The sequence below is a fragment of the Portunus trituberculatus genome, chromosome 37, assembly GCF_017591435.1.
Source record: "Portunus trituberculatus isolate SZX2019 chromosome 37, ASM1759143v1, whole genome shotgun sequence".
Lineage (NCBI taxonomy): Eukaryota > Metazoa > Arthropoda > Malacostraca > Decapoda > Portunidae > Portunus > Portunus trituberculatus.
Window position 1 is genome coordinate 7,372,668 of NC_059291.1, and position 61,480 is coordinate 7,434,147.

The following is a 61,480-nucleotide window of genomic DNA, read 5'->3' on the forward strand; positions in this document are numbered from 1 at the left end:
CTTTAATTAATTTATGGATGCTTCAGTAATAATTACCTAATAAGTCACATATTGCCGAAAAGAAATTCCACAAAAGAGTAAATAATGCAATCAGACATTATTCAAGTTGATTAGGTAAAAACAAATAACTTTTCAAATTTGACAGCCTTAAAACTTTAGAATAAACTCTCATTAACTACCAAGTGATGCATGTGTCCAAAGAACATTCTACATCATATAAGCACCACAATTAAAGACAAAATGGTATAGATGCAAGAACCAAAGGAAGAGGTAAAGACACAAACATAGTATGACTGCACTGACATGCAAGTCTTAAAAATAAACAGTGTAGCTACATAAGTAAATTACATACATCTTAAATTTAAATATGAAGTCCTTAAGAATACAAATTAGGCTTGAAACATTGTCCTTCTACCTATAAAAAAGAGAAGCATATCACAACAGAGACAGTCTCTGTGGAAACACTGTACAGTCAGCGGCTCACCTTCTCTGTGCTTGTATCGCTCATCTTCCTCATCTGACCAAGAACTCTGCTGGTGTTCAGCAGCAGAGGAGTCATGGTAGTGTCGGCCACACATGTAGTTCAGAACCAAAGCCTGGACAGCCAGACTGCCAGGCTTCTCAAGCATTACCTTTCATGGAAGAAATGTTTAATGCTGTTAATGCACACACAGCTTCCTACTTGATGAACCAGCCTTTCTACCCTTACATGAACCAAACATAAGGAAATACTCAACTTACTGAAGGGCAAAGGAGCACTAACCTGAAGCAGTCTTAGTGCCTGTATCTGGAGGTGATGTGGAGGCTGCCGGCACTGCTGCAACAAAAGGTTCCTTATACTTCCCTCAGTCCCCTCCAGATCATCTTCTGTCAGCCACCCAATGATTGCTGGAAGTTTGAAAAGAATCAAGGTAAACAACCAACCACTTAGGTATATAATCAGACTTTCTAAAAAATATTCAACATATCATACATTGAGCAAATGACCATGAACTAGACAGTGTGAAAGGATGTATGCCACAACCCACCATTAACCAGCATTGGTGCTGACACAGATATAACAATCTTGGCAGCGAGGGCCAGGTGCAGAGAGCGAGCATCTTCATCCGGGCTGGAAAGACCACTCCTCAATGGTCCATCCAGGAAGGCCTCCCTCACAGTAATGCAGATGCTGGACCCAAGAGATCCATCACTCACACTCATCATCTGCGGGAAGTTTTTTTTCTTTTCCCCACATATAATTTTATCTTTCCTGCACATGCATAATGATGGGAAAATACATTACTTTCCTTATCATTAATATACTTTATTCCATGGCTAAAACTCACTGATGTGGACTTCAGAATTCAGATGTAGACATTACTCCATGCCTTATCTTCAAATATTTATATAATGCATTAGAAAATATTCTCTCCAGCAGACATGGTGGAATGTGTTGGAGTACATGGGAACAGCCTGGTGTGTAGAGGAATGGAAGAACCTTACCTTGTCACAGAAGGTAAGCCAGTGCAGGAATGTGACTATTTCTTTCTTTCCTGGGAACTCACCAACTTCTTCCTCTTCTTCATTGTCACTGTTTTCTTGATGTTCACTCCTGTAATGTAATCAACATTGCATTTAATCCACTGCAAGTGGTTCAGTTCAAGAGGGTAAAATATAGATAGCAGCATGAAGTTAGTACACAAGTCACCTGGAAAAAAAAAAAGCACCCATAGACTCACAAAGTTACCACTCATCCAAAGTTTTCATGATATAGGAAGCAAACTCTCTGTGGTATGTCTGATTTATTATGAATGGGGTGTATTGTATTTGATTGCATGCATTGTATAATTCAGTTATAAAATCAGAGCTGAAAAATAAAATACCTGAACAATAAAATAAGACATCCTACCTGGTGGAGTTAGACAAAGACACATCTTCTATGAGAGCAGGTTCTGTAATTGCAGGGATGGCATCAGATGAAGTAACCAGCCTGGTAGCAAGGTAATGGGGGAGGAGTGTGTGCCGTGCAATGGTAGTGCTGCTCCAAGCTTCTCGAACACTGGCTAGGCTCACTAGACATTCATGAGCTGTCCCTGAAATTTTGCTGTCCTATAGACAGCATTCACCCTCTGTTATTGCAGTTCACCTCACTTGGTCTTGTATAACCCAATGACTCCATTATTAGCTTAAACATACATCTACACCTATTGTCTTTCTCTGATGTCTATTCCTAAGGAGTCATGATAGGATTCCACAGGACAGCAGCTGACAACCTGACAATAGGATAGCTGTACAGCAGGTTGATGTCTCAAAAAGATGGATTAGCCAAGATCAAGCTTCTAGATAAACACACAATCATAACAAGAAATTTCTTGATGTATCAATTCATTTGTAGAACATTGGTATGGGGTTGCCATAGGTCAGAGGGCTTTCGAAGTACCTATTTAATGAAATAATAAGAACAAGGCATGCATGTTTCCTGCTGGTGTATGAGGGAAACAGCAGACTTCCCATTCTCTGATTAGCTGAGAGGGTAAAGTGTGACACCAGACCTCCAAGCAATATTTACTGCCAACTGTGAACATTAGCTATGCCCTCATTGAAGAGCAATGTCTCAGTGACATGTGCAACACCACAGAACACTGTCATGCACCTGTTTCAAAAGAGTTTTGGACAATACTACAAAGGCTAAATGACTTGAAAGTACCAAAACTTCCAAAGGAAGATCAGGTCATATCAATACAAGCAATAACAAATCTTGACATTTAAAAATATATAACATAAAGATAACTAAAAGGACAGCTTTTATATGCATCCTGTAAGTCAATACCCAAATCATAAAGGAGAAGAAAATCATTTTAATTACGTTTTGATTCATACACTGGATTTCCCAATAGATCATGTTATCACATCTAAGTCTGATTCTTAGAACAAACACTTAAACCTTCTACAACTCATTTACTTTTAAGGGAAGGAAACAAAATTCATACTAATGAGTGCATGATCCTCCTCCTCAGCTGTCCTCTGTAAATAATTTGTGTGACTTACTGCACTGTGGCACAGGTTGAGAAGAGCATCAATGAGTGGAAATTTAGGTTGTGGTTTCTGTTCTCCTGCCTCTGAAGAGGAGACACTGATGTCATTGGTGGTAGTGGTAGTGGTAGTGGTAGCGGTGGTGGTGGTGGTGGGGGTAGAGGTTGATGTGGTTGTGATTGCTTCGTGGGTTGGGGTTGGAGGAAGACTGTCTTCTGAGGGGAAGCTGCCCATCTGTCCACCAGTCATGGCACATGGCTTTACCAAAATGAAATGGTATATTTGTTAACTATTTTCAACAATTAAAACAACAGCATGAATAATAATGGAAAAACATGGATAAAAAATATATAATAATATAACTACATTTTCTCATCAACCTTTGACTGAAGGTTTCCATAAATTTTAATTCAGACAAGGGAAGTACACAGATGGAAGATAACTGTTCTTTAATCTACCTGTATGTAAAGCAAGATAATGCTGCTGTCTTGGCGAATCTTTTCACATAATGTAGACAAAAATTCCATCTCTTCTGCTTCATATGGTGAGGCTCTCATCTCGCAACTGGCCTGAACCATTGCCTGCAAACATTCATGAAAAACTGTTAAACCTCCACAACAAGAAAATACAAGTGTATGATTAATTTGTTACCATCGTAGCATACCACACAACACCACACCAGACCACCACTGCCACTGCCATACCACACCACCACTACCATCACACACCACACCATCACCACCACTGCTATACTGCACCACCATCACCACCACCACCACCACCATTACACCATCATCACTACCACTACACTACACCACCACCACCATCTCCACACCACACCACCACTATCATTACATACCATACCACACTACAGCATACTACATCACCACTACCATCACACACTTCAGAAGACCCCCATACCCGGTATCCTGGGCACCCAGACCCTTCCTGTCACATTCATGCACTCCATGCCCACACCCACACCCGCATCCTCTCCAACAATCACTGCCCTCCTCCCACTCTGTCCTGCAACCTCTCCACTAATCACTACCCCACTCCTGGCACGCTCCCACTTCATCCTGCACCTGTCCCTTCAATGTAGGGACACATTTTTACCTTGAGATTTGTGTATGATTAGACCATTATATTTACATTAAGAATGGTCAATGCAGTCAATACAGGTCAGAAGATTAGTGGCCACAGTCTTCACTATTCTTATCACCCCACATGAGTTTATGAAGTTGTATAAAATCACCTAATAGTAAGTAGAATGAATATGGAAATGCATCATGATACTGAAGGGGGTTAATGAGACAATGAACTTCCTGATCATTACCATCCCTGTGTCTGTATCTGCATGCAATATGACAAAGAACATAGACCTTTCTATGGGCACAATTTACAACTCACCTGGAGAGGTTTGTGTATGGGAGCATGGTGGAGATGAGAATGATGGAGGTGGTTAAGCACTCCCACCAGAAAGACATAGGCATGCTGTCGTATTCCCAGCGGACAGTCAGCCTTGGCATGGAGAGCTAGCATTGCCAACACCTTCTCTTGAACCAAATACTCCATGCAGGGGCTTAGAGGACCCACCACACCCTGCTCCCGCTCCTCTGCCACCAGTGCCTATGTGGAAAGTCTATGTGTAATGATCATAAACCCTACATAGTGGTCTCTTAATACTTACAGGCTTAACTTTCAATAATTCAATCATTTCTCAAAATAACATGAATTTGAACTAGTCAATTACAATTCTCCAAACACGTCTTTATTTTCACTGCTGTCACAATACACATACAAACCATGAGTTTCCCTAGTCATGTATTCCTTGAGATTAATTTCAAATAAATCAGATTCCTGGAACACAAACCTCAGTATGTATAGTAGAATCAACTCTGACAGCAAAAGAAAACTTATATATATATCAGGGCACTGCTACTCAGAAGGTAACCTATAGTCAAATAAACAGAATAGCTTTGTTTCAACCAGCATACCACAATGGAATGAAAAAGAGTGTTGATGTCAATGAAAGTGTAGTACTCATAATATCCTACAATAAACCCAGAGACCATATCATAGCTTGCCATTACGTACACACGAATAACAAACACTGCCTTTCAAAATTACAATATAGTTGTTGCATCAGTCTCAAACATTACAAGAAGACCACTTTATCTGGATGCCATTCCCATGTATACCTCTGTAAATAATAAGTCATGACAGAAAATACAACCACTCAAACATGACTAAAAGTGAAGATAGGCGGGTTAACAGTACCTTGAGCATCTGGAGTAGATGTCGAGGGATATGAGTTTCCTCAACAGCTGGTTTTTGGCCTTCTGCATGCTGGCACCGCTGGCACACAATGGAGAGCTGTGTCCAGTGGTAACGAAGATCCTCCACTCGGGGACAAGGTGGCGCCACCTACCAAAGAAAACCAAATACAATTGATTGTTTATCTACAACTAATTCATAATTCACCATTAAATGTCACATATTGTACAAGACTAGTTTGCTGTAGTGTTGTCCATGGTGCTACTCAAAGTGTCAGAGGCTACTGGGGAAACAACAAAGTAGCACGCTGCTGTATACCATAACAATATTAAGGTGTACAGAGTGTCACAACTAAACAAATCTGGCCCCCAGGCTGGGCCAAACTCAGCTCTCACTGAGGAAAATTCAGGAAGATATACATGGGGTGGCAGAAACAGTGTGGGACAGTATCCAAACCAGGACACTTGCTTAACATATAGCATCAAATTTTTGTGGAACTTCAGTATTTCAACATAAAAGGAACACACACACACACACACGAAGGATTACATCAACACACCATATCAGCAGCTGCCTGCAGAGCATCTGAGAGATGGGAGAACATGGCAGGATTGTGTTTGGTAGGGCGGCGGCTGACGTGACACAGTGCCTCATTCAGCACAAAGCCAAAGATCTCTGTGCAGGACATGGAGTGGGGGGCACCACTTCACTCCTCTCCTAGTCGCCCACCAGTGCCATGTTCTGTCAGTGGCATAAAACAAGACATTTTCAGCACACATCCTGGCAACAAATAGATCTTATATCAATAATTACACAAAAAATTTGACCTAAAGCTGGAAAAACAGAGGCCATGACCTCTAATAATTAAAACTGCAACTTGTGGTGCTTTCCTTAGGCTTCACATATTTCACAAGTGCCATGCAAAGTCACCTAGCCACCTCCAGGGATGGCTGGCTCCAGTGAGATATTGGACTTGTAGCTGGAAGGACATGAGGTCAACTCCCATTCACAACTGCTTTGGCTAGTCAAACAGCATCTTCTTACCCATAGCCGACCATTGTTACCATGCAACATGCTCTACCATAACGCTATACTCTGGTGTAGTGCGTACTTGGCTTACGACAAGGATACATTCTAAAAATGAAGTTGGAAACAAAAAAATGATGATAGCAAGACTTTATTTAAAAAAAAACTAAATCATTATTAAAAATAGTAAATGCAGTAAAATGTGTATTAATAAAGTCTTTTATTCTATAATGAATACAAAAGTGTTCAGCATTAGCAGATGCATCAGTAAAGTTCCAAATATATAAGTTATAGATTTTTTTACTCACCCAAGTGATGAGATGGTTGTGTGACAAGTTAGCCATCGAGAGCAACATAAAAAGTACAATGAACATTTTTTGGTAAGACAGTGCATTGGTCGGAAGTCAAACATATATGAAAAGTACCTCATTGTACAACCTTTGCTATCCAGCACAGGATACTCTGCCTTGTTAAGAAAAGTCTCCAAACAAGTACAACATTATCACAGTTTGCCGAGGGTTAGGCACCACACCACCACAACCTTAGTATTACCCTTAAGACAACCCAAATCCAGTAAAGCTAAGTTAGCACCACACTCACATATTTAACCCATGAGTCTACAGAAAAAAAAAAACAGCAAATGGAGTAACAAGACATTAACACACCTTATTTGCATCACTGGCTCTGCATGATACAAGTACATAACTCACCACATCACACTACCATTAACATTACTCCCACTGGCCTGCCATACAGTGGCCCGTATTCAGAAACACTTTGCTCTCTCACGACAACTGTTTTCCAAGACCGCAGAAATTATCAGCAAGGTTTTGAAGAGTGTTTCTCCAGTTAATAATACAGAAATCTTGTCACTCTGCCACCAGAACCATAGACACACCTTTAGTAAATTTGTGTAAATTGAAATAAACCCTTTTGAAATAGTGGAGGTGAAGCACAGAAGTGTTTAAGAATACAAGCAAATGTGTGACGACTTAAGAGTTACCCCAATACTATTTCACTGACAACTCCCTCACCACGTTAAACTGGCCAGGTTAAGAGTAGCCAACCAGGTGAGTAACCATCAATAGTACCTTTACTATAACAGCCCAATAAAACTTAACATCGTCGCAGTACCACAGGTGTCAGCATCATTAGCATTCCAAAGAGTTAAGCAGCACAGTGTCACAACAAACACGCGCACCCTTCACTACTTCCCTCCCCTGCACCATACACCCCGACACACACCCTACCAGTGCCACCCGCCCTGCCCATTCCTCCAGCCACCCTGCCACTCACCCCGGGCACGCAGGCAATGTTAGAAAGTCCCGTAACGAACAGGTAATTCCAGACACCTTGACAGCCAGCAGCGACACACAGACAGACAGACATACAGCCTTCTTTCGTCTGCTACGTGGACGCCGCTCGACTACCAGACTCACGTGGCCGCTTGCACTTTGACAACACACGGCTCAACTACCTCGTCCTTAAACACTTCACTATTTTTTTTTTTTTTTTTTGTCATTAAGAGGGGATGGCTGGCCAAGGGCAACTAAAAATTTTAAAAAGACCTACTTAGTTGCCAGTCTCCCTTGCAGGTCCATGAGAGTTAGCCACAAGAAAGGGATAAATGTCTTGCAACCTCCCTCAACTTCCTTATTCTACCTACGGTAGCTAAGGAAACATAAGAGTCCGCTGCATAGTGTCCTTGATTTTATTCAAAGAAGCTTATGACTGTATCTAACTTTCTAGTTCTAGCTAAGGAAGCATGCGAGCGTAATTATAATGTATTTAGTTACAGTTTCTTATTATTCTAGCCAATTAAACATATTATTAGTTTTTAGTGTCTTTAATTCTATTCAGTCAACCTCAATATGACTCCATCTAACTTTCTGGTTTTAGTTTAGGAAGTATGTGTGGCTCTTCCTTGATTTTGCTGTAACCAAGAATATGCGAAGACTTTCGATCTAGCTACATAGTTTTCGCGATTCTAACACTGAGGACAAGAAACTGCCTGTTGCTCGAGGAGAGAAGATCCAAGGGGCAGTGAGAGGCAGAAATTGTAAGTGAAGCTACAGAGGCGTGACATAGAAAAAGACGGAAGGGAAAGAAAGTCAGAAAAGAATGTCGACTCACCAGACGCAGATAACAAAATACAATTTTTCCGTGACATATCCTGATCTCTCTCTCTCTCTCTCTCTCTCTCTCTCTCTCTCTCTCTCTCTCTCATGCCATGCAAAGTTGAGGATGCGAGTATGGAATCAACACAATCAACAAGTGAAAATACATAGACATTTTAGTGCAAATAATATACAGCTCATACACAGGAAAGTGCTTACGAAGATTTATGACAAGAAAGGGGACTCTCTGACAGCTGAGGTCCTCTTGTGTTGTTGCATTGCGTTGCGTTGTGTTGTGTTGCAGGGAATGTCATCATTACTATTTCATTCACTCGAGTGTAAATTGCAGCATCATTCCATGTCTTCGCTCTTCTGAAGCCATTTCTACCCATCAATCTTCCTCTTCCAGCTCTCGAGGCCCTGTACGTCACTCGTGCTGTAACTTACCCGTAGGAGGGCTTCGGGCACACGGTGTGGTACTGCTTCTTCACCTCCGTCTCGGTCTCTGTCACGGAAACCTCCTCCGTCTTGGTCTCAACCACAGTGGAAAAGACGGTCTCAGTGTCTGTGAGGGTGGTGGGGACGATCTCTGTCTCGATCTCAGTGACTTGAATGGTCTCTGTCACCGGCACGACCTCAGTCTCCACCACAGTTTCAGTTGCGATCTCGGTCTCTGTCTCAGTGTTGGTTTCAGTGACCACGACTTCTTCCGTGAGTGTCTCCTGTGGACGCCAAGGAAATGTTAGAGGCAGGCAAGTGATAGTAGTAGTAGTAGTAGTAGTAGTAGTAGTAGTAGTAGTGGTGGTGATAACAATAGCAACAGTAATCACTCACCGTCACTTTTTGAGTTTCAGTGTTGGTGACGATGACAGTGGATGGGTGACACACAGGGGCGCCGTAGACAGGTTTGGGTTTGTACTGAGGGCCGGCATGCACCGCAACGCTGGCCACGGCCACCACCACCACCATTGAGCTCACCAGACTCTGCATTCTGGCTAAGGGAATAAAGAAGCCAATAACCCCACAATAGTTTCTCTGCGTTACAGGAGTTGTGTTTTGTAGTCATCTAGCTTCTACTGAAATGTTTGCTTTTTTTTTTTCTTTACGTGTTTATTCTGAATTGGTAATTGTTTTCAAATTTGTAATATTCACTTCATTGATAAACAGTAAGGCAAAACACTTAATTGATAAGATATTTTTAGCCTTCGTTTTTTTTTTTTTTTTTCAAAACTACCAAATTTTACCCACTTTTGGACAATAACTACATCTAGTGTAAAAAAAAGAATACATGATTTTACTATATCATATTCCTGTATTAGATAACGAGGACTCAACATCTGCCGTATAGTGTACTGAGGAGAAAAGGGGACATGCAGACACCAGCCGAGGACAGACGAGCTCTCACTCACATGTTTAGGAAAGGCTGCGCGTGTTCACGTGTCGCTCAACTCAAAGATGCACCGCTGTAGTGTAATGCCATCACAGTACGTCACTTGTTTTTATAGTGAAGGGTGATGGGGTGGGCGGGACAGGGACTCACCTACACCGCCCCGCCTCTTCCACTGCCTCCGCCCCCCACACCGCCACACACACGCCCCTCCACCACCACGGCGACTTTCCCGTGATGTCAACATGTACGGGTCGCCGCAGCAGTGTTAGTGAAACCTCTATTAATTATTACCGTCTTCAGCAGCCAGGGACACAGAAATGTTAACTCTTCTTTTTTTATCTATGTTTCTTTTTTATTCAAGTATTATAAGATGCACACTCATACAGCCATGGAAATTTGCAGCAGTAGTAGTAGTAGTAGTAGTAGTAGTCGTAGTAGTAGTAGTGATAATAGTAGTAGTAGTAGTAGTAGTAGTAGTAGTAGTAGTAGTAGTAGTAGTAGTAGTAGTAGTAGTAATAGTAATAGTAGTAGCAGTAGTAGTAGTAGTGGTAGTAGTAGTGATAGTAGCAGTAGTAGTAGTAGCAGAAGTAGTAGCAGTAAAAGTAGTAGTAATGGTAGCAATAATAGTAGCAGCAGTAGTATAACACCAGCAGTAGCAGCAGTAATAATAGTAACAGCAACAATACCAGTAGGAGTAATAGTAGTAGTAATAGAAATGATGGTAGTAATAATAGTAGCAGCAGTAGCAGTAACAGCAGCAGTAATAGCAGTAACCAGCAGTACCAGTAGCAGTGATAGTAGTTACAGCAGCAGCAACAGCAACAGCAGTAATAGTAGCAACAGCAGCATCACCAGTAGCAGTAATAGTAGTGACAGCAGCAGCAGCAGCAGTAGTAGTAACAGCAGCAGTACCAGTAGCAGTAACAGTATTAACTACAGCAGCAGCAGTACTAGCAGCAACAGTAGACGAAGTATATAATGGTGGTTGCAATATCTAACTATCGCATCCCCAACGAACACCTTCAGATCTCTACGCCACAGTTCTACTATGATACGTGTCGGAATTTGATGTCACGTGACGCCAGATGGGTGCTGATGTGTGGCACTGGGGTGGATGAGGTGGACGATGGTGCTGGAGATTGATGGAGGGTGATGGACAGTGATGGATGATCGGTGCTGACTGGCGCGGTACGTGGGATGCGGTGATAGTGATGGCGTCGTGACGAAGGTTTTAATCCGTTCAGTACAATGAAGTGTTTTCATATTCATTCTGCTTGCTATCTGAAGATTTTATACAACTTCAGAAACTTGTGTGGGTAGTAAAATAGAAAAGACTCTGGCCACTAATCCTCTGACATCCACAGACCCTTCCTAGAATCCTAATGTATACATAATCGTATAATCGTACCCAAACCTCGTGGTAAAAAAGCATCCCACTACTGGTGTTAAAAAGCTCATTGCAATCAGTGAGTGTTGTGTGTTAATGTAAATGTAAAATGTATCACTCTGTCAAGATGTCTTTCATTCATGATATACGAGACGCTACCCTGCATTACTCTCTCGTGCACTCTACTAACCTCTTTCAGATTTCCTTATTATTATCGTATATTCTTATGTTCTTATGTTCTTAATTAAGTGTGTCATAGAGTGATGCAAAGGTATTCGCATAGAAGAGAATTAAAAGTGATGAACTGTGCCAACTTACCAAACATGACGATGGTGTTGGTGGTGATCGATACGGCGATGGTGATGAATGAAAATGATGGTGTTATATAATAAAAAAAAGATCGAATAAGTTGAGCAATATACTTCCCCTCTTACATAAGCCTTTATTTTCTTTTTTTCTTCTTGTTTTTCATCTTCTTAATAGTGGAGGTAGTGGGAGGGAGGGGAGGCTGATTAACGATGTGCTTGCGGTGGCGAGAATGAGTAAGCAAGGCTGTCACACTAGTACCTTTTCAATTTGTCATCACGACCTTGCCTGACTTGACCACACCAGCGTCTCTAAGGCTCCTCTTAACGCACCGTGATGTTCCTTTACTGCTCGCTCCGTCAATCCAGTGAACACCTACTTTTGTTTAACTGCCTGTCTTCTCGTAAAACTTTTGTACTTAATGAGGAAAAAACTGGGTTGGTGTGTGTGGCATACTCTCTCTCTCTCTCTCTCTCTCTCTCTCTCTCTCTCTCTCTCTCTCTCTCTCTCTCTGTACTTGTCTATTCAACACTTCCATTAATTTCCTGTAAAAGAATTTATACATCATACCTGAACCAATATCAACGTCAGAGAATCATTATAATTTCAAGGTTTAACTAAAATGGCACGATTATTTAGCACATTTTGTATACTATTTGTTGTGTAGTCTCGTTCGCGTCAATGCTCACCATAGCTACACCAATAAGATCCTCAACAACGACAACAAACTTCTATGAAAATAAAGATCTTTGCGTGTGAAAGTGCTCTATGTTTTTATATGAGTCTTTGTTTACTCACGAGTGTTCCTGTTCCTCTTAACCCGCTCAGTACTGGGACACTTTTTATTTGAAGATTTAGGTACGATTAGACCATCTTATTGACATTAGGAAGAGTCTATGGAGGTCAGAAGATTAACAAACACAGTCTTCACTATTCTAATCCCCACATGAGTTTTTGAAGCTGTAGAAAATCACCAAATTGTAAGCAGAATAAATATGGAAACGCGTCATGGTACAGAAGGGTGTTAATCATACGATGTGTCAAATTAATATCATATGTGTCTAGAAGCAAGGATGAGTGTTTCAAGGCATGAGCTTCTTTAAACAATACTATAATAGGTTAGGGTTGGTTGGGTTAGGAATAAAAGCTACCATTCATCATAAAGGAATGGAATTATTGTTGCTGTTATCATTATACAGTTGGCAACAGGCAACAGAACAGGTCAGACTAGAATGGAAATGAGAGAGAGAGAGAGAGAGAGAGAGAGAGAGAGAGAGAGAGAGAGAGAGAGAGAGAGAGAGAGAGAGAGAGAGAGAGAGAGAGAGAGAGAGAGAGAGAGAGAGAGAGAGAGAGAGAGAGACGCGTTCTATATAATCATCTACATTGCAAAGAACCCATGAAACACCTCCACGCACATACGGACAGTGACGGTGGACGGTGAGGCAACAAAGTGAACATTAAAGTCAATTTATCTCCTCCACCTTCTGTCTATGGCGCCGCACCTTCCTGTTCCGAACGGCCACTCTTGCGTCATTATAATGTTGCCGCGTGGTAACTGCCATCCCAAGTAATTGTCACCGTTACTCAACACTCCCTGCCAGTGACGGACATTCACGAACAGGCTGACACAAGGAATAACAAACAGCACTGGATCGTACACTGGAACACTTCTGCATGCGCCGCACCTGCACTACATTAAAAAAAAGGCTCTACTTCAAGTTATTCAGGTTTTTGAAAGTGTTTTTTTCTTTATGGTTCTGGTGATATATTAAAATATTTCTTCATTATTTACAGGAGAAATACTCTTCAGAACGCGACTAACCATATATGTGGCCTTTGAAAGTAGTCGTGGTGAGAGAGCAAAGTGTTTCAGAATACATATCTAAGTAGGATGATGGGAATACCAAGAGCTCCTTACCATCCTGCTATATCCTGTCTGTCCTGTGCTGATTAGTAAAGCCTGGCACGCCCTGCAAGGTTTCTCAGCATGTGAAGTTCATGAAACGTGGTCACTAAGGGGAATGCGCAATACTAAATTAGAGTTGCCGTGTGGATGAATGTTGTCAGCGCCTCAGCTCATTAGAAATACCCGGCGGGCTTCGTTAGTAATTGCCACAGTGCGATGGCTTTCGTTTCCCATTGCAGTGATGAAATTTAAAACATATTTGAAACACTAGTTGATGTAAGTACCCTAAACCATACAGTCTTGAGTTCTGACCTCCATGCAACCTCCACTCCTCACTCAGGTTCCTTTGGTGCAGACTGAGAAGCTCCTTGAGACATTAGGTTAGGTTAGGTTAGGTTAGGTAATGTGAGTACTAACCACCACAGACACAACATACAGTCTTGAGTCCTGTCCTCCATGGAAGCACCACTCCTCACTCAGGTTCCTTTGGTGCAGACTGAGAAGCGCCTTGAAACACTAATGCGTGTACTAACCACCATGAAACCACAGACACAACATATATAGTGTTGAATCCTGACCTCCCTGCAAGCATTACTCCTCTCTCAGGGTCCTTTGGGTCTATTGGCATCACTCACTTCCCTCATGTTGTTTCTATCTTCAGAGAAAGAAGATAGAAACAACATCAGAGAAGAGGCGATACAAAGGCAAAGCTTCTCGAACTACACCTGACTTGACCTGAGACAGAAAAGCGCCTTGAAACACTAATGCGATTAGTAACCATTACCGTGAAGCCACAGACACACCATACAGTCTTGAGTTCTGACTTCTATGCACGCGCCGGATCCCATTTACGTTCCCTCAGTGCAGACTCAACGTCCTCATCTGGTGTGCCTTTCTCTGTCCTCACGCCCCGTACTTGGCGGCTTTTTACAGCGAACCCGACGCGTTTTAATGACACTTTCCATTCCAGCGAAGAGTCGTCAAAGAATATGCGAGGTTTGACAGAACGACCTTGCCAGATGTGCTTCACGGTGGTGCATCTGTGTGTGTGTGTGTGTGTGTGTGTGTGTGTGTGTGTGTGTGTGTGTGTGCAGTGACGGGAGCATGGGATGAAAGTTCAACCACCATCACCACCTTCACCATCATCACCATCATACTGTGACTTTCTTACGACCTTCCAAGACTGAAGCACCATATGGTTATTAACTCGAACACGTCCACTTACCCAATCTCCTTTCCATTTCCTTCTCAATAGCTCTCTTTCCCCTCTAATTTGACATTCCAGGGGCTTCAACACCCTCCACACACACACACACACACACACACACACACCACTTAAAAGCATCTCTCTCTCCCTCTCTCTCTCTCTCTCTCTCTCTCTCTCTCTCTCTCTCTCTCTCTCTCACTTTTTATTATAGGTACCACATCACATGCTTTTAATTCACTACAGCATAGCCAGCACTACTCCACACGTCATCTGCAGCTCTATACTCTCTCTCCTTCCCCTTCCCAAACACACACACGCACACACAGCTTAAAGTTTAGGTACATATCTATAGGCACGACTTTCTTTACTCTCCCCCCGTCTTTCCCTCTCTATTTGGCATCTCTCATTAGCAGCGTTGCGGGAGAAGAAAGGGACAAAGTGTGGATTCATGCAAATGAGAAGTGTGTAAGACTGGGAGATGGAAGGTGGTGGTTGTGGTGTTGGTGGTGTTACGGTAGGGAAGCCGTAACCACCATCACCACTACCATTATTACAACACTAACAACAGTAACACCACTCCCTCTCTCCCTTCCCCCTCCCCATCCCTAAAGTAACAATGGACGTCACATTACAGGCTTTGCTTATCAACCCTTCCTCGTTAGCAACTTGTTACTGAAATGACAACAACTGTGTGTGTGTGTGTGTGTGTGTGTGTGTGTGTGTGTGTGTGTGTGTGTGTGTGTGTGTGTGTGTGTGTGTGTGTGTGTGTGTGTGTGTGTGTGTGTGTGTGTGTGTGTGTGTGTGTGTGTGTGTGTGTGTGTGTGTGTGTGTGTGTGTGTGTGTGTGTGTGTGTGTGTGTGTGTGTGTGTGTGTGTGTGTGTGTGTGTGTGTATGTGTCGAGCTTTACTCATATATTTCCTGTAAGAATTAGCAATGAAAACATAAAAAAGTGGTTTAGTTTAGTTGGCTGTTTTTGTGAACGTTCAGAGAGAGAGAGAGAGAGAGAGAGAGAGAGAGAATCTTGTGTCATCCCTGTACCGTACAAGTGAAAGTATACAAATTACAAAATCATTTAAAATACGTCACGCGAGTCTTAAAACCGTCCCATCCAATAGGCACGGCTCCTCCAAGACAGACAGGCAGACATACAGACAGACAGAGACAGGGACAAGACCAAAAGAAGCACGAGACTTTATCCTTGAATAAGAGCAGTATATATCTCGATTCTACCAGTTTGAAAAGCGAGTGGAATCGAGAAATAGGGGAAAGGAGGGTAGGAGGAAAGGAGAGAGGGAGGGAAGAATGAAGGGAGGAAGAGATGAAGAGCGTGGGGGGATGAAAGAAGGAAGAAGGGTAGGAAAAAAGGAAGGAAGAGAGGTAGAAAGAAAGGATAGAAGAGAGGTAGAAAGAAAGAAAGGAAGAGAGGAAGGAAGGGAGATTTAAATAGAGATAAATAAATCGGTAAGGAATAAAAGGAAAAGAAAAGAAAGGAAGGCAGAGAGGAAAGAAAGAAGATATAGATAAATAGAAAGCTGAGAATAAATAATGAAAAATAGATAGAAAGAAAGGATAAAAAGAAAAAACTAATCAAACCACCACCACCATCACCACCACCACCAATCCAATCCAATCCGAACTAGACCAAACTCTCGCAGGACACCTCATTCGAACATCGAGTGGCGCGACACGTTCACATTTGCATAAGAATGGTAAGCCTCACTTGGAGCACGCTGTGGGGCTAACCTGTGTGTGTACCTCCGTGACACGTGATGACTTACTGTTACCTTCACTTCTCCGTTGCTTCTTAATTGATTAGAGTGCAGGTTGGATGAATGTGCCGTGACGTGATGTACGGCAGTGATTCTGAAGGCTGGAGGGTGTATGGGTAGGTAAGTGTGTGGTTTGTTAATCGTTTTTTTTATGTATGAGGGAAATGCTGGCCAAGAGTAAAAAAAATCCTGAAAAAAGAAAAGGCCCACTTAGTTGCCAGTCTCCTAGCAGGTCCAAGAGAGTTAGCCAAAAGGAAGGGATGAATGTCTTGACACCTCCCTCTTAAATGAAGTCTAGTTATAGGATGTTGGAAATACAGAAGCAGGTAGGGAGTTCCAGAGTTTACTAGTTTATCTTTTGTTAGTGTATTTGATTGTTTACATATGAGGGAAGTTATTTGTTTATGTCTAGGAGTACAGTGCATAGGAATTAATTAAAGGTCTGAGACACATTAAGTAAATCCAGATGAAGCAATAATCGTTAGTCTTTACTTGAGAACATCAATATTTGTAAGATATGAAGGTTCTTAACTTCGTCTTTCTCGCCACTCTTAATATTTCTCATAACGAACGAAACTATAAGAGACAGAAGGCTTACTGCTGTATAATAATGGTTCATCTAATTACAAAGTTCACTAGACGTAAGATCTCTGTTTTAAGCACATTACCATGAGAGACAGAAGGTATAATGATGAACATTAATGGTTCATCTAATTACTATAAACTTCACCATACGTACACACGAGATCTGCTGTACTTTAAGCACATTACATATTCCTAACCATCATCAACTTGTCAGTATTCAATATGCGAGCCAACCGTAAGATGCAGGAGGAGGAGGAGGAGGAGGAGGAGGAGGAAGAAGAGGCAGTACACATAATAAGGCACTGTCAGTGGTTATTTATGAGCCTCGAGGTACAGGTAATAAATCGACCCAACTACATAATTCTTCTCTCTTACGAAGCTTACGTCTTGCTCTCCCTCCTCGGCTGGCGGGGCGGAACACCAGATGACTGAGACGAACAGATTGACATGATGCAATACTTGACTCCACCCCTCCACTACTCTACCTCTGCCTACCACCTCGCCTCACCATCCCTTCCCTTCCCTTCCCTTCCCTTCCCTCCTGTCTTGTTTCGCGTCTCCCTTCCGCCCTGTATAGTGCCTCGAGCTGCCTGTGATCACGGAGCGTTAAGGGAACGAGTTAAGACTATGCTATCAACACCTAACACCATACGGTTATAAAGACAAGTTAACTCTCTCTATCTACATTCCCCCCCTCTCTCTCTCTCTCTCTCTCTCTCTCTCTCTCTATCTCTTGGAAAAAAAAAGGCATACAAAATGAAGTAAAATCAAAGAGGAGCTATAAAGAGAAAATTCCAAGCCAAATAAGATGCAGGATTAAGTTTAATAGAAAAAAAAATGTCCAGGAGAGAGAAAAAATGGGAGTTTCCAATGTTAAACGAGTCTCCAAGGCAGGCAGGAATACATATAAGGCTCTGTAGTGTGTATACCAACATTACCTGCGTAGCCCTGCCGGGGAGGAGCCGCGCTGGGGAACTATTGAGATGAGAAGCAAGAGAGAGAGATCAGATGCAAAAACAAGGATGGACGTCGAAATTTCCAGAGAGAGAGAGAGAGAGAGAGAGAGAGAGAGAGAGAGAGAGAGACCTTGCTGTACTCTCTCTCTCTCTCTCTCTCTGGCCACGTACTCAGTTCATGGAATTTGCCTACAGTTTCTCAGTAACCGTCAATAAGTTATTTCCCTTTTTTTAAGCTTTTCTTCGTCTTTAAGAGTAGCAGGAGTACCTTAGTAGTAGTAGTAGTAGTAGTAGTAGTAGTAGTAGTAGTAGTAGTAGTAGTAGTAGTAGTAGTAGTAGTAGTAGTAGTAGTAGTAGTAGTAGTAGTAGTAATTGTGATGGTAGTAGTATGAGAAGGAAGGAGAGACGTAGTAGTAGTTGTTGTGATGTTAAAAATAACTTGTGCGCATAATTGTATGATAAGAGAGAGAGAGAGAGAGAGAGAGAGAGAGAGAGAGAGAGAGAGAGAATTATATAACCTCTAGATAAGAAAAAAATTAATATTAGCTCAAAATACGTATCAAATCAGAGAAAGAGAGAGACTAGCAGTAGGCCTCGCAAGGGATAGAGAGCAAGCGGTTGTGACTGAGGGAGTATTAGCATGACCTTGTCTCTTGCTTCCTCCCATGTACCCTTCGTCCTTCAGCCTTCCTCCACGCCTCCTTTCCTCATGCTGGGACTTGGAGACGCTTGCTGCCTTGGAAAAATGAGTGATAGGTATGGGTGTGAATAGTAAAGGTTCTCTCTCTCTCTCTCTCTCTCTCTCTGGTACTGCCCTCTGCCAGATTGCCTCCCTCACGTCTCCAGCAGTTGTATTCCGTTTTCTATTCACGAGTGTTGTAATGGGACACTCCGCGAGATTCTGCATGTTGATATGAAATGAATTAATGAGTGTACACTTCTGTTGTCTCTTGGATTGCTTATGTGTTTAGCCTCCGAAGTGTTGTAAGATTTCGTTCCCTATGTGTGTCGTGTGTCCATGTGTTGTGTTCTGTTTGCCATTTAACCACTTAATACCAGGACGCGTTTTCATATTCATTCTGCTTACTGTTTGGTGATTTTATACAGCTTCAGAAACTTACGTAGGGGATTAGAATAGTGAAGACTCAGGACGGTAACCATCTGATCTCCAGAAACCCTTCCTAATGTAAATAAAATCGTTTAATCATACCCAAAACCAAGGTAAAATATGCGTCTCAGTAGTGAAGGGGTTAAATCTATTTTTACTATGTGTCTATCTGTATGTTTATTTCTTACCTATATATTATTATGTTATCCTGCTTATCTGTCTGTCTCTCTGTCTCTCTGTCTCTCTAATTACCTATTCTGTTTGCCGTTCAAATCTATTCTTATCTGTGTTTACCTGTCAGTTTATTTCTTACCTATATGTTATCCTGCTTCTCTCTCTCTCTCTCTCTCTCTCTCTCTCTCTCTCTCTCTCTCTCTCTCTCTCTCTCTCTCTCTCTCTCTCTCTCTCTCTCTCTCTAATTGCCTATTCATGCCTCTGTTCTCTCGTCTGCCTTCCTCCCCCGCTCTGCCTTGCCCTGGTTTGGTCCGCGCCGTCGAGCCCTCAGCAGCACCTAGGTCGGCCTGGCGTAACGCTGCCGCCACGCCCCCGATTGCTAAATGAAAGGGAAAAAAGGGTAAAGTGTATGAGGGGAAAAAAATGTTTATATCCATCAGAGCCTTTCACCAACGTGGCATTATGGTATCGTGTGTGTGTGTGTGTGTGTGTGTGTGTGTGTGTGTGTGTGTGTGTGTGTGTGTGTGTGTGTGTGTCTCTCTCTCTCTCTCTCTCTCTCTCTCTCTCTCTCTCTCTCTCTCTCTCTCTCTCTCTCTCTCTCTCTGCTCCACATAGTGTTCCACATAGCCACCCGCACGCGGAGGCTCACAAATGCCACACAGGTCAAGATCGAAGAAAGTCTCGCTACACGGGTGACCGCTGGAGCAATGAAGTGAATAGACCTTCGATGGCTGCCTCTGATTCACGGGCGCCCAGGCAAACATTAAAGCCCGTATCCAGAAACGCTTTGGTCTCTCACCACGACTATTTTCCAAGGCCACAGAGATGATTAGAGGGGCTTTCAAGAGTGTTTCTACATTTGATAGTGTAGAAATTTTGTCACTCTTCCTCTAGAACCGTAAAAACAACATGCATGCGTCTCTCCCTTATTCATAAATGACTTGCTCTCTCACCACGACTGTCTTCCAAGGCTACAGAGCTGATTAGCGGGTTTTTTCAAGAGTGTTTGTGCAGTTGTTAGTGTAGAAATCTTGTCACTGCCTTTAGAACCGTAAAAACACCTTAAAAAAAAAGACTTGTAAATTTAAATAAAGTCTTTTGAAATAGTGGAGGTGAAGTGAAGTGTTTGAGAATACAAGCCTAACTCTTATTACAACTCTCTCTCTCTCTCTCTCTCTCTCTCTCTCTCTCTCTCTCTCTCTCTCTCTCTCTCTAGCCTATGCATGCCTCTGTTCTCTCGTCTGCCTTCCTCCCCCGCTCTGCCTTGCCCTGGTTTGGTCCGCGCCGTCAAGCCCTCAGCAGCACCTAGGCCGGCCTTTTTGCCATTTAGAGTACGGTTATTTTTCATCTCAATTCACTCTGGGATACCTATATTCTTGTTCTGCAGTTATCTTTAAACACTGTGTAGGTTAGAAATTGGTAAATATGTTCTTTTATCCATTTTAATTGCTTTTAACAGGCATGTGGTTTTCTAATTACCATCTTGAGGTACTTTTTTTCCCCCCTTACAGCCATCTGTAAATGTTATCCTGACTAGAAAGTGGATATCAATACTTCTAGTCAATATGTTTGCACCCTTTAATGTTGTCTATCACATTGCTTTAAGTCACAACACCCTTCCAGCTCTCCCTTCCCCTGTTCACTGTCGATACTCACTCAATAACTTCGTCGCCTCTGTGTTTTCATGTCTGCGTACAATAAACCCTACTCTCTCTCTCTCTCTCTCTCTCTCTCTCTCTCTCTCTCTCTCTCTCTCTCTCTCTCTCTCTCTCTCAACCTACACTCCTGCTAATCCTTTCCGTCAATACCATATCTTAATTGCCTCATCTCCTCTCTTCTCGCTGTTTTCAAGCCGATATCCACATCATTTTGTTTCCTTCCCAGTAGTATGAATTCATATACACCATAAACAATATCCCTAATAGTTTTTTTTTTTTTCAAATCAATAATACATCTAATTTTTCTTTTCGTTGTTTTGAAGTCGACACCCACACTCTGACCTCCCTTCCCTGTGTTTCTACCTAAGCAACATCCTTCCTAGTGTTTTGAGTCAGTAATACGTCTTAACTCCCCCGATTTCATTATTTCCAGGTCGATATCTGCTCCATAACTTCCCTTCCCAGTGTCCTTTACTCCTTCAGTACCATACCGCGTTTCCATATTCATTCTGCTTACTATTTGGTGATTTTGTACAGCTTCAGAAATTCATGTGGGGGATTAAAATAGTAAAGACTGTTGCCATTAATCTTCTGACCTCCAAAGACCCTTCCTAATGTCAATAAAATGGTCTAATCGTACATAAATCTCAAGATGAAAGTGTGTCCCAGTACTGAAGGGGTTAATTTGATATGCACCACTCAATAACACAACACCCCCTATTTGTGTTTTCAGTTCATAGCGTACTTTAATTTCATCTCATCAGTGTCTTTTAATCAAGTCAACATCTACTCCTAAACTTTCCTTGTAGATACGTATCGGATTATGTTATGTTCAGAAATGCTTTGTTCTCTCACCACGACTATTTTCCAAGGCCACAGAGATGAGTGACGTTTTCTAGAGTGTTTATCCAGTTTATACTATAGAAATCTTGTCACTCTGCCTTTAGAACCGTAAAAACATCTTTAAAAAAAAAAAATCGTGTAAATATTTAAATAAATCCTCATAAACTAGTGGAGGTGAAGCATAGAACTGTTTGAGAATACGAGCCTATTTTACCCTCTTAATTCTTCATAGTTATCAATATTCCCTGAACCACGTAGTCAAATCTCCAGTCAAACATTGAAAACACGTATTTATAAACTGAGCTTCACTTCACACTCCGCAGGAAGCAAGACAAACTTTGCATTATCACAGGAACTGGCAGCCCGCGTTATCACTCACTCACTGATAACAACAACTACGTGTGGGGAGGATACCGGCCAGCAGCGAGCACCAGCACCAGTAGCACCAGCAGCAGTGGCTTTTTGATCAGCATTATCGGCATTATTCGTTGCTTTAATGTCAGAGTTGTGGATGTTTACCCCTTCAATACATGGACACATTCTTGCCTTGAGATTTGTGTACGATTAGATCATTTTATTGACATTAACCCCTTCAGTACTGTGATGCATTTTTACCATGAATTCTAGGTATGATTAGACGATTTTATTTGCACTAGCAAGGTTCTATGGAGGTCAGAGGGTTTATGGTCCAGAATCTTTACTGTGTTAATCCCCACATGTGATTCCGAAGCTGTATAAAATAGCCTAATAATAATCTCAATTAATATGAAGACGTGTCATGGTACCGAAGGGGTTAAGAAGGATTTATGGAGGTCAGAAGATTAGTGGCCAGTCTTCACTATTCTAATCCATCCACATGAGTTTCTGAAGCTGTATAAAATCACCAAAGCAGAATGAATATGAAAACGAAGGGGTTACAATAGGTGGTGTCACTCTACAAGCTAAACAAGTAGTGAAGTTTGTGAGGTACGAGAGTAGTATGGGTGTGTATGAGTGAGTTAAATGAGTATGAGTGGTATTTTTTCAGCTTCTTTTTTTCCAGTTCAATATATATTAAACGAATGAGGAAAGACAGTGAGGAGATTTCATACTCGTACGTACACACACACTCTACCTCCAGATTTCCTAAGAATTGAACCCGTTACTTATTCATGTTGACGTTCTTTGGGTATTGGCAGAATATTGATGCGATGCGGACACACACACACACACACACACACACACACACACACACACACACACGTTCACATTCCCTAAGGAAGAGTGATAGAAAACACTCGTACGCAGCCACCTCAGGCAGTGTGCTGGTAAAAGTTTATCTCTCACACACACACACACACACACACACACACACACACACACACACACACACACACACACACACACACACACACACATCTTGAAAGCCGCTAAAACTCGTAACTCACGTACACACTCACGCCAACCTCACTCACACTCACAGTTAAGTATACTACCCAGTTACCTATTTACCCAATTAACCTAACCTACCTTAACCTTTTCAGTACCGGGATGCATTTTTACCTTGAATTTTGGGTACGATTGGAACATTTTGTTGCATTAGGAAGGGTCTATGGAGGTCAAACGATTAGTGGCCGCAGTCTTCACTATTCTAATCTCCCACATAAGCTTCTGATGTTGTATAAACTCACCAACAAGTAAGAAGAATGAATAAGGAAACGCGCATGGCACTGAAGGGGTTAGCCTAAACTAATCTAACCTAACCTATGCTATCCTATCCCCTTATTTTACCTACCCATAGTGTGCGTACAAACGAATACACTGCCGTCATAAACTCAGTGATGATCGATGTAACAACACACACACACACACACACACACACACACACACACACACGTATCGAGAGAAGATAAGGAAATCCACGTCCTTCATTCTCACTTTCATCTTCCTTCTTCCTCCTCTTCCTCCTCCTCCTCCTCCTCCTCCTCTTACTGCTACTACTGACATCCTCCCTCACCTCTTCACATATCTCCTCCCGTTTTCTCTCCTTTTATCATTGTGTCATTGTGCAGCCATGAGGATGTTACTTAGAAGCCACAGAACTGCCTCCTCCTCCTCCACCTCCTCCTCCTCCCTAATAATATATCTCCCTTGTCCATCACCACCACCACCCCCGCTGCCACCGTCTTCAGTCCACCTCTTTTACATTACTCACTGGAAATTAATTGTTTAGAGTATACGAAAGCTCTTCCTGTTTTAAAAGTGAGGAGAAAAAACGAGAGTGTGACAAATGTAAGGAAATCTGATTGTCTAAGTGATTGATTGACTGATTGCCTCCACTCCCCTCCTCCACACACACTAACAGATGGCGTTAGTAAAAGGGAGGAGTGGTTTGTGGAGTGGTGTGTGTGTGGTAGGGTGGAGGAGGGGAGGATGTGACACGTAATACTGGCACAAACTCATGTGGGGGAATTGAAATAGTGAAGACTGTGCCCATCAATCTTCAAACCTCCACCAACCCTTCCTAATCTCAATAAAATGGTCTAATCGAACACAAGTCTCAAGGTAAAAATGTGTCCTAGTATTGAAGGGGTTAAACAGCTGACAGTTTAACCTTAAAGTTGCAACATTTTTTTTTTTTTTTTTTTTCCTGGACAGGGCACACAAGACGATGGTTCTCGGGCGTCTGGGTGTCTAATGAATCAACTGTTTGGTGGCTCAGTATACGAGATTCACTATTCGAGTCTTTCAAATCCTTTCACAGAGACATGCAACACTCCACACCATTAAAAGTTCTACACTAACTCTATATACAAACACTTACAAGAAAGATAGGTGCATTAAACGATTAGATTTTTCAATGCATAGATAGTATAATGTTTAGTGGCGGTTGTAGAAGAAATTTTATGTCCCGGGTGCTCTGGCATTTGAGGAACCATGTATGAAGCGACTGTGGGACTCAATAAAGCCCGTATTCTGAAACGCTTTGCTCTCTCACCATCACTACTTTCCAAAAGGCTCCAGTTGAAGATACTCGTGTTTTTAAGGGTATTTCTATGGTTCTGGTGAAATACTGGCAAGATATCTAGGTTATTATAAGGAGAAGTGTCTTGAAAATCCGTCTAGTCGTCTCTGTGGCCTTGGAAATCTATCGTGGTGAGAGAGGAAGGCGTTTCTGAATACCCGTACAGTCGAATACAAAAAATAAGACTTATCTGTAAATTCCTTGCCTATAAGATGAGTACCGTAGCAAGAGAGGACAAGACAAACAGTAGTAGAAATTAAAAGATATTTATTCTTTTATGTATAAGGCAAAATCTGGCCAAGAGCAACAAAAATGACTCAGCAAAAATCCCCACTTAGATGCCAGTGCCCGAGCATTCGAGAGAGATGAATCACTGTAAAAGGATAGACTGTGATAGGAAGAAGAGGACTTAAGTGAGGATTATGTTGGCTGCCTTCGTGTGTGTGTGTGTGTGTGTGTGTGTGTGTGTGTGTGCTTCCTCGCATCTTGTGGTTCACCGCGGTTACAGCAGGTGGGAAATAGATCTGTTAGCCATTCTCCCTCCTTCTCCTCCTCCTCTTCGTGTCGATGTGTAGTACATGGGATCCAGCGTTGCGTTATGTCAGGGGTAGAGTCCGCCCCGCTCTATACCATGGGTGTAAGATATGGTAATGCTAGCCTGGATGAGTGTATGTGTCTACGGATTACACGTCGCGGGTTTGCAATGAGGTGTGTGTGTGTGTGTGTGTGTGTGTGTGTCACTGGTGGGGGTTGTTGATTGCTACATTACGAGATGCTGTGTTAATTCATGACAGTAATGATTCAATATACATTTTTCTTTTTACTTTACTACATGTGTCTGGTTGTAAAATTGGGATGACAACTACAATATTTTGCTTAAGCCAGACAGACAGACAGACAGACAAACAGACAGACAGAAGTTGATAAATGAATTGTAGTTTGAAAGACAAAAAGCTCATCTTATGACAACTTATCTTATGACTGAGTTCTTTTCTTCTTTCAGGTAGGGTGTTTAGTGTTTTGATTTCAAGTAGTAGTAGTAGTAGTAATAGTAGTAGTAGTAGTAGTAGTAGTAGTAGTAGTAGTAGTAGTAGTAGTAGTAGTAGTAGTAGTAGTAGTAGTAGTAGTAGTAGTAACAATGATAGTAGTAGTAGTAGTAGTAGTGGTAGTAACAATGATAGTAGTAGTAGTAGTAGTAGTAGTAGTAGTAGTAGTAGTAGTAGTAGCAGTAGTAGTGGTAGTAAGTAGTAGTAGTAGTAGTAGTAGTAGTAGTAGTAGTAGTAATAGTAGTAGTAGTAGTAGTAGTAATAGTAATAGTATGTAGTAGTAGTAGAAGTAGAAAAAGAAGAAGTAGTAGTAGTAGTAATAGTAGTAGTAGTTATTAGTAGTAGTAGTAGCAGTAGTAATAGAAGTAACACTAATAGTTCTTGCAGCAGTTACTTAGCAGTTCTACTCACTCTTAACACTCCAACACAACCATACACAACCATACACAACCGTAAACCTTCCTTCCACTCCCCCACAGCACGCACCAGCTGACCCTCTCACCATGCATGTCTGCGGTGAGGCTCAGGACCTTACCTTACCTTGCCTTACCTTGCGGGGTGGAGGAGGAGTACTGCCAGCCCCGCCCCTCGAAGTTCCCGCCCAGCCCCTGTCTTTCCCTCGTCCCGCCCCTTGGCAATTCTTCCTATATATACGCCCACCTCTTTACAGCAAGACAGTGACTCAAGTGAGGTAAGTGCAAAGCTAAGCCGACTCACACACACGGTGATTTAGTGACTGGCCGCTGCAGGAACTGACCAAGAGACGATGTTATGCTGTTTTACAATGACGAATGACCAAGTGACTGACAGATGGATGGACTAACTATGTGATGCTCTGATAGATTGACTGAGTGACAGGTGACGCCTCCTCTTGCTACTAAAGTTAGTGTTGTTACTACTGTTGTTGTGGGTGTTGCTACTAGACTGCTAAACTGTTCTTCTTTGGGTTCTGTCAGTATGTGAAGGGTAGAACAGCGTGGACAGTAACGTGTTTGGGCAGGACTGTCTGTTTGGGATGGTTTGAGGACGTGCTTACATAATTTATACTATACTAGTGCTCTTGGATACAGCTTTGGCGAGAGGTGCAAGATTAATTATATACACACTTGGTTGTTTATTTAGTCAATGCTAAGTTTGGATGTGAAGATTAAGATTTTGTTAGATGTTGTTTGGTCTCAGTTTGGTATAGTTATGTCAGTTTCTTTATTATTTTTATTATTATTATTATTATCATTATTATTATTATTATTATTATTATTATTATTATTATTATTATTATTCATTGTTGTTGTTGTTGTTGTTGTTGTCATCATCATTATTGGTATCATTTTCATCATTATTATTATTATCATTATTATTATTATTATTATTATTATGGAATTATGGGTGTTATCTGCGTTGTAGGCGTCTTTGGTGATGGTGGTGGTGGTGGTGGTGGTGGTTATGAATATTCAGACTTACTATTGTTCTAGTGACTCTCTCTCTCTCTCTCTCTCTCTCTCTCTCTCTCTCTCTCTCTCTCGACACACACAGGTGTTAGACATATATCTTAACTTTCCCTCTTCTCTTGTAACCAGTTGACAACGTTTGACAAATGTTACTTTTTTCCCTACCTTTCCACAAACGTGTGTGTGTGTGTGTGTGTGTGTGTGTGTGTGTGTGTGTGTGTGTGTGTGTGTGTGTTTACTCTAGCAAGTATATATGAATTAAATGCTCAAATTCAGGTATAAACATAACAATTTACTTCATATCAGAGAGAGAGAGAGAGAGAGAGCATTTATTTACGCACGGTACTACACATGTGGGGTGTTTACTAGAAACCCTGGAGCTAGCAGTGTCCCCGCCTACAGCTACACTCTACCTACACTCTACCACAACCACCACCACTACCACCACCACCACCACCATTACTCCCGCTCCTTCCTTCACCATATCCCCTCCATAGTCGTCACCATCATTTTGTACTGTGAATGATTGTGATTTGATGGTGATGTGCTGACGCCTCTCAAAATATCTCACTTTCTCACTTTCTCTCTCTCTTTATTTACACTCTTTTCGCTTGTTTTGTCTGATATAACCATGATTTTATCCAGAGAGAGAGAGAGAGAGAGAGAGAGACCCGTATTCAGAAACACCTTCCTTTCTCACTACGACGATTTTCCAAGGCCACTGAGACAACTCACCGGGTTTTCAAGACAGTTCCTCCTTTTAATAAACTAGAAATCTTGCCAATTCATCATCAAAACCATAAAAATACTCTTCAAAACACGACTATCTTCAACTGGAACCTTTGGAAAACAGTAATGGTGAGAAAGCAAAGGGTTTCAGAGAGAGAGAGAGAGAGAGAAAGAGAGGATTGCTAGTCGTGGTGTGTGCGGGCGTGAAGTAATTGGGCGTGGGCGGGAAGAAGTATTACTCTACGCTACACCCACAGCCGCCCACGTCACCCATGCCTTCCCGCACGCCCATCCTCACCCCTGACCTTCTTACTGTTAATTTAGCCCTTATTCTTCCCCTCACTGCCTCATCTCTGTTGTTCTTTGCCTCCTTGTGTTGCTCCCTTGTTCCTGGTTTAGAATTCAGATTAATCTCTTCAGTATATACCACGCCACTTCCCCATATTCATTCTGCTTACCATTTGGTGATTTTATACAGCTTCAGAAACTTATGTGGGGGGATTAAAATAGTGAAGACTGTGGCCATTGATCTTCTGGCCTCCATAAACCCTTCCTAATGTCAATAAAATCGTCTGTCTAATCATATCCAAAACTCAAGGTAAAAGTGTATCCCAGTACTGAAGAGGTTGAGAGTTATTTTTTTGTCTCTTTCTCACTTCCTCATCTCTCATAATCTTTAACCCCTTCTTCGTGGTGTGGTTTTCAAGTTACGGGTTCTCTCTCTCTCTCTCTCTCTCTCTCTCTCTCTCTCTCTCTCTCTCTCTCTCTCTCTCTCTCTCTCTCTCTCTCTCTCTCTCTCTCTCTCTTTCTCTGCTTCCTTGTATTGCTTGCTCCCTTGTTCTGGTGTGATTATTAGAGTTAGAAGTTAATTTTCCGTCCCTTTCTCACTCCCTCATTTCTCATAATATTTAACTTCATGTTGTAGTTTTCAAGTTATGGTGTTCTCTGTTCCCCTCTCTTTCTCTGCTTCCATGTGTTGCTCCCTTGTAGAATTCAATAGTTATCTTTCTGCTTTTCTCTCATTCATCTCTCATAATCTTTAGCGCCTTGTTAGTGCTGTGGTTTACTAGCTATGGGTTCTCTGTCTCTCTCTCTCTTTCTCTGTCTTCCTCTGTCTACCCTTCTCCGTGCCTCTCTCCTACATCTCTCCTGCTCTTTATCTCCTTTATTCCCTTGTTCCTGATGTGGATTTCAAGTTAAAGCTATATATTTCTCTCACTCTATCCCTTTCCCTCTCTTTCTACCCTTACCCTTACTTCTCCACCCCTCCAGACAAACAACATGATGAACAACGCTATGCTGGTGGCAGTGGCCCTCCTCTCCGTGGCATCTCTAGCGTTGGGTGATGTCCGCTACGTAGCCCCGGCACCGGCCTGCTATGCTCCCACTGTCACTGCCTACGAGACGGTGACGGAGGTGAAGACGTCAACGGAAACTGTCTACAATACTCTGGTGGAGCAGGTTGTGGTCACCGAAACAGAGTCTCTCACCGAAACTGCCACAGCCACGGAGACTGAGTTTGTGACCGAGACGGAGACAGAGATCAACACAGAGATCGAGCAGGTAAAAGAGAGAGAGAGAGAGAGAGAGAGAGAGAGAGAGAGAGAGAGAGAGAGAGAGAGAGAGAGAGGTGTTCAAGGTTCCTGGGTATCGTGTTCGTGACTTCATAGTTTTAGTTTGTCTTATAATCGTAGCCACAGAGTTAGTGGGTTTTAATTCCTTGTCTGGCGTATAGTGTTAGTTAAGGGAAGTAATGGAATGATTGAGGCTGTGATAGTAGTGTTAGTGTCTATGTTGATTAAAGTAGTAGTAGTAGTTGTAGTAGTAGTAGTAGTAGTAGTAGTAGTAGTAGTAGTAGTAGTAGTAGTAGTAGTAGTAATAGTAGTTTAGTGGTGGTAGTAGTATAGTAATAACCTAATCTGATAATCATGTTCTCTCTCTCTCTCTCTCTCTCTCTCTCTCTCTCTCTCTCTCTCTCTCTCTCTCTCTCTTCTCATCCCCTCCCCATTCACTCTCTTTTCCTTTCATTCTCTTCCCCTCGCTCTCCGTTTATCCCACCCTGTCACTTTCCCTCTCCCTCTCCTACACATCCCGACCCTTCACCCCACTTCAGGTCATCTCCACGGCTTTCGACACCGTGTACGAGACTGTAGTGGAGACGGAGGTGGAGACTGAGGTGCTGGAGAAGACAATCGTGGCCACGGAGACAGAGATTCAGAAGGTAGAGGTGACGAAGTGCGCTCCTGCCTACCACCCTGCCCCTTACCACAGGCCCTCCTACCACCCCCCTGCCACCGGTCACGTCTCCTCCTCCCTCGGTAGCTTCAAGGGCTATGATGGCTTCGAAGGGTTCAATTTCAAGGGGTACAATCCATTCAGGGGCTATGGACATTAAGTAAATTCAGGCGGTTGTGTGTTTAGCGTGTTGTCCTGAGTTTTCAGCCCCTCAGCTCTGATTAAGTTAATTGGTTAAACTGTTTAGATTGTGTAAGATGTCCACGATGCTCTACGCTATAATGTTTATGCTCAGTTTTTATTTATTCATTCATTCTTCTTTTATTTTCTCCTCTTTCTTCTCCTCCTCGTAATCTTCTTCCTCGTTCTCCTTTTTTCTTTCGTCTTCTACATATTTCGACTGTTTTTTTTATTTTTTATCATTTCCTTCAGTTTTTATTTATTCATTCATTCTTCTTCTTCTTGTATTTTTTCCTTCTCTTTCTCTTCCTCCTTCTTTTCTTCTTCTTCCTCGTCCTTTTTCTTTCGTCTTCTATTTCGTCTGTTTCTTTCTATTTCCTTCTGTGTTTATTCATTCATTCATTCATTCTTCTTGTATTTTCCTCCTTCTCCTCCTCCTCTTCTTCTCCCTCATCCTCTTTCGTTCTTTCGTCGTTCATTTCGTCCGTTTCTTTATATATCCTGCCTCATCACTCTTTCTTTTCCTGTTTACCCTTTGACTTTTCCTCTAACGTTCTTTTTTTCTCTTTTTCTTTTCCTTCATCTCATATTCTTCTCTCTCTCTCCTTCTTGTCATATATATTTGGTTCTCATTCTTTTTTTTCATGCATGTGTAAGGTGTTTGTGTCTTGTCGTTTACTTTTGTCTTTGTCTTCGTTCAAACTGTTTACTATGTCATAAATGTCCGTCGTGTGTCATCTTGTGCCTTTATTTATGCTAGCCAGTGTACAGTTTCCTATCGTCCTTCATCCTGCCTGTTGTGTTGCATGAGTCTCTTTCTCCCTAAGTTTCTCCAAAGGAACCTCATGAATAATGTAAATAAGAGTAATATATATATATATATATATATATATATATATATATATATATATATATATATATATATATATATATATATATTGACGAGTGCCTTCAGTCACAGCAAGATTTCTTTCTTATGAATATTCTTACTAACATTCATATCAACTCTCCAGTGCGAACGAGTACTTAAAAAATTTGCTGTCTGTCTGTCTGTCTCTCTCTCTCTCTCTCTCTCTCTCTCTCTCTCTCTCTCTCTCTCTCTCTCTGAATTGCACAGTCTGCTCTTAATCAAAGGGAAGATGACGTTGCCTTGTGTGTATTTAGTTGTGTAAAGCCCAAAGTGTATATTGTAATTAGTAAGTAGTCTTGTTGTAGTGTTGTAGTATTTTTTTATATACAAATTGATATCCATTCGTACCACACATGTAATATCGCTAAGTATTGATGTACAGCACGTATTATTATTATTATTATTATTATTATTATTATTATTATTATTATTATTATTATTATTATTATTATTATTATTATTATTATTATTTACTATAGTCAACTAAATCACACAGTCCCTTTCATGTGCAAGGTAAACTCAGGTGTCTCTTAAATATATTACTTTATTCTAATGAATCTCCAGTATTCTACAAATAAACCAAAGCAACATTTAAGACGACTGTTTTTCTGTATATGTATGGAACACAACACCAACCTTCGAGTCTTTCAATGCATCTGACCACACAACAGCGATAGAAGAAGTAACAGCAACAGTTGTAGGGTGTGAGAGAGGCATTAACGCACCGATAAGCAATATATACAAAACCAACCAGCTACCTACAACACGTGTGACTAATGAGGAAATCAGTTACTTCCTCACTGATTACTCAATGGGAAGAACACTCTTGAGAATCCGGTGGGCTGTAATCATCTCTGCGGCCTTTAGAAATAGTCGTGGTGAGAAAGCAAAGCGTTTCTGAATATGGGTCTACATAGCACGGTGAAGTGAAACAAGGAGAGGTGGGAAGAGTAATTCAGTGCCATGACAAAATTCCATATTCATTATACTTACTATATGGGGATTTTATACAGCTTCAGAAACAGATGTGGGGATTTAAATACTGATGACTCTGGCCATTAATCTTCTGACCCTCATAAACCCTCCTTAATGCAAATAAAATCGTCCAGTCATCTCCAAAACTCGTGGTAGAAATGCCTTCCAGTACTGAAGGAATTAAATTTTCTACCCGCTCTCCTTCTTCTCTGCTTCTTGTTCTTGATCCTGTGGTTGTGTTTTCTCCTCCTGCGTCTGTCCCTCTTCCTCTCCCTGCTTCTTCTCCTCCTCCTCACCCCCCTGTTTCTCTTCCTCCTGGCTCTGTGTCTGCTGCGCCTCCTGCTGTTGTTGTTGTTGCTGCTGCTCAATAATCAACTCGTCATCCACATCGCGAATGATGGGAAGGCCGTCCAGTTTCTTGAGTGCCGTTAGCTTGCGCTCCACCTCAGACCTCCACGTGCCCTCCGCCGAGTGCTTCTCCTCAAGAGGGTTGCCTGAAGAAGGAGGTGGGGGTGGTGGTGGTGGTGGTGAAGTAGTGGTGGTAATGATGATGGTTTTGGTAAAGGTATAAAAACAGGAATTCTACTACTACTACTACTACTACTACTACTACTACTACTACTACTACTACTACTACTACTACTACTACTACTACTACTACTACTACTACTACTACTACTACTACTACTACTACTACTACTATGCTGTTCTTACCGACAAAATTCAGCTCCTCCAATGTTGACACCTCGAGTAGTTTCATAAACTCAGCCCATTCCTTCACTAAATTGTTGGACATGTACAAAACCTGCCGAGAGAGAGAGAGAGAGAGAGAGAGAGAGAGAGAGAGAGAGAGAGTTATGCCAACAACACCAATGGATTTAGTAACAGCCCAAACAAACCACAATAATATAACGTACCTTCAGTTTCTTTAAGGCTCCGATCCCCTTCAGCTTTTCTATGAGGTTGTAAGAGATCCAAAGTTGCTCCAGTGTCTCCGCCAACACCTCCTGTATGAGAGAGAGAGAGAGAGAGAGAGAGAGAGAGAGTTTCATATAAGACTGTTATCATTTAGTTTATTTGAGCAAGAGCTAAATGACGCAATTAGAATCACGAGTTCCTTACCATTCAAACGAAGAAGTATGAAGTTTGTCATGATAACGCGATATATTTTCTTAGACTATGTTGCTTATTATATATAAAATACTGAATCCCTTCAGTACCATGACGTGCTTTCATGTTTATTCTGCTTGTTATTTGGCAATTCTATACAGCTTCAGAAACTTATGTGGAGAATTAAGAAAGAGTGAAGAGACTGTGCATTAATCTTATGACCATAGACCCTTCCTAGTGTAAATAAAATCGTCTTATCACACCAAAACTCAAGGCTAAAATACGTCACAAGACTGAAGGGGTTAAGGATGTAAGTGCAGTCGGCTCCATACTTGATGAAGTTGCTTTCCTCCCTGTATTTATAACTTAAGTGAAATATATCATCCTTTTCATGGATGATAGATATCTGCCTCTGACGTGTATCCTAAGCCTGTCTTCCTCTCCCTCTTCTGTCCTTCTGTTCCTTCTCATACCACCTCCTCTCTCTCTCTCTCTCTCTCTCTCTCTCTCTCTCTCTCTCTCTCTCTCTCTCACTAGGCCGGCGAAGCTCTTGATATTGTTCCTGCCGAGGCTCAGTATGCGAAGACTGCGCAGGTTGTTGAGGTGGTTGAGCTTCTCGATGGTGTTGGTGGAGAGTGAGAGCTTCCTGCAGAGGAAACACCCGGTTCATTAGTGTCTGACGTGCCCAAATACTTCATTGAGAGGTCCTGTGGTGCTCCCTATGTGAAGAAGAGACCAGGGGAATGTGTTTATGTATCAGAAATGAGCGTGTATTTATTCATTTATTTATTTATATCTGTCAAGTACTTAGTTTTTTTTTATAGAAATGTGAAAAAAAAGTTGATTTTGTCTCAGTTTATATCGCAATGGAAGACACATGGGCAGTTTCCTTGATGCTAAGTTACTGAAGATACAAGATTTTTTCACCATCCCGTCACTAGGTAGATTTGACACTCCCTTTGCATCCGTAGCTACTCCTCTTATCCACTATTACATCCTCGTTGCTCGCTCCGAGCTGCCTCCTAACAGTAATACAAGATTTGGTAACTTCTTCCCTCATCATCCTAATATCCAAACTCACTCGCAGGCAGTCAGGTTCTGCAGGGAAGCGTCCAGTTTTTCAATCGGGGGTTGCAGACCGATCAGCTTCACTTCTATAGCCTCGCCCGCTTTCTCCCCCGTGTTTTCCTCCCACTGCCTCAGCGCCTCTCGAGTGCTGGTGCTCTTCTGGGAGTCCCCGCCCTTGCTCTGGGACTAGGCAACATACCTCAGTGATGGGGATAGATACTAAAGCCTATGTAGGTTAATAAGGGGTATCAAGTGTTTATTTACGGTCTCAAGTGTATGTTTATGTCATAATCATCTGGGTTACTTCAAAGCGCAGCGCTAGATTACGAATATTTTGTGGTGTTGGCGTGTTTTGGGAGACTATGCGCTTTCTGCTTAATTAGCTTTTTGCTCACCATTTCTTACGCAGTGGGAGGGACGAGCAGTGTCAAGGTCTGCGCTAGGAGAAATTAATCCAGTCGGGGGCCGTGAAATGACTGCCGGCGAGGAGCGTCACGTCCACGACTCGCCCAGTGTACACAGTAACCATGGCAACAGCTGGGGCCGTCACACTCCATGAACAAAACTTAACAATACACTGAGCTCTCATTATAATTACGTTCCATAAAAAAAAAAAAAAATGTTACTGCTACTATGCAAACTCCTACTGATTTTGTTTATTTTTTTCTTTCACGGCCATCTCGTCACCTGCGAAATTTATCACATATCGATCACCGGTGCATCACTTCATCACTATATTTCACCCCACAACACGTCACACTAATAAAACCCTTAATTTCCCGGTGATAAAAAGAGGATATTAGGTTTGAGGGAAATGTGCACCTCTCTTGTCATCTGGCGAGAAACAAAAGAGCATCAGCGGGGAGGTGAGCCTGTGAGGGTGTAGTAGTAGCATGAGCAGGTGGCAGGTGACGGGGGCTGACAATTGACGTGGAAAAACGGGAGTCCTACGCGCCTTCCCCACCCAAGCACCCTCGGCCCTGCGTGTCGCCACCCCCAGGGACCTCAGGGACCTCAGGCATGGGGCCCCGGACAGGCAGGAAGGACGGAAGGAGATGAAAAGACGAGTGGAAGCAGGAGGGAGGGAGTCTGAGTGAGGGTCCCGTCATGCCCATTCTCCGGAACAAGTGAATGAAGACCACGTGACCCTAGAGGACCAATCAGCGGCCAGGACCACCCCGCCCAACGGACCAATCAGCGGCCAGGACCACCTCGCCTAACGGACCAATCAGCGGCCAGGACCTCCTCGCGTGACGGGCCAATCAGCGTCCGGAGGTTCCTCGCCTGACGGACCAATCAGCGGGCCAGGTTACCCTCAAGAGACAAACTCGCGCGTAAACAACCAAGTCTCCTGCAAAGTACAAAATAAAGCAGCTAGAAATGGAGGTGAGTTGTACAGCCGGGCCTTTCTGAGCCGGGGGGAGGTGCGCTACTGGAAGGGGAAAAATGGATGAGGTGGAATTTCTAAAAGGGCGTTGGGTGGAGGGCGGCGCGGGGCTTGGGTGTGTTGAAATAAAGCCGAGGAAAATGTGACGGCCATGAATAGTGTTGGAACCTCTGCCAAAAGTGATGGGAGGAAGAGTCCAAAAAACATGAAAAGATGCTGAAGAAGGAAAAGGTAAACAGTAGCAGGCCGTCTTGGCACGATTTGGAAGCCGGTGGAGATAAGTACCGTAGTGTAGTGGTAGTGGATAGGAGGGTGGAGTGACGGGAGGGAGTGGAGGAGGCGCGGGTGTTTGCTTCCTCCGTGTTGTTTACCTTCTGACATCCTCTCATTTATCGCGCCTGGGCCCACGCACGCTGCCCATTTCACATGCTGCCCACACTTTTCCGTCCCCTGAGTCGCCGTGGAGGTTAATTGGTGGCGGTGTGCGTGTAATAATGGTAGGTTGAGCTGTTAACACGGCCAGTTGGCGAAGGGCCGCTCTGTCTGCCAAGGTCCCCCCGTTAAGAAAAAGAAACAAGTGTGATATTAGCCGTCAAGTGCTGTCAGGGACGCCACAAACACACCCTGCCATGGCCTAAGTGGTGCTCGTGTTATTCTAGCCTTGAAATATGCTGGATGAGACTTTCCGAAAATTGAACGTCTGTCATGGGGAGCTCCCTCGGGTGTTTTCATGGTTTTCGTCTCCCATTTTTAATCTGTGAGGGTTTTCCAGGTGGCTAGTAAGCTGAAACGCATTTTTACATCGCATTTTGTCTTGTGTGATTGCCTCGAGTTTGGTAGAAATGGTTATGTCAACTCAAAGAAGGTGATGTCTGTTCAGAGAGGCTTTGTTGTCATTTTTTTCATGTTTTTGCCTCCCATTTTTAATCTGAGGGTTTTCCCAGGTAGCTATGAAGCTTTAAAGCACCTTTACATGGCTACATTTTATCAGGTGTGATTCCTTTGAGTTTGATAGGTGATGATGTCTGTTCAGTGAGGCTTGGCTGTCATTTTTTATTGTTTAATCATGTTTTTGTCTCCCACTTCTATTCTGTGAGGGTTTTCCAGGTGGCTAGTAAGCTTTAACACATCTTTACATCGCTGCATTTTGTCAGGTGTGATTGTTTCAAATTTGTTAGGAGTCTGTTCAGAGAGGCTTGATTGTCATTTTTTTTTTTTTTCTCATGTTTTGCCTCCCATCTCTTATTTGTGAGGGCTTTCCAGGTGACTAGTAAGCTTTAACGCATCTTTACATTGTATTTTGTAAGGTATGATTGCTCCAAGCTTGTTAGAAGGTGGTGATGTCTGTTCAAAGAGGTATCATGTATTTTGCCTCTCATTTAATGCACCTTCACATATTCATTCTGCTTACTATGTGGTGATTTTATACAGCTTCAGAAACTTATGTGAGGCATTAGAATAGTGAAGACTGTGGTCATTAATCTTCTGACCTCCATAGACACATCCTAATGTCAATAAAATGGTCTAATCGTACAAAAATCTCAAGGTAAAAATGTGTCCCAGTATTGAAGGGGCTAAGAGGTTAGTTATGTCTACTCAGAGGATCACTTAGCTTGTCTGTCATTGTTTTTAATGGTGTTCCTTTTGATGCATTGCTTTGGGTTACAATTCACACACTTTTCTTCTCTCCCAGCCAATCTTTCTCATGGGTGGCTCTGTGTTGTTGATATGTCACTCTCAGCACACACAGCCCAGCCCAACCTGCCAAAGTTCATGGGGCGAGTTTGGGACTGCCTGTACTGAAGGGGGCTTTCTTGGGGGATTTTCAAGTGGATATTGCTCTCTGTTGGTTATTTTTGCTTCCTTTACGTTTTGTATTATGTTGTGGATACATGTGATTTATTGTTAGTTCCACCTGGGCTTATGCTGGTGCGCTCTCTCTCTCTCTCTCTCTCTCTCTCTCTCTCTCTCTCTCTCTCTCTCTCTCTCTCTCTCTCTCTCTCTCTCTCTCTTAAATAGGGTACATTATAGCATTTCTATCCAGTGCAGTGTTTGGAGGTGGCTGCAGATTAAAGAAAGGTGTTTGGTAATGGTTAGTGATGAAGGATAGAGTGACAAGTGGCAATGACAAGATATTGTAGCATAAGAGGGTATTTTCACCATCTTAACATTTAAACTCTGGAACTCCCTGCTTGCTTCTGTATTCCATCTTCCTATGACCTTAATTCATTGAAGAGGGAGGTTTCAAGACATTTATCCCATTCTTTTTGGCTAACTTTTGAACTGAACCTACTCAGGGGCTGGCATCAAAGTGGGCCTTTTTTGTTTAATCATTTTTTGTTATCCTTGGCTAGGTTTCCCCCCTCTTACAATACAAAAATATGCTGGTTAGAATTCCAGCGAGAAAACTTCAAAATCATGGCTTGGAGTTTAATCTTCATTTGTATTTAGCTCTTTATTTTATTGATTTATTTTATGTAAGAGGGAAAGGCTGACCAAAGGCAACATAATAAAAAAAGAAAGAAAAAAAGAGCCCACTAAGTTGCCAGTCCCCTTGCAGATCCGAGAGAGTTAGCCCCCCTAAAAAAGGGATAAATGTCTTAAAACCTCCCTCTTAAACCCTTCAGTACTGGGCCACATTTTTGCGTTGAGATTTGTGTACGATTACACCATTTTATTGACATTAGGAAGGGTCTATGGAGGTCAGAAGATTAGTAGCTAGAATCTTCACTATTTTAATCCCCAAAATAAGTTTCTGAAACTGTAAAAAAATCACCAAATAGTAAGCAGAATGAATTTGGAAAGGCATCATGGTACTGAAGGGGTTAAATCAAGATGCCTGATGATGTATGTATGCTTGCTTTCGCCGTCCCTCATGCTCATTATGATATATCCTGAATACGTCCTCAGCCTGATAAGTGAACATCCCTTGGAAGTGAGGCAGATGCGTGTTAAAGATACAAAATGACTTCACTCTTGTCAACCTCTTCATGTGAACAGGATAAGGAGATAAGATTAGTTATGGCTGGTATGTTAGTTGAATGTTACCTTATCGTATACTGTACATACCCACATGCTCTCTCTCTCTCTCTATCTCTATCTCTGATGGAATTTGTTCGAAAGTTTGATATTTTACAGTATTTTTATTTTATTTTTTTATTTTTTTTTTACAATCCAACACTCCACATTGATAGTAAATAATTGGCCTAAAACTAATGGATTGTCTTATCACAGAACATTTCAATCAAGTACATGTTGTAATGGAGAGTGTAAAGGAAAGGAATGTGCATGAAAGAAGTTAATTGACAGTATGAGATAGTATGAATCACTGGAGACCATCTTTCAGCTCTAATAGGAAATCAATTTTTCTCGTCCCTCTTCCCCACACATCCACTTTCTTCCTCTTCATCTTCCTTGTCTTGATTTTCTTCCCCTGTCTTCTTCTGTTCTTTTTTTATCCTTCTCCTCCTCCTCTTTCTCTTCCTCTTCTTCTTCCTCTTCCTCTTCCTCTTCCTCTTCCTCCTCCTCCTCCTCCTCCTCCTCCTCCTCCTCCTCCTCCTCCTCCTCCTCCTCCTCCTCCTGCCATAGAAGATCAAACTTGCACCATAAAAGCACCACTACCACCTTAGCTCACAGGAAATTCCACCTCTCGTCTGCATATCTCCCAGCTAGATCTCCACTCCCTCCTCTCTCACCTACACCTCACCCCTCCCCACACTCCAATCTCTCTCCTGGTTAACCTTTACATTTGTTTTGCTTTAGTGGAATTTCCATCATAAGTGGGGTATGTGTTGAATGTATGTGTGGAATGTGGTTGTGTTTTATTTATTTTTTTATTTATTTATTTATTTATTTATTTTTTTTTTTTTTTTTTATTTATTTATTTTTATTTATTTATTTATTTATTTTTTATTTATTTATTTATTTATTTTTTTTTTTTTTATGGGGCTTATAAGTAAAGATGATCAGTTTTTGAATGATGGTAATGCCACAGTGGTGTGGTTGATAATTTGGTTGTCTTCTGAGTAATTTGTTTTCTGTCATGATGGTGGAATATATACAGTAGAGTGGAGAGGTTGTACTTGTGTTCGTGGTTGCTTATGGTTATTTTTGTCCTTGTTTAATATATTTCTATTTCTTTTTCAGGAAGCTGCCCAAAATCAAGTCGGAAAGGAGGCAGATGATGTAAGTTGTTATTGTCTTTGTACTTTAGAGTTATTACACGTTGATGGCACAGTAGAGGACAAAATATGATGCTGCAGTTTAATAACACAAGTCCTGATTGTATACATACAGGGAGATTGATGACATGAGCTGCCTTCTTGTATCCCATGAAAAGAGTCAAGCATTTCTGAGCCTCCTTAACCTCTTTTTTCTTTTGTTCTAATTTCAGTGTTGATTAGTTCTTTTGCCAGTCCATGTAGAATTTGCGAATCTATTTTTAAGTCACCAACCAACATTACAGTAGCCAATATTTCTAAAGGATACACTTTCACTCAAGCACATTGCCTTCTCATCTTTCAGTATCCCCATCACCGATTATATTGTGATGTGGGAACACACCACCTCCTCACACCCCAAGTGGCATTAACTGGTGTGTTTATGATTGAAGTTATAACTCATTCTATATGCTATTTTTCATTCCATATGATACTGCTCCTCTCTAAAAAATATATATATGTATAATGCATCTTAGTTTTTGTACTGTATGCCTCTGTTCAGTCTTGGCTCAGTCATAAAGAGGCTTGCTAGTTCTGCTTTCATCCGCCAAGATATAGCATTTTTAAGGTGTCTTTGGAATATTTTGTAAGGATGGTGGCTCACTCACGTTTTTCATGTACCTGTGTTACTAGTTTCATTGTATTGTTTTTACTGTGCAGCTCCTTTTTGTGATATGAATTAATTGTCATGAATCCTCCTGTATAATCATTGTTTGTCATTTTGAAAGTGACAAAGCTGGATGACTTGCCAAACCTTATTAAAGTCTGTTTGTGCGTGCGTGTGTGTTGTCAGTTGATATGCAATGAATATGCAGCTTTCATATTTTGTCAGTTTATAAAAGAGCCAAAGTATATAGTTAATGATAGTTTTAATACCTCATGATGTGTTATTAGTGTAGTATTTTGTGATATGGGAGGATGGCTCAGGAATAAGTATTCCTGTGTGAGGATACAGGTAAATTTCAGTTGTTTGTGCTCTTATAGAATAGGATTATTCCATTTGTGCTCCCATGTTGAAATAAGCTTTACTAGTTAGTATTGTCTGTCTGCCCTTCAGTTAGCACAAATATAAGTTAGTCATGTAAATAGGCACTAATTCCCAAGAATATGTTTTCATTAGTTTTAGCATCATGGCCTTTGGCTAGTTATATACTATAGCTGGTAAGAATACTATAACTTTAGACATTGAGTGACAAGACAGTGCTTAGATTCAGTGATTGCTAGTGCCTTGCTTTATTAGTTATGCTGTTCAGCTTTCCACACAGACCAGTTGGAGTAATTCTTTTAAAGCTTCAAAAAATAATTTGAAATGACGCTTGCCTCAGTTTGTCATATAGATGATAATGTTTTATGCTCACAGGAGGCACATTGTTCATACAGTAAGAATTTGTTGTAGACTTCACAAGATTCCTTCAGTAACTTTTATAGTGAATTTTTATAATGTTAAATACAAAATGGATTGAGTGAAAATGGTATTGTGTAATTTATACGTAACTTAAAAAGAAGTAGGGGATATGACAAGTGCATGGTTTACACAGGCAACACAGGCACATGGTGTGGTAGTGCCTTTGTTGTCACCTTGGCCAGCAAGTTATCATGCTTGTCCTGCCACCCTGGGACCAGCTGCCACACCTGCACTGCACTCATTCTCATGCCCTTCCTTCACCTGGTTGCCATTCACATTGTCTGCAGGAGATTTATGCTCACCAGAGTTCTAAGTTAAAGGCTCAGGTATAGAGTTATAAGTGAAACCCTTGAAGGTGTCTCTGTTCTGTAGAATGCAAAATTGTCTATGCCCTGTAGTTATTGGGGCAATGCTGCTCACTGTGTCTTATTGCCATCAAGTCAGTTTCCTTCTTGGTGAGTTGAACAGGTCCAAAGTCGTCTTTCAATACAAGAAGCACTGGTCAGTGGTGCTGTTAATGGCAAGCTAGAAAAGTCACTGGGAATCAAACTTGCTTCCTCCTGTTTGAGGAACATTGAGCAGTGGAAACCTTTTGTTTCAAGCAAATTGAAGCCTTTCAGTCCCATAACAAAGAAATAAGGATGTTGGACAGACATGACAATGGTTTTATCAATCTACTGTTATTATCTTCATTATATTGATTCTTTCATTAGCTAAGTGGCTGACATTATTGTATCAGATATCTGCTGTGATAACGTGTCAATTGATACAGAAAGGCTGCAATGTGACTTGCTCCACTTACCGCAGAGGAAGTGAAGTTGTTGGGACTAACTAATAATGAGTTACCTTGTCATTATTGATTGACTAGTTGTTCATCATTCATTAGGCCAGTCTGTGGAGGCTACCCAATACTGTGGTAACTTTTAAAGTATTCTCCCTTTTGATTGAATTGTGGTATTGGAGTTGCTGTGCCTAATAGTCAATGTCATTCAATTCAGAATTAGATGAAGACATGGAGGAAATATTTCAAACAATTGCTATGATCATTAGAAAAACTTCCTTTTATGATATTTATTCTATCTCCTGTAAATTTAAGACTTGCAGCTTTGTTTTGCAACAGTAATAATCACCATAATCACTTTACTTTATAACTTCTCAAGGTTATTTATATGAACAAGTAGGAACACTCAGTGCTCACAGCTCATAGTCCTGTTTCTGTCTCTCATTCATGTCAACACAGCCTCACCTGGTTCACACTTGCTGTTAAGTGGCAGGGCTTCTAATCAGGGGATTTTTTTTTTTTTTTTTTTTTTTTTTTTTTTTTTTTTTTTTTTATTCACCTTATTTTTTATTAAGCATTTTATGAAGTCACCATTCATTCCTCAGCAAGTGAGGAGGCTAACTCACCACCTGTTTATCATCTCTAAGTCACACTTTTTTTTATCAACACAGAAGACTCAAATGCAAGTAATGAGCGCATGCACCCTAACTCGCCTGTTCCTCTGATTTCCAATAGATGCTGCATGCAAGTGTTCCTCATGTTGTTGCCTTTGGTGTTTTGCTGCTTTTCTTGTTGGCTGTTGCCTCCCTTCATTTTCCCAAGCATGTGTCACAAGGTTTTTGGAAGAGAGCATTGATAAATTTTCAGACTGTTGCAATTTTTATTTTATTTTATTGATCTCCCACATTCCTATATCTATTGTATAAGTGTCATGAAGGAAAGTCCCCATCTGTGGTGTGATGCCATGGCCTTGTGTTGCTATGGTGACCTGCGCTGACTCATTAAGTGGGTTCAGTCATCATTATTTTCACTATTTATTCATTTTAGTGTGTATTGAAATTCGTGTAAGTATGTAAGGTAAGGCTCATGCCTAACTCCAGTACTTGCCACTACAGTACACACAACTCATTCAGGAAATTAAGAGAATTGAAAGTTTGAAATGTAACTTTCTTTTTACATTTTGATGGTTTTCATTTATATGAGTCATTATTCTGCTTGCTGTGGTATGCATCATTGTAGCAAGATTAATTAATATTCATAAAGGTGAACTTATATTAATTCTCTCTCCAAGATGGAAAGTTGATCCATTTGAAATAACACGGCTGACTGTGCTGTCCTGATAATGCGCTGCTGCTGCACATCACAACAGCGTCTCACTATTTTTGAAGTGTGTTCATGAATTAAAATAGCCTTCAACTCTACTGTTTTGAGAAATATTTCAGGAATCAAATCACAGCATAACATTTTGGCAATTATCCTTTAATTTTGCTAATTGCATGCCTCTTACCACTCTGCAACTCAGTTGTGCAATTCAGTTCAGAATTATGTAATAATGATGTCAATTGTTTCTTTTTTATTCCTTAACTCCACAACACTGATTTGAATTGTGTTAAGAAGAGTTTTTATGCTATCTTGGGAGGTAAATTGGTAGTAATGGTAATCATGACAAAATTGGGCCTATTAACTGTATTTCATCTAAGGATTGTTACACCTTGAACGTCTCCCTCTCCTGTGTTAAGCCACACTCCTTAACTCCTGCCTTCTATCTATCCCCCTTGCCTCCTATGTATCTCCAACTACATTCCTTTTATTTTCACCTCCCAGTGCTTATCTGTTTCCACTTTTTCCCTTCTCAACTCTTACCGCAGGAACTAGGATGAGGGATGCCTAGCACCCCAAACATGATTTCAAACTCGTTTAGTGACTCGTTTCTGGTTATAGTATTACCTTGAGCCTCACATCTCTTTCAGTGGAAATAGGCCCTATTGCTCCTTTTATGAAATGACAATATGGAAACACATTATACTAAGTCACTATAGTATATGGTATAGACAAGCATCCCTCATTTGTACAAAGCAGTTTATGGGAACAAAATGGTTAAAAACCCTTAATAGTGTCTCCTCTGCATCTAATTCTTTTGTATATGGCATCTTAAGATCCCTCTTTATTGCCTTGGGAACTGATTTTATAATACATATTCTGTATTGTCTGATATCATATGAATATCCTTCATTTGCCTGGATTACCAGCACATCTATTGCTATCCTGTATCATGACAGTTGCTTTATTGCCATGCTAACAGGCTCTTGTTACATCTAAAAGAAAAATGCAAGTTTGAGTTATCCTCAGTTGGTAACATCATTATCAAATGCAAGGCACTAAAGGTAGGTCAAACACAGATGAAGATAGGCATTGTTCTTATTACTGTGTGAAGAAAATGTTTTCTAGTGTACTTTTAGATACTCCTGAGTAGTGACATAGTGATATCTTGGCTTGTTTCTTTTAAGCAGCATGAGAGCTCTTGTTTCTGACAGCAAGAAACTTGAGTGACAGCATTTACTTAATTGTTAACCATCCAGTAGTTGTTGCTCAAGAGTATACCTTTATTGAGCTTTGATGATTTGACATTCATTATTTCCTTTGCTGTGTCCCAGAACTGTAGCAAAGAAAGAGGAAGGTAACTTGGGTGTCTCATGGTAGCTGTTGACAAAATGAATCCCTAATGTTTCAGCTGTCTCAGCGAGCACCAAGTATCCTTGGTCTTTTTGCAAATCCATCTTTGATTTTTGATACCATCTTAAAAACCATGGTGGAATCAAGTAACATTTTGTTGCATTGACTCTGAATAGTAGTAGTTTGTGTTGTCCTTTCCACTAAGACTAACTGCTGGTTTTTCTCTGTGTGTGTTGCTTGGTGTTGTACGTGCGTGGCTCCGCTGCTCCACCACCACCACAACAACTTGCTGCTGTGCTCCTGCCTCCACCACTACCTACACCACCACAACCTCCACCTCCACCACCACCACCACCACCACCACCACCACCACCCTCACCATCATCACTTCCACCTTATCACCAACATGCTCAGCAGCAGCAGCTGCAGCAGAATCCACAGCAGCAGCAGCAGCAGCAGCAGCAGCAGTCTCAGGAGCCACAGGAGCATGAAAAACAGGATGAACAGCAGAGCAGCAGCAGCAGCAGCAGCAGCAGCAGCAGCAGCAGCATTCCACACCCCCACCACCTCTTATTGGGGCAGAGGGTCCATTAGGAACTGCTACATCCATTAAGGATGGCCTTCCTCCTCCTACACAGATTAATAAAATAAAGTTTGGCCCTGGTGCTCCCCTCATCAAAAAGGAGAAGCGGCAGTCATCATCACGCTTCAACATCCCTAAGAACAGGGAGTTACAGAAGCTACCATCTCTTAGAGGTGAGTGCTGCTCCCCACCTGCTACCCTGTGTTACCTCACCTTACCCTACCTTACCTTACCTTACCTGTACTGTTGAAGTAGCTGACAGCCACTGCTAGTTAGGATTTCTGTGTGTGTGTGTGTGTGTGTGTGTGTGTGTGTGTGTGTGTGTGTGTGTGTGTTTCACTGTATGATCTGCTGCAGTCTCTGACGAGACAGCCAGACATTACCCTACGGAACGAGCTCAGAGCTCATTATTTCCGATCTTCGGATAGGCTTGAGACCAGGCACACACCACACACCGGGACAACAAGGTCACAACTCCTCGATTTACATCCCGTACCTACTCACTGCTAGGTGAACAGGGGCTACATGTGAAAGGAGACACACCCAAATATCTCCACCCGGCCGGGGAATCGAACCCCGGTCCTCTGGCTTGTGAAGCCAGCGCTCTAACCACTGAGCTACCGTGTGTGTGTGTGTGTGTGTGTGTGTGTTTATTCACATGTATGTGCTTTACGGGTAGACATATCCATATATATTAGTGTGTGTGTGTGTGTACTGAAGATGTTTTGATATTTTCTTGCTCAGTGTAATGGCAAGAAATTTAGAAAATACTTTTTTATGTCTGAACAGTTCTGGAATTTTGTGTTCAAACACTTTATATTAATTTATTTGTTTATATTTTTATTTTATTTGGTTTATTGAACTTTTCTTGAGAAAAGATTTTTTAATATGTAGTTCAAGGACTGTGGAAGCTTTTCTCAGTCATTTACTTTTTTTCTTCTTTTCTTTTCTTTTATGTTTCCCTCCGGACCAACAAGGAGGAAGGCAGAAAACTGCGAATAAACTCCCCCTGCTGTTTCAGATGCACAGCCCAGTGAACGGGAAGATTTGTTTATACAGAAGATTCGACAGTGTGGGGTTATATTCGATTTCATAACTGACCCCCTAAGTGATCTAAAATGGAAGGAAGTGAAGCGGGCAGCATTAAACGAGATGGTGGAGTATGTCACCACTCAGCGGCAAGTCATCACAGAGCCTGTGTACCCGGAGGTGGTCCAGATGTTTGCTGTGAATCTGTTCAGAACTCTCCCTCCATCCAGCAATCCCTCAGGTGCAGTGTTCTTCCTCAAGGATATTTTTACCTGATGCTTGTGTTCTTTGTGTTTTGATATCCATTTCTCTGCTTGCTTAGGTACATAACAGTTCCATGTCTTTTTCTCTCATTGGTTTTGTTGAGCCTAGGAGCACACATGCATTATCTTCTCAAAACATCACATCTACTATGACTTGTTTGGCTTTCTCGTAGGAGCAGAGTTTGACCCAGAAGAGGATGAACCCACCCTGGAAGCTGCCTGGCCTCATCTCCAGTTGGTGTATGAGTTTTTCCTTCGCTTCCTGGAGAGTCCAGACTTCCAACCATCTGTTGCCAAACGATTCATAGATCAAAAGTTTGTATTGCAGGTTAGTAAAGCTATGGTTACCTCAACCAAGACAGCTTTCATCACTGTTGCAGTATTGCTGCTGTTATCAATGTTACTTTTGCTGCATGACTTTCAGATTACTAACTTGTTGCTAAAGCTGAAACTATTTCAAATGGTATAGTGCAGCACATAGTTTGATCAGAAGTAGAGGGAGAATAGCTTCTTAATCATGTGCAATTTATGGGTTTATGTACTACAGTTATTTTCATTTAATGTCTGAATGTTAATGTAAATTGTTGCATTGCAGCTATTAGAACTATTTGATTCAGAAGACCCAAGGGAGAGGGATTTCCTAAAGACTACCTTACATAGAATATATGGAAAGTTCTTGGGTCTGAGAGCATTTATCCGTAAACAGATCAACAATATATTTTACAAGTGAGTATAGCCCTGCCATGTCCTTCTGTTATTAATGGTTGACTAGTCTTATGCTTTGTCATTGAGAATAAAGGAACATACAGAGATTAAAAACCTGAGTCATTATACTGTTATCTCCTTTAACAGGTCAGAGGCATTCTCTCTCTCTCTCTCTCTCTCTCTCTCTCTCTCTCTCTCTCTCTCTCTCTCTCTCTCTCTCTCTCTCTCTCTCTCTCTCTCTCTCTCTCTCTCTTTGGAAGGCTATATTCTCATTCATAACCAAATTCAACCGTATTGTGTTAAGATGTTATTATTTATGCTTTGTATATCATTATTTACACTGTCCACTTTTTCATTGTCAATGCATAACTTGTAATGATGTGGATTTTGATACCTTGAAAATTCATTGTATAGATGTGGCTGTGTACAAAAGTTTAGAACTAATCTTGGTTATGTGTTCAAGCTGTAAAAGTTAACTATAAGCTGTGGCAACCATTGTTACTAAGTATGATATTTTCTTTTGCAGGTTCATATATGAAACAGAGCATCATAATGGTGTTGCAGAATTACTAGAAATTTTAGGAAGGTAAGACAATTTAGTAGCTTCTTCATTACTAGTGTCATAATCACTGGGAGCTACCATTACATACTGAATGTGTGTGCTTTCTTTGCTTTTCTTTTCTTTTCTTTATTTTTTCTTCTTCTCAGTATAAAGTGTGGATTAAGAATGTCTACACACTTAAAATATTATCAGTGCTACTCACAGATATGTTGCATAATAAAAGCTATTTATTCATTCCAGTATCATCAATGGGTTTGCATTACCATTGAAAGAAGAGCACAAAGTGTTCCTCTTGAAGGTGTTGCTGCCCCTCCACAAAGTCAAGTCACTGAGTGTGTACCACCCCCAATTGGCTTATTGTGTAGTTCAGTTCCTGGAGAAGGATCCCTCATTAACTGAACCTGTCATTGTCACCTTGCTCAAGCTGTGGCCCAAAGTCCATAGTCCTAAAGAGGTCAGTATCCTGTAACATTCTGAACACGGATGTACAAATGCTCATTGATGTTAGGTTCTCCTTAGGTGTAAGAGCATCTCATGTGATGCCTCAAGTATTGGCTGTGGATTAGCAGCTGGAAGTAATTGAAACCATCTCTGAAAGTTAATCATGTTAATGATTTTATCTCTATTTGATTGGTCTGACCATCTCTTAGTGCTTCCCTTTCTTCACAGGTGATGTTCCTGAACGAGCTTGAGGAGATCTTAGATGTTATTGAACCTAGTGAATTTGTGAAGGTGGTTATCCCATTGTTTCGCCAGCTGGCCAAATGTGTGTCATCACCACACTTTCAGGTGCAGTACTTTTTTCACCTTATGTTTTGCATAGTGACAGATAAATAGATAGTTTTAAGAATAACTCCTTTTCTTCATTAGAAACTTTCATATTAGAGGTTATGATGGCATTAATTTTTGTGATGTTTCAGGTTGCCGAGAGAGCTCTCTACTACTGGAATAATGAGTATATACTGTCCCTAATAAGCGACAATGCGCAAATTATTCTGCCCATCATGTTTCCTGCTCTGTATAAGAACTCCAAGTCTCACTGGAACAAGTGCGTGTTCAGCTTCCTATACATTGATTGCATAAATGGAAATATTTGGTTTTGTATTTGTTGGTGTATGGCTATAACAAGTATTACAAATCTCTTTATTTGCAGGACTATACATGGCTTAATATACAATGCCTTGAAGCTGTTCATGGAAATGAATCAAAAACTTTTTGATGAATGTACACAGCAGTACAAAGCAGAACGGCAAAAGTAAGTCTTGGTCTGGCTGCATATAGTGAAATGTTGCATACAGCTACTCCCCTCTATACTATTCACCTTTGCACAATATTTTGCTTTTATGGTCTTTCTTCTTTATACCACTTTCTTGCTGAACATTTGGTTTTACTTCATTTTTATGATTGCTAGAGTGCACACTCAATTCTTTCCACAGGCATGTGGCTGCTTTTGTTGGGATATGTAAGCATGTATCCATGCATATATTGTGCATAGATTTTTTTTTTTTTATTTATTTATTTTTTTTTTATTAGCATTATTATAGTATATTAGTTATGTGTTTTATTGATTACATTTCTCATTATTTTGTATGCAGGGGCATTTGTGGCATCATAGTCACTAGCCAGTCTCTGTGGCAACAGTCACACCATACAGCAAGATTGTCTCATTATACTGAATTAGTTTTACACAGTGTGTGCTGTTATTCCACTCCCTGGGCTTTCCTTAAGCCCTGAAGTTTTGTGCTGGTAGTACCTATATTCTTAATGTATGTTCAGTGAGGATAATGGTGCCCTTATCTTCTAATTTTTTTTCTTTTTTATTTCTTCAACCACAGAGAGAAAGAAAAGATGAGGGAGCGAGAAGAAGCCTGGCAACACATTAAAGATTTAGCTGTAAAGAATCCATTATTCGATAAGTATTCCAGTGAAAGTAACAATATCTTCAGCCCACACTCAGCCTTAATGGTGTCACCACAAGATGATAATGATATTGATTTCAACTCTGAAAATAATGGAGGTGATAACACTGAGGTAAGGCCTGTAGCCATTCTCTTTAGTGATTAGTTGATTTTATAGCAATAAGTTTATATGTGCTGTGTAGTAATTCTGAACAGTAAGTAAGCAAGCACTTACCTGAAAAATCTTTGCTTGAGGAAGTGGACTGGCCTGTGCTGGTGGAGATTGCTTGACAGCTGAGAATACTACTCCACTCACTGCCAGAGGTCCTTGGTTGTTAGGTAGAGTGGCATCCAATCTGTTTGTCACACAATTTAAAAAGTGTAGTTTTTCTCTCTCTCTCTCTCTCTCTCTCTCTCTCTCTCTCTCTCTCTCTCTCTCTCTCTCTCTCTCTCTCTCTCTCTCTCTCTCTCTCTCTCTCTCTCTCTCTCTCTCTCTCTTTCAGCAAATCTACCTCAAATATTTGATGTTCATATATTATTCAATATTGCATTACAAATTTTTTAAAATTATTAACATATTGAAATTTCTCTATAATAAGGTTTTATGAAGATCAGCTAATTACTTCTACATTATATTCATCATACTTGCTTACTATCAGAGGCTAAGAAATATTTTCAATGTAATTCAAAAGTTACTCAGTCTGTTCAACATTTTACAGCAGGCAAAAAAAGTGCGCAACAAAGAGAAGCCGCTGCTGCGGAAGAAGAGCGAACTGCCCCATGATCAGTACACCATCAAGGCGCTGAGCGACCATAAGCGTGCAGACGACTATCTTACCACCTCCCCAGAACTTGCTGCCACCACTAGCTAGACCGCGCCATGGGTGCCAAGGTGGCAGGAGGAGGTATGAAGGCAGTCTACTAGCTGACATTTCTTGGAGGCCGCAGAGCAAAGTCATCCAGCAGCACGGTGCCCGAGGGTGGGAGGGGGTGGAGGTCGTCTCAAGGACTCAGCACGTTATCAATCAATGGGAATGGCTTTCAAGGTTTCTCTTGGCTTACTAAACCAAGACAGAACATCCCCTTGGGTTATTCACTTCAAGATTTCCTTCATAAATGCCTTTTCTTCTGGTTATGACAGACCAAAGTGGGTGTAATATTAACGGGGTTTGTATTAGTTTTCGTAACTAAACTAATGTCAAATGCATGTACCTAATGGGGAAGATAAGTTAACAGGTTGTATTCCTTAAAATCTTCTCTTGAGGATTTTGTACTTTACAGATCAAAAATTTTATTATTAAACCAAGCATATTCCATTTATGTGATGATGTACAGTAACACAGATCTTCAAAATATTTTTGAACTTAAAGATGCAACTAAAACACTCCAGCAAACTCCTGAAATTCTCCCAGTGTAGTTTGACTATGCACTCTATGCCATATGTTAAGTTCAGGAAAGTGTACTGTTTATAAGAGAGCCAGTGAAGCAAGTCTGTCCATCACATCTGCCCTGGGGGCCAACAAGAAGAGGTGAAACACATGTGTTGAGAAGAGTAAACTTGAATATTGATTATTCAGAACATCTGAAATCTTTCATATCTTAAATTTATTAATCATCTATTTGATGGTCTGTTTAATTAAGATTCAAGTTACTAAATCCCATATGAGTGGGAGATGGTACCTTGTGCACCGAAAAAGTACCTACATTATTTATAGGCTGTTATACCTAAAAGAAAATGTGCACTTGCTCACGCCTGTTCTTCTGCAAGGAAAATAAATATGGTATAACTACTTAATTATTATAAATCATTCCAAAAATTGTGCTTGGCCTCAATATAGTTAATGAAATCCAGATTACAGTATTGTTGATGGCTGCTTCTCTATCAAGGAATGGATAGGTTTTGTGTATGTAGGAGGTGCAGTGTTTATGCATAGAGTAACTAATACTATGTGCTTTGTTCAATGCTTTCAACAACTAAAATGTTCTACTGCATAGGATCTCATTCTCATCCTTCATTAATATATATATATATATATATATATATATATATATATATATATATATATATATATATATATATATATATATATATATCCTCATTCTGCATCTAAAGGTTGTTGCTGCTTGATATTCAGGTTGATGCTAGGTACAAGAGAGCTATTATGACAAATGTGCCGTTTATTTATTTGTTTTTTTATCTGTTATTATTTCTTTATTTTTCCATTCGATTTTTTGTGATATTGCAACAGATGGTCATATTGCCAGCAGTCCGTGTTTATTACTGTATCTTCATTGATTTATATCTGGAAATCAGTAAATACATGTCTTCAAAATCACATTGATATAATTATGATGTAGAAAATTTTGTAATGTAATTCAAGCCTGACAGAAAAGGAGGCAGTGCTGCAACATTGGACACAGATCAGTGCTTGATCCCAGGCAAGACCATCAACAGGCATGCATGTGCACATTTTCTTAACTCAGCCAAGGATATGTTATGGTATTAAAATGATTATACCAGCAATACTGTCAGCAACCGTCATCATGAAAGGAGCCATCATACATACATAGTAGATTAGTTTCTTATAAAGGTTGTTAGTTTAATTAGTGCAAGCCTTGGTATATTTTCTCAAGAAATGAAGATCGCTAGTAAAGCTGTATATGACAACTGTACTTCAAGTGATGTTTGGTGTTAAGGAACAAAGCTGGGATTTCTTGACAGCTGCTGGAAATCTAACCCAGCCAATGCTGCGAGGGTTACACTGTAGGTAATAAATATGTAACATAGTATTAGATGAACCATGTGGAATATGTTGTGTTATTTTGTTCAGATAGTTATAACCAGAGTTTATTGGAAGATTATGTTGCTGTGTATTTTAGAATTATATCTTCATATTCCATAAATATATACTGATTTAGTAAAGTAACCCATTAAATTTTAATAGACTTATTTTTGTCTTCAAGGTGTAGGAAGTAAAAGAGAGGTTGCCCTCACCATCACTTTGATTGTATGCATGTATGTGATGACCCCAGTAGCAGGAGCCCTGACCAGTGGTAGTGATTGCCAAGCATCTGCATGTGTTTGTGATCATTGAATCAGGTCTTGCAATGTTGTCCTTGTAAGGTTTGTTTTGATGTCACACAACTATAGCAACATCATACAAATATCCAAGGCTGGGCAAAAAGTGAACTGTTGCAAACACAGAGAAACTGTTACCCAAAATCCTACTTAGGGAGTTCAATGCCAGCAGTGCTACATGAGTTAATTTTTCACCCTCATCCACCTACACTCACCCTCACCTTAATACTAAGTTATTTCAGTCGAGACCATGAAACGGGAATCCGAGCCTTATTAAACATATTTTTAAGATTTCCCTTGCTTCTCTTTCTTTTGACAATTTTCTTGTAACAAGTGAGTGAATGATGACAAGGGAACAAATTTCCTTTCTAAGGCTCTATTCATTCCATATTGTCTTCTATTTCCCTGCCAGGGTATTTGTTACAGGGAATCCTAGCACTAGGTGATTGTTCCTGAATTATCACCTCTCCTTCCTGGACATTTCTTTTATAGTCACTCAAGGAGTGGACCCTATTGGCTGTCAGTCTGCCATGAGGCATGATTTGGCAAGAAATTAATGATCTTGTTTGGGAGCTTTTTGTAGTAGACTGGCACAAGTTTTGTAATGGCTTTTGTGTTGGCGATTACCTCACCCACAGACTAGATCATTATGATATTAAACATGTAGATAAATTTAATTGAAAACCATGTTGCAACGTTTTGTTTATTATAGAGTTTTCTGATGCTTGGTTGAGAATGATGAAGCAGAAGTGAGGCACAGGATGAAAGAAAGAACAAATGTTTTATGAGTGATGAGGCTCCTGTAAGGAGTGTGGCAAGCAACACAGTGATTGATTGATATTGTTTGTGGCCTGACCGGGAAAAGGTATCTTAGTCTCTCTCTCTCTCTCTCTCTCTCTCTCTCTCTCTCTCTCTCTCTCTCTCTCTCTCTCTCTCTCTCTCTCTCTCTCTCTCTCTCTCTCTCTCTCTCTCTCTCTCTCTCCTGTGGGAATGGAAATTACAAAATGCAGTAAGGAGTATGGTAACAAAGGGACAGGATGTGTTTGCATTTTTTTTTTTTTTTTATATATCTTGACAAGGGAAGAGTGGTTGCGTGTGACATAATTGAAAGCAGTTTTAAATACATGATTGAAAACTTGACCTTAACACCCCTGACAGGAAGCTGCTTTGTTTTGGTTCCTATCTACAGGTTAGGTCAGGTGTAGGAAAGGAAATATTTTGTTATGGTGCAGCAGGTGTTGTCAGATATAATGTACAACTGACACTCATTTACTGTGATTCATTGATGATCAGTCCTCTTTTCTCTAAAGACAATGCTTGTGGATGTAGGTACCCAGGTGTGTCACTTGTACCTCACAGTAGGATTGCCAGCTTGCTCTGTAGATTGATATATTAATGTATTTTGTGCTATTTTGATTGGCTTTCACAAAGATTTTTGGATTCAAATCCTTGGCCATTGGGAACAGTTTTGGTTTAACTTAACTTTTTCAATTTTGAATTTTGTAATTTGTGTTCATTTGTAAAGGAGTAGAAGTGGAACATAAAACGAGGAATTTTACTTGACTTTTTGATGCATCAGTAACAGAAGTTCAGCAATCTTACCTGCTTAGAGGTGTTTGGTTGTGTAGGAACATAAGGTCAACAATCCAACTTATGCATGTGTGTGTGTTTGTGTGAGTGAGTGAAAAGACACAGACAAAGTTGCTTCAGCAGTGCATTCTGATTTTCTTGAGTACAACATGTTCACTGCTTAATTTCTCTGTAACATTTTATAGAAATCATGGTTATAATTGCTACAAATCAGTATTAATGCCTTAAAGGTTTTATTAGATGATATAAATTTTAATTGTTAATCTACTTTACTTCAGTCCAGTACCAGTTAATAATGGCTAATTCTGAAACAAGGAGAAAACTTGAATCTTCAGATTTTCTCCTAGCCAGTGTCCAAGGATGGCTTTCTGCATATCCAATAGGGTCTGTTGAGAACAAAGTACTACAGGAGAGAAGCCTAAAACTCACTTAAGGTCCTTAAACATTCAGTGTTATTATACCCTGCAATACTGCACTTCTGCTAACTTCTGTCACAGACAACTATTTATATACTAGTATTTTCCACCTCAAAAAACTTGATTGGAAATTTATTCACCAACATGATTATGTCATATCAAAGACAACATAACCTCATAATTTATGAATATCCTCATTTTCCCCATTACCCCTCATTAGTTGCTCATCCTACCTCAAACATACATCACTGACGTGCTGTGTGAACCACTTCAGTAAGACCTCTGGCTTTGGTAGTATAAATGCACTCCCACTTCCAGTCCTTACTGATGCATTGCACAGTGACTAAATATGCTGCCCACATTACAAATCCTTACTGTAAATTAACATGGCTGCAAATATTTTCTTCAAAAAGTTGTATTTTGGTGCTGTCTACCCTAGGTTCTAGGACCCCAAGCAACTGAGATGATAATTATGTATAATAGAAAGATAAATGTAGAAAAGCCGCTTAGAAAAACTAGGCTTTACTGACAGTCACAATAACTGAGTAAGTATAAGCCTTGTAAAGATGTGAAGCATGCATAACCTTTAATTAGGTGGGCCTGAAGTAGTGTTAAAATGCACCTTATTCTTCTCTCTTCTGTTTTCTGTAATGTTAATGATAATTCAGTTGCTTCCAAAGCTGCCATTTCTATTTTGATAGCATGAGAAACTGCTCAATAATTATTGATCATGAAAACACAAAATGCTCCAGGTATAATGTGACCTAGGATTAGGTGTGTTCGATTACAATACGTGTTAATACAATGCCCAAGAGAAACCATTATAGTCCTAGGAAGTTAATGAGTCAAGTTTATACCAGCAAAGTCAAATGGCCCATCATGGGGTTGTTGATCCCAGTGTTGGTGGCTGTCAATATTATAGTTCCAGGGTTTTTAAATCTAGTTTAATTTAAAACATCTTAGTTGCAAAATCTGTCCCTATCTAAGGAAGAAAGTAAACATTATGTTGGATAAATGATGGTAAACTTTTTTTTTTTTTTTTTTTTTTTTTTTTACTTATTCAAATATATATATATATATATATATATATATATATATATATATATATATATATATATATATATATATATGTGTGTGTGTATATATATATATATATATATATATATATATATATATATATATATATATATATATATATATATATATATATGATGGTTGTATGCCATCATTGGAAGCAGCTGAAGATTATCACCCAATCCTGAGGCTTTTAGGACTGGGTGGGAATGATGGAAGAGTGCATTCCTGTAGAAAGACCAACCCTGCATTAGAAAAGTTACCTAGCCTTCCTTTTAGTTGGGATAATGCAACATTCCAGGAACTGTGGTGTAATATATATATAACTTAGTGGTATACAATTTATCTTTATTCAACAGACTGGTCAATTATCTTGTGCATAACTTTAATTTTATTAAGTTCACTAAAATATTAGTAATGCATCAGCATAGGTTGCCCACCAGCATAGGAGTCACCTCTCACTTATCCGTCCTAGTGCAAGCTGTACCCAAGGTCATGAAGAAGGAATTGAGACCTTACTCTCACAGATGTTATTTTTTATATGAGCTTTGAAGTCACTGAGTAAAAAGCCATATGAAGGAATGTTAATGACACGACATGCAAACTCATGATTACACTTAGATAAGTAATCATAATGGAACAGGTCTCTGGTGGTGATATCTAATCAATATGGCATTGGGATGATGCTTGAGGGAAACTAGGAAAGGGTCATTCTTTTGTCTCTGTGTAGATAAAAAGTGTGGAATAATAGCATCTCAAGGCGACTAATATGTTGCTGAAGTGCAGTGGTTGAGGGTAATGTGGGACAGTTTTTAGGACCAGCTTTATCATCACTGAAAAAAAAAAAACTTATATGTTTGAAGTCCCTGTTCAGAGTGGTTGTTGAGAATGAAGTTTGTGATGCTTCAAGTCCCAAAGTTAAAGCCTTTGTTATGGTGCTGATTATGACACATTTTCCATCAAATCTTATATTTTCCTTTTGTCTTTTGATTTTATGCAAGTTTACAATCTGCTGTGGTTAAATTACTGGAACTGCGAAGACTGTTCACATTCCGTTATTTTCTTTATTGTATTATGGAGGGGCGTGTAGTGTTTTTCCGATGGTGTATGGAAGATTCAACCAAAAAGCTGATTGTATTACATTGTCAGTATTTTGTGATATGGTTATAGGAAAAGTGAATGATATGTGATGTGACAGAGTCTTTATTTTTTCAGGGAAAATTTTTAAGTATCCAAGCAACGGTGCCAAGGTTAGATTGTGAATGAGGAGCCGTGCTAAGCTGTTCACACCTCAGATGGCAACACAGCATACGCATAAAAGCTTGATAACACCAGTTCAGTGCCACTCCACTCTTGTCAGCTACTAGTATGGCTTTTCACACTCACACATACACATACGCTCACACTAACAACAACTACCCGACACTGTATGGGTTAGAAAACCACCACTGGTCTCAAAGACTGAATTTTTAGATGCCGTTTGTTACTCACAGGACGTATACTAGACTCAATGCTAAGTAAATTATCCCTATTCCTATACACATGACAAAGCCTTACCCTGTTATCCTAATGAAAAGTGTATGAAGTAATTTTCATATCCTCACATCTGAAGTTACCATAGGGATGTTATTTCCCTCCTGCAGGGATTTAATTCTCCCCATCATGGCTTTCCTCCCATCAGGGATTTCCTTTCATCAGGGTCTAAGGTAGGGAAGTGTGGTGATTGTGTGTGACCTGCAGGATAGGATGCTACCTCCATCTACATCTTAACCTCAACCTCCAGCCACTGTGCATATTGTTAGTGTAATGTAATGGCTTGAGGTAGGAGTTACGACCACCTTGTTTTTATGTGAGCTTAGACGACACTGGAGCTGAAATTAATACACACCATTCATTGCACCAGAGAAAGATACCTTTACAACTTGTTTACTGAGGAGTATACATTTGGATGCCTATAGAGGACATACATACACAGACAAACTCATATATATATATATATATATATATATATATATATATATATATATATATATATATATATATATATATATATATATATATATATTCCCTATCCGATTAACTGCCCGTTTCCCCATACTCTGATTTTTTTAAATTCATAACATAATTGCATACATACATTACTTTTGTGAGTATTGTACAGAAACTATTGTACCTACTTTACTAGTTTGATTTCTTCCTTTTTTCTATGATATTACTATGTTCTTTATTATTTTGACATATAGTCCCAAGCATTTTAAGTACAAAGACCATTGAGATATCAGTATCAGTCCTGTGACCATTTAAAATTTTAAGTCAGATAAGGAGAGGTGGCTTTTAAAAAATGTTTAAGTATTTCTGGCATACTTTTGTCAGTATGTTTACTCAATCTTTTGTTATAGGATGTCACTCTGGTTACTTCAAAGACCATTTCAGTGTTTATTTTCTTCCCAGAGAAGCTACCTGGAACGTATACATACATATTGGTATTGATAAAAAACAAAGTTGTAGCTCATTTTGTTTGTAGAAATACATTGCATATGCATTCCCCCTGAGTGCCTCTTTCTTGGTTTCAATGAGAAAACTGCTATTAGACATACTGAAAACTTATTTTGTATTGCTTGTGAAAGTGGTAAGAGAATTGCTAACAAAACTTAACCTAAAACTATGAAAATTACTAGCTGCTTATTGACAGTTGAGGATTGGTTAAGTGTGTTGGCAGAGGAGGCTGCCAGCTGACTGCAAGAGTGTGTGAAAACAGCTTCTCAAGAAATTTGTGCAAGCTGAATTTTATACATTTATTAAGATCCTGTATCATGTATGCCAAAATGTGGTCCAGGCAGAGTGTGTGAGAGGCCGCCAGTGACCCACCACCACCATCACCACCTCCAAGTCACTCCTCGTGGCACACAGGTCATGGTGGTGCCAAACTTGACCTCTGACCTGCCACACTCCTATTTGGTGTTCCCTGTGTTCTGTATATCATCATGCCATACCAACCTGTCATCATTTTTTTTTTTCTTTCATTCTTACTCCTTGTTATATATATATACATATATTTTCTTTTTGTTTATAGAGTTGTCTTATCTTTTAAGTGTAAATGTGGAAATAGAATATTAATATTAACAATAAATGATCTGCTATGGAGGTGTATCGTTTTCTTGGGTGATTTTTATAGTGATTCCAAAATTGTGTCATCGATGGAAAACTCACATCTTCCGCATCTTCACATTGCGCAAGGGTTCCATTTTATACATTATAAATATCAATGGTAATGACACTGGAAGAAACAATATGTATGTTTATTTATGTTTATGAACACCCTTTAATATCGATGTGCAAGTGGGAACTACCCTTTTTGTAGAGTCAGGCAGTCAGCTCTTTCAATGATATGATACCATCGATGGATGTTGTGGCGAAAAATGTCATAGTACGGCCTACCTCCCCAGGATGCAGAACGTTTCTGACGTATACTGCCGGCAGTAATGTGGTTACACTATATGCTCGTCGGACAGTGCTCAATAATGTGGACACGGCTTAATATACAATACCCAAGGATCGAAAAGTAATATGAATAAGGATATAGCAAGACTGCTTATCTGCGGGTAGGTAATGGAGATAACTGCTGTAGTGTTCATTTTCCAACAACGGTTTATTGTGTTTACAATGTATACATAGATACACACAGGTTGGTAATGTAATATTCTATACACTGTTACAGCTCGTTCTTTTTATCACATTACTTTTTCCCTCGTAACAACCAGGTGGCGAAATCATTAACAACCTGCATAGCTGGTGGCGCTACCTGGCCCTTGTTAATCCAGGACTTCATTGGCTCAATTTCAATTTTCCAAGTGTGAGTCAGTCTGACCTGCATACTCGTAGGTATGTACGGTACGTGCGTACCACCACCGTGACCTCTCCCCCCTTGCTGCCTCGCTGAAACTTCCCAACTCTAAGACATGCATGGATGTACGTGCGCACACGCACATTCTCTCTCTCTCTCTCTCTCTCTCTCTCTCTCTCTCTCTCTCTCTCTCTCTCTCTCTCTCTCTCATAATACCTTGTGGAGGTAAGCTGGGTTGAGTGAGTATTCCGTGTTTGTCTTCAGATGTCTTCTTTTTCTCTCATTGTGATTATGTGGGACAGACAATACATATAGAATCTGAAGTTTGAAATACGGTGTTCAGTTGTATTTTTGTACAATCAGTGATAAAAAAGAATTATTAATTAGTATCTACTTGTTCAGCTTAGATGTTCAGTCCCTTACGAGCAATTTCCAGTGTCGTTTCGGTGCTTCGATCCTGAGAAATACAGTAATACCAAGTTCTCTCTCTCTCTCTCTCTCTCTCTCTGGACACGGTGCTGAGTGGACGCTTCCTCCTACCTGCCCTCTCACTTCCCCTCTCAGATATGTACAGTACGTGTTTTACCTGGATTAAGAGCGTTTCCTGCTACTATTTCTGGTGCAGCTGACGGGGATATAGCATCCAGTCTTCTTCATATGACCTTAATCCCACTGTATTGCAGGGTCAGCCGCTCGAGTTACCCTTCTCCATCTGTTTCCATCCAATTCCCCCTTCGGTTTTGGAGGACCTGGCGTTGAGTATAGATGACGACGATCACCAGCCCAGCTTGCATCCCTCAGCCGGAACGAGGCCGTCACCTAACCATGGGATCCGTGATTCACCCTTAATTGTCGTCACGCCCTGCACCGAGCTCAGTTCATAAAACCACCACCTCCTCCAAACGACCCATGCATGGATGACGTTCTCAACAGTAGTGGAGAGTCTCGGTTACAGATCTACAAAGCTTCGCGTCTGAGAGGTGACCTACAATGTAAAATCTCGATCCATTGCACACCTTCCCCACATGACTGTCCTTGTGGACTTGTCCTCCCTCCCAGCGTTTGCTCTTCAGACCATTCTCACGTGAAACTCGTGTTTGAGGGCAACCCTTCTGTTGAAGTTAATTTCCGCTGGCTGGTTGAGGTGATCGTACTTTCAAGCTTGAACGTACTCTGGCCGAGGTAAAGATATAAGGCTGCAGTGACCCGATTCGTCTTCATAACGAATCGGCCGGCCATTGTAAGCAGTCCTGAACGAGATGATTTCCTTCTCTTCCACTTGCACGGCAAGATTTTCCTGAAAGGCCGCGAAAACTACGAACCTATCCAATCACCCCACTTCACCTCGTGCCTGTTGTCACTCCCCTGCCGACAAACGCTGGAACACTAGTTTTTGCCTACATTGCCCACAGCTTGACCGTGGCTTGACGGTCTGCTGCTTCGATGCTGCTTCGAGGCCTTCCAGTAAGCGACATCTTTCGCCATCTACTAACGGATAATGTCCTAGATTAATGCTTATTTGATATCGCCGTTTTAGTGGTT

General features: G+C 40.7%; 5 protein-coding genes and 1 long non-coding RNA gene across 13 annotated transcripts in view; 3 read left to right on the forward strand and 3 right to left on the reverse strand.

The window, feature by feature from the left end:
- Positions 1 to 7,764, reverse strand: part of LOC123514414 (FHF complex subunit HOOK interacting protein 2A-like) — a 17,026-nt gene extending 9,262 nt beyond the window's left edge. Inside the window, exons 1-11 of one of the 4 annotated variants that reach the window (XM_045272335.1) lie at positions 7,615 to 7,764; positions 5,852 to 6,033; positions 5,296 to 5,442; positions 4,426 to 4,644; positions 3,474 to 3,596; positions 3,031 to 3,273; positions 1,892 to 2,091; positions 1,486 to 1,594; positions 1,029 to 1,206; positions 764 to 888; positions 485 to 632 (exon numbers count right to left, since the gene is read on the reverse strand). In XM_045272335.1, the coding sequence (XP_045128270.1) occupies positions 485 to 632; positions 764 to 888; positions 1,029 to 1,206; positions 1,486 to 1,594; positions 1,892 to 2,091; positions 3,031 to 3,273; positions 3,474 to 3,596; positions 4,426 to 4,644; positions 5,296 to 5,442; positions 5,852 to 5,980 (1,621 nt within the window). In that variant the 5' untranslated portion in view covers positions 5,981 to 6,033; positions 7,615 to 7,764. Of the gene's footprint in view, positions 1 to 484; positions 633 to 763; positions 889 to 1,028; positions 1,207 to 1,485; positions 1,595 to 1,891; positions 2,092 to 3,030; positions 3,274 to 3,473; positions 3,597 to 4,425; positions 4,645 to 5,295; positions 5,443 to 5,851; positions 6,034 to 7,409; positions 7,546 to 7,614 lie in introns of those variants that run through there. The other 3 variants (XM_045272338.1, XM_045272336.1, XM_045272337.1) reach the window with 3 other exon arrangements.
- Positions 7,765 to 8,593: 829 nt separating this feature from the next.
- Positions 8,594 to 9,993, reverse strand: LOC123514419. 2 transcript variants are annotated; one of them, XM_045272347.1, is made up of 3 exons: positions 9,845 to 9,993; positions 9,270 to 9,426; positions 8,594 to 9,157 (listed from the first exon to the last, which is right to left on the reverse strand). In XM_045272347.1, exons 2-3 carry the CDS (start codon positions 9,423 to 9,425, stop codon positions 8,879 to 8,881), a joined length of 435 nt encoding a protein of 144 aa, XP_045128282.1. In that variant the 5' UTR covers position 9,426; positions 9,845 to 9,993; the 3' UTR covers positions 8,594 to 8,878. The 2 variants fall into 2 exon arrangements, with proteins under 2 accessions (XP_045128282.1, XP_045128281.1); XM_045272346.1 differs by having other exon boundaries at positions 9,270 to 9,430.
- A 16,301-nt stretch (positions 9,994 to 26,294) lies between these two features.
- On the forward strand, positions 26,295 to 30,605 carry LOC123513855. Its single transcript, XM_045271274.1, has 3 exons — positions 26,295 to 26,465; positions 29,224 to 29,514; positions 30,065 to 30,605. The coding sequence occupies exons 2-3, from the start codon at positions 29,233 to 29,235 to the stop codon at positions 30,344 to 30,346; spliced, it is 564 nt and encodes a 187-aa protein (XP_045127209.1). The 5' UTR covers positions 26,295 to 26,465; positions 29,224 to 29,232; the 3' UTR covers positions 30,347 to 30,605.
- Positions 30,606 to 30,704: 99 nt separating this feature from the next.
- LOC123513854 (dynein axonemal light chain 1-like) lies at positions 30,705 to 35,385 on the reverse strand. Its single transcript, XM_045271273.1, has 7 exons — positions 35,252 to 35,385; positions 34,825 to 35,116; positions 34,443 to 34,615; positions 33,896 to 34,007; positions 33,169 to 33,258; positions 32,966 to 33,056; positions 30,705 to 32,745 (listed from the first exon to the last, which is right to left on the reverse strand). The coding sequence occupies exons 2-7, from the start codon at positions 34,825 to 34,827 to the stop codon at positions 32,441 to 32,443; spliced, it is 774 nt and encodes a 257-aa protein (XP_045127208.1). The 5' UTR covers positions 34,828 to 35,116; positions 35,252 to 35,385; the 3' UTR covers positions 30,705 to 32,440.
- LOC123513853 (serine/threonine-protein phosphatase 2A 56 kDa regulatory subunit gamma isoform-like) lies at positions 34,996 to 52,862 on the forward strand. 4 transcript variants are annotated; one of them, XM_045271272.1, is made up of 14 exons: positions 35,935 to 36,047; positions 39,963 to 40,001; positions 45,313 to 45,433; positions 45,478 to 45,651; positions 46,500 to 46,748; positions 46,944 to 47,098; positions 47,366 to 47,496; positions 48,002 to 48,061; positions 48,278 to 48,491; positions 48,707 to 48,826; positions 48,958 to 49,085; positions 49,191 to 49,292; positions 49,873 to 50,068; positions 50,655 to 52,862. In XM_045271272.1, the coding sequence occupies exons 1-14, from the start codon at positions 36,030 to 36,032 to the stop codon at positions 50,805 to 50,807; spliced, it is 1,860 nt and encodes a 619-aa protein (XP_045127207.1). In that variant the 5' UTR covers positions 35,935 to 36,029; the 3' UTR covers positions 50,808 to 52,862. The 4 variants fall into 4 exon arrangements, with proteins under 4 accessions (XP_045127206.1, XP_045127207.1, XP_045127203.1 ...); XM_045271271.1 differs by lacking the exons at positions 35,935 to 36,047; positions 45,313 to 45,433 and adding an exon at positions 34,996 to 35,815 and having other exon boundaries at positions 45,534 to 45,651; XM_045271268.1 differs by lacking the exon at positions 45,313 to 45,433 and having other exon boundaries at positions 35,942 to 36,047; positions 45,534 to 45,651.
- A 7,218-nt stretch (positions 52,863 to 60,080) lies between these two features.
- LOC123514079 lies at positions 60,081 to 60,728 on the forward strand. The gene is made up of 2 exons (XR_006677511.1): positions 60,081 to 60,511; positions 60,622 to 60,728. It is a non-coding gene; the product is annotated as an uncharacterized LOC123514079 (long non-coding RNA).
- The last annotated feature ends 752 nt before the right edge of the window (positions 60,729 to 61,480 follow it).

Coding starts and splice junctions, on each gene's coding strand:
- LOC123514419 (XM_045272347.1), bottom strand. CDS start 9,425: ATGCAGAGTCTGGTGAGCTCAATGGTGGTGGTGGTGGCCGTGGCCAGC. Junction 9,158..9,269: donor CTGAAACTCAAAAAGTGACG/GTGAGTGATTAC, acceptor TGGCGTCCACAG/GAGACACTCACGGAAGAAGT.
- LOC123513855 (XM_045271274.1), top strand. CDS start 29,233: ATGATGAACAACGCTATGCTGGTGGCAGTGGCCCTCCTCTCCGTGGCA. Junction 29,515..30,064: donor TCAACACAGAGATCGAGCAG/GTAAAAGAGAGA, acceptor ACCCCACTTCAG/GTCATCTCCACGGCTTTCGA.
- LOC123513854 (XM_045271273.1), bottom strand. Junction 33,259..33,895: donor TCAAGAGCTTCGCCGGCCTA/GTGAGAGAGAGA, acceptor TCTCTCATACAG/GAGGTGTTGGCGGAGACACT. Junction 33,057..33,168: donor GAGCCTTAAAGAAACTGAAG/GTACGTTATATT, acceptor CTCTCTCGGCAG/GTTTTGTACATGTCCAACAA.
- LOC123513853 (XM_045271272.1), top strand. Junction 45,434..45,477: donor CAGCAGCAGCAGCAGCAGCA/GCAGCAGCAGCA, acceptor TTATTGGGGCAG/AGGGTCCATTAGGAACTGCT. Junction 48,062..48,277: donor TTACTAGAAATTTTAGGAAG/GTAAGACAATTT, acceptor TATTCATTCCAG/TATCATCAATGGGTTTGCAT.